This window comes from Lolium perenne, chromosome 1 (assembly GCF_019359855.2).
Source record: "Lolium perenne isolate Kyuss_39 chromosome 1, Kyuss_2.0, whole genome shotgun sequence".
Classification (NCBI taxonomy): domain Eukaryota; kingdom Viridiplantae; phylum Streptophyta; class Magnoliopsida; order Poales; family Poaceae; genus Lolium; species Lolium perenne.
In genome coordinates, this window is record NC_067244.2 from 82,137,189 (window position 1) to 82,209,277 (window position 72,089).

Here is a 72,089-nt window from a genome sequence, read left to right on the forward strand (position 1 = left end):
TCGTACACGATCATCTGCTGCGCATTCACTTCTTTTTCTCTTCTTCTATCCGGATGGGGGACGAAGCCTGCCCATGGGACTTGCTACCGGCATTCTTTGTTGAACGCGGACTTTGAGGCCGCGGCCTTGTTCAGCTTAGCCGGTACTCGGCGTTCTGCTGCTCAATAGTTTCCAGCAGCTCTCTAACACGCTCTTGCTGTTTTGCCAAAGCATCTCCGGAAAGCGACTCGCACAGCTCTACCGCAGCTTTAGCAGCTTTTATAGTTTTATCCGGGCTGCTATACTTAGGCTTTTCCACGATGCTAACAGATGCAGAGGTACTTTTGCCGGCATGAATCTCTTTGCGCAAATCTTGATCTAGGTTGCGAGCTTTTAGCCGGTTTTCCGGCATCCTAGCAGCATGCGCGCTAACAGAAGCAAAGCCATGGGCAGCGTTGTACTCACGTACGGTTAGGTTCAGCTCGCGCTGCACCCTGACGATGTCCTTGCCGCTCTCGAGCATCTTCTGGCGCTGCGCCTCCCGGCTCACTTTGAGCCGCTGCCGGGTCGATGTTACGCGATGGGGGTGGCGAGGACGTTCATCGCCGCTTGGAGCGGTGTCTCCGGTGGCGCGGATGATGCTCCCGCTGCGCCTGCGCCGCGCTCCAGCGGTGGCTTAGCCGCACGGGTCGAGACCGCGCGACCATCACCTTCACCCGCAACCTCCTTTCTGCTGACCAGGCCACCGGTCATCATTACCTCGACGCTGCCGGCGGCACGACCAGCACAGAGCCATCTTGGCGGGTCCGGCGCCACCAGCACCGGCGAGAGGCGCTGGCGCACGGGGACGGTGCCGAGGTAGACGCGGTGGCTGCCAAACTCGATGATGCGGCCGTTCTCGGGGAAGACGCCGCCGTTGGCGAAGCAGCCCGCGTTGTCGTTGATGAAGTCCATGGCGTAGATGCGCTGCACCAACGCGGACACCGTACGCTCGCCGGAGATCTCGAGGACGCCCGCCCAAATGTGAACTCCATCAAGCGCCACTTCATGCCCCACGGTGGGCGCCAACTGTCGTCGTGGTGAACGAGCAGATGCCATAGGATGGCTTAGATTGGGGCCGAATGGAAGCTAGAGGATTCGGGGGAGGGTTTGCGATTAGATGGGAAGAACTTCCGGATGCTTTCCTCAAGAACACAGCCAGAGACCGGTATACAAGAAGAGAGACAAGAGGAAGAACTCTTTACTAGATCGCTAGCTTCATTGATCACAACATGGTTACAAGTTTTATTGCCTAAAACTCTCCTGTGGTCTCGCGCGTACATACATCCACCTGAAGAAGGGCTGCCCCCTCTCCTTATATAGGGGAGAGGGTGGCTTACAGTGCAAGAAACCCTAATGGCATCTTTGACTGGACAAACTACTTTACAAGGCTACTGTACAAAGCTACTTTAATCATGGGTGACGCCGGAGTCCTCTTTAATCGGGGGCTGCGATGTCCTCCGGCTTCTTTGGACGTCACCCCTCTCTTTGGCGCCGTGGCTCGATTAAAGCCACTTTGCTTAGCTCATCCTTGTCTTCTTGCTCAGAAGAGAATCTTTGACCAGTCCTGCCGTCAGGCCCTCCTTTCCGGTACCTTCTTTACCGGGTTCCGGCATACCCCTTTGGGGATACCGGCCTAGCTTTGCTTTCCCAAATTCCTACCAGGCTTCCGGTAAGAACATTAAACCGGTATCTTGATGGCTCAAAACATCCGGTTTGGCATGCCTTTGGCATACCGGGGGTTATTCCCCCAACAGAAATATTCTCGGAATTGGACGAAATCAACGCCCAGGGTCCTATTTTGCCACGAAGCTTCCAGAAGTCCGAAGAGGAGACGAAGAGGGGCCACGAGGCGCCCAAACCATAGGGCGGCGCGCCCCCCCCCTTGGCCGCGCGGCCCTGTGGTGTGGGGCCCCCGTGCCGCCTCTTGACCTGCCCTTCCGCCTACAAATAGCCTCCGTCGCGAAACCCCCAGTACCGAGAGCCACGATACGGAAAACCTTCCAGAGACGCCGCCGCCGCCGATCCCATCTCGGGGGATCCAGGAGATCACCTCCGGCACCCTGCCGGAGAGGGGATTCATCTCCCGGAGGACTCTACGCCGCCATGGTCGCCTCCGGTGTGATGTGTGAGTAGTCTACCCCTGGACTATGGGTCCATAGCAGTAGCTAGATGGTTGTCTTCTCCCCATTGTGCTATCATTGTCGGATCTTGTGAGCTGCCTAACATGATCAAGATCATCTATCTGTAATTCTATATGTTGCGTTTGTTGGGATCCGATGAATAGAGAATACTTGTTATGTTGATTATCAAAGTTATATCTATGTGTTGTTTATGATCTTGCATGCTCTCCGTTACTAGTAGATGCTCTGGCCAAGTAGATGCTTGTAACTCCAAGAGGGAGTATTTATGCTCGATAGTGGGTTCATGCCTGCATTGACACCTGGGATAGTGACAGAAAGTTCTAAGGTTGTTTTGTGCTGTTGCCACTAGGGATAAAACATTGATGCTATGTCTAAGGATGTAGTTGTTGATTACATTACGCACCATACTTAATGCAATTGTCTGTTGCTTTGCAACTTAATCTTTGGAGGGGGTTCGGATGTTTAACTTAAGGTGGACTTTTTAGGCATAGATGCAGTTGGATGGCGGTCTATGTACTTTGTCGTAATGCCCAATTAAATCTCACTATACTCATCATGATATGTATGTGCATGGTCATGCCCTCTTTATTTGTCAATTGCCCAACTGTAATTTGTTCACCCAACATGCTGTTTATCTTATGGGAGAGACACCTCTAGTGAACTGTGGACCCCGGCCCAATTCTCTTTACTGAAATACAATCTACTGCAATACTTGTTCTACTGTTTTCTGCAAACAATCATCTTCCACACAATACGGTTAATCCTTTGTTACAGCAAGCCGGTGAGATTGATAACCTCACTGTTTCGTTGGGGCAAAGTACTTTGGTTGTGTTGTGCAGGTTCCACGTTGGCGTCGGAATCCCTGGTGTTGCGCCGCACTACATCCCGCCGCCATCAACCTTCAACGTGCTTCTTGGCTCCTACTGGTTCGATAACCTTGGTTTCATACTGAGGGAAATTTGCCGCTGTACGCATCACACCTTCCTCTTGGGGTTCCCAACGGACGCGTGTTGAACGCGTATCATGCCTCTTTCAAAGCGTTTGCCTGTCCTGGTTATCTTAAAACAATGCTCGTCAAATTCTACCCCGGTATGCCGGGGTTTATGATGTAACATAAAACTTAACTGTCCTTTTGGTTGTGCTACAACGACTTATGCCGGTATGCTATACCGGTAACCTATTAACCTGTGTTTGCCTATTGCCTTCGCATTTTTGCTTGTTGTGTTGCTTTTATCCTGCACTGCAAAGATTTCGGAATTGTTTCCGCATCCAATCCAATGCACACTTGGCTCTTTTGCTTTGGCTTTGCCTGCCTTCTCTGGGCGTTCTTTGGCGTATGAGCACAAAGTTCTTTTACCAAGCAAGCACCTTCTTGAACTAAGAAATAACTCGAAATTTTCACAAAAAACCGGTTTAACCGGGGTTAGTTAAACTTTTCCGGATTGTTCGTTCCCACTCTCTCTTCTCGCAGTTCACGTGCTTAATTGCTACCGGTTTATCTTGCTTGCCATGAAGCCGGGTTGCGGACAGCAGCAGAGTCGAAGACTCCGGTAGGTTTAGCACGCTACTAAACCGGAAAGAAAAAATGTTCACTAAGCAACCGGTGAACTGAAAAATAAACATATTGCATGCAATTTCAGTAGGGGTAGTCCCTAAGATTCATTCGAGGTCCCGACATCTTTTATTCATAGCATATAAGGTACAAAAAGGAACTTCTTACACCACAACTTCAATAGTAGAAGGGACGCAACAGGGCTACATTCCATGGACGCTTGGTCTCCTCTCCGGACCTGTCCGCCTTTCCTTTCTTCCATTCCTGTGCATCAATCAGGTAATAGGCATCATTGTGGAGAGCTTTGCTCACAATGAAGGGTCCCTCCCATGGGGGTGAAAGCTTATGCCGGCCTTCAGTGCGCTGCACTAGGCGTAGCACCAGATCTCCTTCCCGGAATACTCTCGGGTTAACCTTCCGGCTATGATAGCATCTGAGGTTTTGCTGGTAAATGGCTGTTCTTGCCAATGCCAACTCTCTTACTTCTTCTAGCAAGTCCACATCGTTTTCTCTGGCCTCTTTTACCTCTTGCTCGGTATAGAGCTGCACTCTTGGTGAGTCATGGAGAATCTCGGTTGGTATGACCGCTTCTGCTCCGTAAACCATAAAGAATGGAGTGTATCCGGTGGACCGGTTTGGAGTTGTTCTTATGCTCCACAGCACTGATGGTAGCTCATCGAGCCAACACCCCGGTGACTTTTCCACCGCCTCGATGAGTCTCGGTTTGATACTGGAAAGTACCAAAGCATTTGTTCTTTCCACCTGGCCATTGCCTTGTGGGTGTGCCACTGAGCACAAATCCAACCGGATATTGTTATCCTCACAAAATCTTTTGAACTCACCTTGAGCAAAGTTGGTTCCATTGTCAGTGATAATGCTATGTGGGTAGCCATACCGCAAGATAACATCTTTTAAGAATTTCACCGCTGTGCGCCCATCACACTTTGCGATAGGTTTCACTTCTAGCCACTTGGTGAATTTGTCCACCATAACCAAGATGTGGGTCATATTTCCCCTTGCAGTTTTGAATGGGCCAACCATATCAAGGCACCAAACAGAAGTTAGCGGTTTGGTTTTTAAACCGGATGCTGGGGTATGATTTTGCTTGGCGTACCTCTGGCACCCATTGCACTTTCTTACCAAATCCTCAGCATTTTCCAGAGCAGTGGGCCAATAGAACCCATGCCGGAACACTTTTGCTACCAACGCCCTTGAGGAAGCGTGGTGCCCACATTCTCCTTGGTGAATCTCCTCAAGCATTTCTTTTCCCTCTTCCGGTTCCACACATCTTTGAAGGACACCGGTAACACTTCTCTTGTACACCTCACCATTGATGATGGTGTACGCTTTGGACCTCCTCTGGATCCTTCTGGACTCATTTTCGTCATCCGGCAGGGTGCCGTTGATCAGGAATTCCTTAATAGGTTTAACCCAAGATGGTGCCTCTCGAACCAGAAACACCGGTGCGTCTATCTCCATGTTATCCACCAGCATTGTTTCTTCCGGTATGGCCGCAGCAGTCCCCGAGTTTGCCGGAACAGTTCCCGAGCTTGCCGGAACAGTCCCCGAGTTTGCCAGAACAGTCCCCGGGTTCCCTTCATCGATATCCATGGGTACCACATGTGATTCCGGTACGAAAATTGATTCCGATTCCGGGCTTGGTTTGATCGATGGTACTCTTAAGTGTGCCAAGGCTATTCCGGGAGGAATTTCTTGCCTAGATGAGCCCAGCTTGGACAAAGCATCCGCGGCCTCATTTTCCGCTCGTGGCACATGGTGAAACTCACAGCCCTCAAAGAAGCCGGCAATCTTTTGCACGTGAAACCGGTACGAAGCCATGTTGGCATCTTTTGCGTCCCAATCTCCGGAACATTGTTGCACCACGAGATCTGAATCTCCGTAGCAAATGATCCGGTGCACACCGATTTCTTTTGCGACCTTAAGCCCATGAATCAGAGCTTTGTACTCAGCGACATTGTTTGATGCCTTGAAATGTACTTGTAGCACCACACCGGCACCTAGACCCTCTTTGAGTTTGGATCCGTCAAAGTGCATCTTCCAGTATTCTATTTTTTGGTCTGGTGGCTTGTATTGCATTTCCGCCCAATCAACAAGGAAATCAGCCAAAGCTTGCGATTTTATGGCATCCCTTCTTTCGTACACTGGTACGTATGGTGATATCTGAATTGCCCACTTTGCAATCCTTCCGCTAGCATCTTTGTTGCACATGATATCGAAAATGGGTGCCTCACTCACCACTTTCATAGGGTGCTCTTCAAAGTAATGCTTAAGCTTTGTGGCGGCCATGAACACGCCATAAGTCATCTTCTGGAAGTGCGGGTAGTTTTGTTTTGAGAGGGAGAGCACCTCGCTCAGGTAGTATACTGGCCTCTGCACGGTTTTTCCTTCCTCTTCTCTTTCAACCACAACTACCACACTCACAACCCGGTTTGTTGCTGCTATGTATAACAACATAGGCTCTCTTTCTAGAGGTGAAGCCAGTATAGGCGCTGTGGCCAGCATTGTTTTTAGCTCTTTAAACGCCGCGTCTGCCTGAGGGGTCCAGACGAACGTATCGGATTTTTTCATGAGAGCATAGAGTGGCAAAGCCTTTTCTCCCAACCTGCTTATGAACCGGCTTAGCGATGCCAAGCTTCCGGTAAACTTTTGCACATCCTTGAGATCGCGCGGTATAGTCATTCTTTCGATTGCCCGGATTTTTACCGGATTAACCTCAATGCCCCGGCTTGACACGAGAAAGCCTAGCAGTTTGCCGGCAGGAACACCAAAGGTGCATTTTGCCGGATTGAGTTTCATCCAGAATCTTCTCAAGTTATCAAATGTTTGCCGGAGGTCATCGATTAAGGTTTCTTTTACCTTAGTTTTTACTACGACATCGTCCACATAGACTTGCACATTCTTTCCGATTTGATCAAACAAGCATTTTTGCATACAGCGTTGGTACGTTGCACCAGCGTTGCGCAAACCAAAAGGCATAGTGACATAGCAATAAGCCCCGTGTGGGGTAATGAACGCAGTTTTTATTTGATCTTCCTTTTTCAGGGGGATTTGGTGGAAACCGGAATAAGCATCCAGGAAAGACAACAGTTCACAACCAGCAGTGGAATCAATCATCTGATCGATCCGGGGTAAAGGGAAAAGGGTCTTTTGGGCAAGCTTTGTTCAGGTTGGTGTAGTCGATGCACATGCGCCACACCTTTGGAGCTTTTGCTTCTAGGTTCTCTTCTTTCTTCTTTTCGACCAGCACCAGATTTGCTAGCCACTCTGTGTGCAGCACTTCCACAATGAAACCGGCAACCAGTAACTTTGTCACCTCTTCTCCAATGATCTTTCTCCTGTCTTCAGCAAACCGGCGCAGCGGCTGCCTTACCGGCTTAGCATCCTTCCGGACATTTAAAGAGTGCTCAGCCAGCTCCCTCGGAACACCTACCAAGTCATCAGTAGACCAGGCAAAGATATTCCGATTCTCACGGAGGAAGCTGATGAGTGCGCTTTCCTATGCCTCATTCATGCCGGCACCGATACGAACGGTGCGCTCAGGGTAAGCCGGGTCCAGCACAATGTCCTTTGTTTCTTTTGTCGGCTTGAATGCCGGTGTACCCAAGTTTGCACTCATTGCCGCTAAGCTCAGCTGTGAGGACTGAGCGGCGCAACGACGGTTGCATCCTCCTTTTTTCCTCTGCGATCACCAGCGATTCCGCCAGGTTTGATCCGGCTGAAGCGGTTTCCAGTGAGACTTTGTAGTTTCCCACCACAGTTAAGGGTCCACGAGGTGCCGGCATCTTCATCTTGAGATAGGCCGTGTGAGTTGAGGCCATGAAAGCAGCCAATGCCGGTCTCCCCAGCAACGCATGGTAAGGACTATCTAAGTCCACCACCTCGAACTCAAGGTTTTCAACCCGGCAATTGTCACGTCCTCCAAACGACACATCCACCCGGACTTTTCCAACCGGAGCGCAGGATAAGCCCGGAACGATTCCATGGAAAGTTGTACGAGTTGGCTGAAGCATGTTTTCTGTTATGCCCAGCATATGCATGGTGTGCCGGTACATGATGTTTATGCTGCTTCCATTGTCTATCAGCACCTTGCTCAATTTGACTCGAGCGTTTGGCCCCTGCATGATTGGGTCCAAAACAAGAGCATAACCACCCGGGTTAGGCATTACCCTGGGGTGATCCTTGAACGACCAAGAGATCTCCTGATCTGACCACATCATGTATTTTGGCACTGCCGGCATCACAGCATTCACCTCCATAGAACGGCGATGCAGGCTTTGTCTGTCGGTTGGCTCAGTGACGAACACAACGCAGCACATATCTGGATCATGGTAAACATTCCGGCCTAAAGGTGCCGGTGGAGGTGGTTGGCCATTGCCTTCTCCCACCTGGTTAACTTGCTGGTACTGCTGCCGGTTTGGCTGAGGGTGTACCGGTAAAGCATTTGCCCCGGTAAGCGGCGGTGGTGGTGGTAGTTGATGCTGACGTAGCATATCTTGAGATGGTGGTTGCATTGTGGAGCACCCTTGTGCTTGCGCGTCTTTTACTGCTCACTTGAGCATCAAGTACTTGGTCCAAGAACAATCCTTCGTCAGATGATTTGACGGGTGAGCTGGATTCGGAGTGTGCCATCGGCAAGGTTGATCCATGGCGGCTTCCATGGTATACTTCGCAGGTTCCTGCCAATTCTTTTTCTGGCCCCAGGGTTTCTTTTCGACCCACTGTTTCTTAGGACCCGCCCACGGCTGCGATCCGGTTCTTTGCCTCTGACTGCCGCTGGCCTCAGAGTTCTCTTGTACAACAGCAACTTGCTGCGGACCGTATCTTCGATCCGGGAAATCTTCCCTTCTTTTGTTGTTCCAGTTATCCCGGTGTTGCTCTTGGCGCTGCTGAGGCGGGTTCAATTGTTCCAGCTCAGCTTGTACTGCTGGTTGCATTGGGTCTCCCAATGCGTAGTTATCTGCCACACGTATCATTTCCGCCAGCGTTGCCGGCATGGTCCGCTGCAGCTTTTTGCCACAACGGCAAACCTCTTCTGCACCCACTGCTAAACCAAGCAATGGCTTGCGCCTCTATCACTCCTTCACAGGAGTTCCTCGTGGTGTTCCACCGGGCCAGGTAATCCCGGTCTGTTTCATTTGGGCGCTGTACGCACAAGGCGAGCTGCTGCGGCCTGTTTGGCCTCCGGTACGTACTGCTGAAGTTACTTACAAAAGCTTCCTCAAAGTCCAACCAACCGTTTATGCTTCCTGCCGGCAAGTTGTTCAGCCAGATTCATGCTGGTCCCACCAAGAATGATGGTATGATTCTCACGATCCAACGCCAGTTTCCTCCTCCAGCTACGGTTCCTCTGCCACCAGCGACGTATTCCGCGGTCACATAATCCGCAAGCCAGTCTTCCGGCTTAGTGGTACCGTCATACGTTTTTGTGTCACGGGGCAACTGGAAGTTGCGAACCGGTGGTCCCTCTTTCATGATCCTTGGACCAAAACATTTTGGGCCCGGAGGACCTTCTGCCTCGATCATTTCTGACAAATATACTCTATCCAGACGGTGCCTCGCATCCCGTTCTGGCAGGTATCTTTCTCCTAGGCGTTCTCCCAATGGGTTACGGTATGCTGCCGGTCTTGTTGAATCAGCCTCATCATAACAATCCGGTACCGCGGCCCTTGCCTGCCGGTACCTCGGGGGAAGCATTTCCTCCTCGTCATACGCCGCCCTTGCAGCTTGATAATTTTGCCCGGTCTCGTGTTTACCGGCATGATTGTTTCCGGCATAGCCTCCTTTGGCGTAGCCTCTGTCTGCCCCTTGGCTTTTTCTACCAGCATCGTGTTGCCCGACTTATTGTTTTCCGGCAAGAACCGGATCATACACAGTCATCTGCTGCGCATTCATCTCTTTTTCTCTTCTTCTGTCCGGATGGGGGGGACGAGGCCTGCCCATGGGACTTGCTACCGGCATTCTTTGTTGAACGCGCGGATTTTGAAGCCACAACCTTGTTCAGCTTAGCAAGCTGCTCAGCGTTTTGCTGCTCGATAATTTCAAGCAGCTCCCGGACGCGCTCTTGTTGTTTTGCCAGAGCATCCCCGGAAAACGATTCACACAGCTCTACCGCAGCCTTAGCAGCTTTGATAGTTTTATCCGGGCTACTGTACTTAGGTTTCTCTACGATGCTCACAGATGCAGAGACACTTTTGTCGGCAAGAATTTCCTTACGCAGATCCTGATCTAGATTGCGAGCCTTAAGCCGGTTTTCCGGTATCCTAGCAGCATGAGCGCTAACTGAAGCAAAGCCATGGGCAGCGTTATACTCACGTATGGTTAGGTTCAGCTCGCGCTGCGCCCTGACGACGTCCTTGCCGTTCTCGAGCAGCTTCTGGCGCTGCGCCTCCAGCTCCGCCTGAGCCGCTGCCGGGTCGATGTTCTGCGCGATGGGCGTGGCGAGGACGCTCATCGCCGCTTGGAGTGGTGTTTCCGGTAGCGCGGACGATGCTCCCGCAGCGCCTGCGTCGCGCTCCAGCGGTGGCTTGGCCACACGGGTTGATGCCGCACGCCCAGCACCTTCTTCCACAGCTTCCTTGCCGGTGCCGACCACGCCAGCCATCATCACCTCCACGCTGCTGGCGGCGCGGCCAGCACATAGCCACCTTGGCGGATCCGGAGCCACCATCATCGGCGAGAGGCGCTGGCGCACAGGGACAGTGCCGAACTAGATGCGGTGGCTGCCAAACTCGACGATGCGGCCGTTCTTGGGGAAGATGCCGCCGTTGGCGAAGCAACCCGCGTTGTCGTTGATGAAGTCCATGGAGTAGATGCGCTGCACCAGCGCGGACACCGTACGCTGGCCGGCGACGTCGAGGATGCCCGCCCGAATGTGAACTCCAGCAAGCGCCACTTCATGCCCCACGGTGGGCGCCAACTGTCGTCGTGGTGAACGAGCAGATGCCATGGGATGGCTTAAGTTGGGGCCGAATGGGCGCAAGAGGATTCGGGGGAGGGTTTGTGATTAGATGGGATGAACTTCCGGATGCTTTCCTCAAGAACTCAGCCAAAGGCAGTGAAACAAGAAGAAACACACAAGGAAGAACTCTGCTCTAGATCACTCTCTTCATTGATCTCAACACGATACAGGTTTTTGGATACAAGGTTCATCGTCCAACAGGTACCCGCGCAAGGGTTGTGCCCCCTCTCCTTATATAGGGGAGAGGGTGGCTTATAGGGCAAGAAACCCTAATGGCATCTTTGACTAGACAAACAACTTTACAAAGCTACTTTAATCATAGATGACGCTGGGGTCTTCTTTAATCAGGGAGACTGACGTCCTCCGGCTTCTTTCAGCGTCATCCTCCTCTTTGGCGCCAGGGCTTCGTTTAAAGCTACTTTGCTTAGCTCATCTTTGTCCTCTAGCTCTGAAGAGAATCTTTGACCAGTCTTGCCGACATGCTTTTCTTACCGGCAGACCGGCGTCTTCTCTACCCGGTTCCGGCATACCCCTCACGGGGATACCGACTTAACTTCACTTAGCCAAACACTTATCTTTGTGCTCCGGTATAAACATTAAACCGGTATCTTGATGGCTCAAACCATCCGGTTTGGCATGCCTTTGGCATACCGGGGGTCATCCCCCCAACACTAAGGTTGTGGATGTGCTGTTGTCACTAGGGATAAAACATCAATGCTTTGTCTCAGGATATTTGTATTGTTTACATTACGCACAGTACTTAATGAAATTGTCTGTTGTTTGCAACTTAATACCGGAAGGGGTGCGGATGCTAATCCGAAGGTGGACTTTTTAGGCATAGATGCATGCTGGATGGCGGTCTATGTTCTTTGTTGTAATGCCCTAAGTAAATCTCATAGTAGTCATCATGATATGTATGTGCATTGTTATGCCCTCTCTATTTGTCAATTTTCCAACTGTAATGTGTTTACCCAACATGTTATTTATCTTATTGGAGAGACACCACTAGTGAACCGTGGACCCCGGTCCATTCTTTTACATCTGAAATACAACCTACTGCAATCATTGTTCTCTTTTGTTTTCTGCAAGCAAACATAATTTTTCACACCATACGTTTAATCCTTTGTTTTTCACCAAGCCGGTGAGATTGACAACCTCACTGTTAAGTTGGGGCAAAGTAGTTTGATTGTGTTGTGCAGGTTCCACGTTGGTGCCGAAATCCCTGGTGTTGCGCCGCACTACACTCCGCCACCAACAACCTTCACGTGATCTTCATCTCCTACTGGTTCGATAACCTTGGTTTCTTACTGAGGGAAAACTCGCTGCTATACTCATCATACCTTCCTCTTGGGGTTCCCAACGGATATGTGCTTTATCGTCACAAGCAATGATGTGTAATGAGTATTTGGTTAAGTCTTCTGTCTTTTATGTTGTTCTATGATGGTTGTATGCGAACGTCGTCTGCATATTACTTCACCAATATGGGCTCATAGGGCTGCACTTTGATGTAATGCATTAGTGTTTGAGGGGTTAGAATGACAGAAACCGTCTTCCAACACTATGGATTGCATTAGAGGGGTTTACGTCGGGGACCATAAATCTTATTGCTATGATGTGGCATTTTTGTCTTAATAATTCCTTTATGCACATGAAAATGGCTCTAGGACCCATTATAAGGGGTGTTTTTGCACATGCTTATGGCTGCACCTTATTAAGGCTCCACCCCTAATTAAATAAAGCTTGATAAGATATTTACCGTGTTGTTTAGAACTCTTGTGCTAGTTAAATTTGTGTCCAAATTGCTTTTGAAGAAATTACATGACTCTTTCATTGTTTGAATGTTTTATTGCTTGATTCGTATACTATGGATAGCTACGGTAAGAATTTCCACCATCAGTTTATGGATGCATAGTCTGATGATGAAGTTGCTCATGAGGAACACCTCATGATCCTCTCGACTCTAAAAAAAAGAATGAGGAGCAAAATGCATTGTCCCAATATGGAGGTTTGATATATGGGGCGAAAGGTGACCGGTTTTCAAAGGGCCATGGGTCATCTTATGCTATACAATGACTATTTCAAGTTCGTTAGACAACCAAGATGATGCTAGAAAAGCACGACGACACCTATTCTACGTCGGCCAAGCAAAGTAAGCACCAAACCCCTCACCTGCCGCTAGATCACCATAAAACACAAAATGTAGGCCCTCAAACCCTTGCATCACAATCCTCCCACTCGAGAACATTTATGTACTATTGCAACATTGTCGCAATTCTTCCCGTAGTGGGGCAAAATCGTATAAATAAAATAGGCAACAACATTTCAAAAACACCAATGTAGCAAAAAAATGTAATGCAACATCCTCCACTGGGCACACAACAAAATCCCCATGAATCGTACAAAAAACTCCAAAAAAGTCAAAATATGTTGCAACATGGAAGGCCAATATTTGCAACATTCCGTAAAATATTTGTAACGTTAAATCAACATTTGCAATAGACAAATCATACTAACATATTGATCGTGCACACTTTGCAAAACACACACGAGTTTGAACCATAGCAGACAACTTATGCAGTTTTGGAAATCCACAAACTACTAACCTTCCAATGTTGGAGCATCGAACTTATCGCCGTACATTGTTGGTGAGGAATCTAGCTCGTGAGGAGCCTTGTTGGAAGTAGGTCAAGTGAGTATGAACTCACCCCATGGGACCCATAGCCCTTCCACGAGCTCTTGCAAGTGGATGCTTCGATTTCGAGTCCTGACTCTTAGAACATTACAAGGGGCTTCCACCAGTTGCGGTGAATGATAGAGATGGAGGCGGATGACGCCGGGATAGGCAGTCAGGATGGGGCCATGGCTGCATAGACAGAATATCGCACATGAGCTATTTGGGTTTGTTTGTGGTGTACGGCGTACATAGGTGTATTACGATTTGTAGCATTTTTACTAAATGTACATTTAGGTAATTAGCTCTATATAATAAAACGGAAATCCTGATATTTTACCTGAAAAGGAAATCACTCAAAATCTTTCTCCTTTTTTCCCCGGCTTGCTCTGTATTGAGCCCCACACGCAGTGACGCAGACACCGAGAGGGAGAGAGAGAGAGAGAAAGCAGGAAGGCAGAGCTTCTTCTCCTCATCCTCTCGCCACCACCACCATCAAACCCCCCTTCTCCCACATCTCAGATCCCATCCATCCATCCATCCGACCCCCTACCGATGCCGCCACCCCGATCGACCCCGCTGCAACGCTGAACCTCCACCTACGACTACGTCCACGCCATGCCCGCCATGGTCGCAGACGCGCCGCCCTCCCCCTCTCCCTCCTCGTCGGCGATCTGGTCGCGCCACCGCGACGAGATCACTTTCGACCGCCTACGGAAGGTACCGTCACCTCCCACACAGCCCAACTCCATCGGATCTGGCTCCGCGGATAATGACGGCACCTCACCTCTGCTGCCTCTACCTGGGGCGGATCTGAGACATACTTCTGGTTGGGTCCGCTCGGGTGTGGAGCTTGGTTTCTACTCTAGTAGTTTGTCCCTCACCCTGAGGGGGGTTGATTTGATTGGCTCCTCTCCCATGCTCTCAGCGTTCGTCGCCTGAGTGGCCTGACTGGATAACTTTGCCCAATCAACTGGCGTCAGCTCCAGGTTCTGCTATTGCCTATTAACATTGGGTGGCTAAATGTTCTGCCGACTGACTCTATGCTGGGAGTTACCCGAAGATTGCAATCGACCGGTTTGTCGTGTTTCGGCAATTGGATGTGTTGGATGGTCGCTAACTGATGTGCTACCTGACCGCAGTGATGGGAACAACCGGAATTCTGTAGAGTGGGACTACTGCCACTTGATTAGGACAATTGGGAACTGCGTTACTATCCCTCTTGGGCTATTTCAGTTGATTAACCCATAGGGTTTATGCCGTCCACTCTTGAGCCTTTTATGCTAGCCGTAAGATGACCTGTTCGATTTATACGACATCATTGGGCTCAGCATTGCTGGTGGGCTGTGTGTCTGGGTGGTATACTAGGCTGTATTGGCCCTTAGCTAGCGATATAGTTTTGGCTAAGTTGCCTAGAATTATTCAATTTTACCTTTTCGGCACAAACTACTGGATGTACAGATGGGGAAGTGTATCTGTTGGGTAGTAAATATTATCTTGCCCATCTTCCACCGCATCTTAGTTTCTGTGCTAGAAACTAGAATAATATGCATTCGTTACAACGAAGCGAATCTTCTTATGCCCTGGTACTAGAAAACACTTCCTAATCTCAAAGTAGTAGAAATGTTTCTTACTTGAATTCTCCTCAATTATCTGGTCAAGTGCAAAAAATCGGTGTCAACTTGGGGTCCAAGCAGTGGCAGAGCCAGGATTTGAGATGAGACGGGGCTGTATTACTCCACCAATTATGCAGTTTCTACGGGGTACTGGCCCTTAGCTGGCGATATAGTTTTGGCTGGAACTTTTGGTATGGAAGTTGCTTAGAATTATGGAAATTTACCTTTTCGGTTGAAACTACTGGATGTACAGATCGAAAGTGTATATATTGGGTACTAAATAAGGTTATCTTGCTCATCCTCCCTCGTATCTTAGTTTCTGTGCTAGAAACTAGAATGATATGCGTTTATTGTAACGAAGGGAATATTCTTATGCCCTGATACTAGAAAACACTTCCTAATCCCCAAGTAGTACAAATATTTCGTACTTGAATTTTCCTCAAATTATCTGATGAAGTGCAAAAAACGGTGTGAACTTGAGGTCTAAGCAGTGGCGGAGCCAGGATTTGAGATGAGCTTGGGCTAACATATAAGGTCTAAATTTTTTAGTCACAGAAGCAAGTCTATTTAACAAAATCATTCATAGCGTTATACCATGCTTCTACGAATGATCGCCAATCTCTTCCAAATTTTGTTTTGGGAAAATTATGGCCAATCAAATGACTCGGGTGTCTTGACAATGTCCTTCTCATTTCATTTCTAATTATGGGTACCATATTCATTGATTTGTCACCAAACACCAGGATCAGCAATGACACTAGCAAGCTTAAATATTTTATGAACACAAGCTTCATGATATTTCTACAACATCAAATATTTTAATTCTAGTATATAAATCAATCTCCTACTCCAGATTGCGTCAGCACATGCACGCAGCGCCATTAGGGGAGTCGGTGGAAGGTTTTTCGGCAGGGAGGCACTGAGCAGGGACGAACCGTTATGGCCTATGGGAGAGATTGAGGAGGGGATGGGCCATGGGCCAGATGATAAGTGCAATTGGAAAGGCCTAATAGGGGTGTAAACGGAAGTTCTCAACAACAACAAAAAGCTGTAAATGGACACATGAGAATAATGGCAACGACCAGCAGCAGTTAATAATTTCTCCCTTTTGGGGGGGAGCTGTAGGCGGGTTCCCTTTTCCGGAATCGGTGAGCCGTTGCGGCCGCCCCTCCTCGCCCCCCCAGTGGTGCCACCACTGGGTCCAAATACTCTAGTAGTCTCGTGTTCTGGTCAAACCTGATGATATTGTTATCATACTAATCATTATTAAAGTGATAGATGCTATTTTGTGCCACACAGTAAGAAGGCTTCGAAAGGAAAAGGGTCTGCCATTCTCTTTCTTCCCTCAGTCGTTCCGATCGTTTCTCATGTATATTTTGCAACTGGTATACTCTTTGTACCATCCTGTCCAATTAATACTGCTTTAGGTTGAGCTAGAATAATAATTACTGGGAGTAGAGTTGGGGATGTAAGTGGTAGCGGCGTCTAATGAGCTCATGTCGGCTACCCGCCAAAAAAGCTGAAGTGCCATATGTAGACTGCTGCTAATCTTAATTGGCCTAACTGGACGAGACCACAAAGGCCAGCGGTGCTGCCTTGTGCCTATGCTCACTTCCCCCTTCTGGCGGCCGACAGCCGGACGCGGCGACAAAATGCTGTAGCGGTGCTCCCTTCTCTCCATCCCTGCTCGGTCAGTTGCTTCCTCCCCCGTCTTCCTCGCCATCGTCCTTCTAGGCTTCGACGCTCTTTGCCGTGTTGCAGCCGAGAATAACTCAGCGTCCCGCAGCCCCCTACGCTGTATGCAGCACCAGCTCCTTTTCTGCTCTCCCATTCTATTTCTCATCCTGTTCTCTTCTCTCTTTCTATTTCTCAGAGCCAATACTTTTCTATCGGATCTCTGCCATCAATTCCTTATGTTTGGAAGCATTAAGTGATATGTGCATAAGCTGATAGTAATGGTGGAGAAAAAACCTTATGTTTGGAAGCACCAGCACGACTGAACGAGACTGTACTATCCAAGCATCTGCACAAATAGAATAGATTTTTTGCTTGGAGGCACCCATCTACTAGCAGTGGAATTCTACTTGTGCTTTCGACAGTTCAGTTTATCCAAATACAGAGAGATTGCATATAGGTGGAGAGAGTACAGACTGCAGAGGTATCAGGCGCGAGGGAGCACAGAGTGCTTCGCTGTCGCGGTACCACTTAGCCGCACAAAGTCACCAAACTACGTAAGTGGCGGCCACATAATCCATGAAGCGGTGTCTCCTGTGTTGTTCAGTGGACACGCCACATCCGGAGAGTAGAGTGGAGCGGAGACAGGCATATGTGATAAGAACAAATTTGACCTGCCTTCTTATCACTGTTATATACTTTTTCTCAATAAATTCAGGTTGTTAGGAGTACGATGTTGAGAACAAATATTTATGCCCATGGAGTTCTTTGTGAAGCACCTACAGTTTGCACGCACAACACTCTTTGGTTCTCTGCAAATGTGACATTTAACTAGTCCATATTAAAACTGACGGTGTTATATTGTACATTAAACTGGTTGTAGTTACAAGCTGATTTTGTTAAACTTATTAAGTACTACCTTTTTTCCCTTTCATCTTTGTGAACCTCTAGTACTGGACTACCTGCTTAATCAATACATGCCACTTATTTCTACATTATCAAAGTTATGTCAGTTCTAAGAATGATAATTTACCATTTAACTGATCATTCTATGTCTGTCAATTCACTTGTTTCAGTTTTGGAGTGCCCTGTCTCTTCAAGGACGCCATGCGCTCCTTAGGATAGATAAGCAGACCCTCATCGAGCATGCTCGTAAGAATCTGTACTGTTCAAGGTGCAATGGGCTGCTCTTAGAAAGTTTCACACAAATTGTGATGTATGGGAAGTCAATGCATCAAGAAGGTTCAAGTGAACAAAGGAGTCTTGAGATTGAACCACATGATGTTCAGGACCCATCAGTTCATCCTTGGGGAGGCCTTTCAACAACAAAGGATGGCATCCTAACTCTTCTCGACTGCTTTATAAACGCAAAATCTCTTCATGTACTCCAGAATGTAAGCCTTAACAGCAGCTATTTTTTTTAAATCCATAACCCCATGACAGATAGTTTTTTCATGCCAGTTCTTTAATTGTGTATTTAGCAAGACTGTTTTGTGGTGTTCTGTGTGGCCCTTGTCTTTAGTATGCCTTTACGGGATTTACTTTGGGGTTCAATCAGGGGAGTATTCAATTGATGCTAGATTAGGGTGCACTAATTGAACCATTCTGTATTTTGTGTTTGAATCAATTTGACGTTGTTTTAACTAGGTATTTGACAATGCACGATCGAGGGAGCGTGATCGGGAAATGCTTTATCCTGATGCATGCGGTGGAGGAGGAAGAGGATGGATTAGCCCAGCTATAGCTAATTATGGCAGAGGGCATGGAACACGAGACACGTGTGCTTTGCACACTGCGCGACTTTCGTGCGACACTTTGGTGGATTTCTGGTCTCCATTGGGAGATGAAGCTAGATCATCTCTTCTACGGTTGAAGGAAGAGGATTTCACTGAAAGACTTATGCATAGGTGAGTATCAGGAGTGCTGTTTGTTCGATACTATATCGATGCTCGATGATCTGTTGATTCAGCATTTATTCAAAATTATCCAATTGAACTGAGAATTCACTGCAATAATTTTTTTTAGCCCATGAATGCTGGTAAGGGTTGTACTACCATCGAAGGAATTATATAGTATATGGGTTCATAGTAGTTGATTCATTTGCTTCTTGTCATTGATGTATATATATCCTTAATGCGGGAAATACTGAGCATTCCCTGAATGGGTTCTAATTTTTAAAGAACGTGTGTCCAATAAGCAAAAGCATCAATTTATATATATTTTCTCCTGGTGTCGATACCATTGCAGCTCTGAACTTGGGGATTCAACATTTTATGTACTTTTTTACATGAAAACTATGTAGCATACAGTGCTCCATTAGAGCTATGACAACTTGCTGTGTCGTTTTGTGTAGTTAGGTACCACTTTTTCTTGTTTTATAATAATGCCTCAGTGGGGTGGCGACTTAAAATAAGTTAGTTGCTGTAAAGCTTTTATATATTGTTCAAACGTGACCATGTCCAAGTGTTATTTTCTGTTTGCAGAGTGTCAATTTCCTTCTGTTTAAATCGTTATAATCAGTTATGTGTGTCATATTATAAAAAAAGTCACAGTATCTTATGGTCCTGACTTCATGGATTCAATTATCTTTTGGTTCAAGATGTTCTAAATTTGACAGCATTTTCATTTTATATATACTGGTTGTTGTGAAGAGCGTAAAAAACTAGTTTACTGGTTTGGCTTTTCTGATGCATATTTGTTGTAATATTTAAGTAACTGTTTTGATGGATTTTCTGCGCAACAGGTTCGACAACAAGAGGTTTTGCAGGGACTGCAGAAAGAATGTTATTCGTGAATTTAAAGAGCTAAAGGATCTGAAACGCCTACGTAGGGAACCTCGCTGCACTAGTTGGTTCTGTGTTGCAGACACAGCTTTTCACTGTGAGGTCAGGAGTCACATTCCCTTTTCAAGTGCATACTAGATGACTCATGATGTGTACTTGCCTTAACTAGTTAACAGCTGTTTTGTTGACAATTTGGTTTCGGAAAATCTAGGTGTTTGAGGATTCAGTTCTAGTTGATTGGCACCAAGATTTCTTGGAGCAGGATGGAGCTTATCATCATTTTGAATTGGGTATTGGAACAGATGAAGGAAAAGCTGATATTCTAGAATTTGAAGACGTGGGAATGAATGGCCAAGTCCACAAGAAAGGCCTCGATCTTGATCAGTATGAAGACTATTTTGTCACCTTGAGAGCATGGAGGCTGGATGGCCGCTGCACGGAATTTTGCGTGAAGGCCCATGCCTTGAAGGGCCAATCATGTGTTCACCGCAGACTAATTGTGGGGGATGGGTTTGTGACGATTACCAAAGGTGAAAGTGTTAGAAGCTTCTTTGAGCATGCTGAAGAAGCAGAGGAGGATGATGTAAGTGGATCCTATTCTATAGAATTAATAAGCACTAAGTCAACGATGTTTTGCAAGTTTGTAGTCTAACTCGGTGTCAAATGCATGAGCAGGAAGACGATGCAATGGACAGGGATGGGAATGATCCAGATGGCGATGGCCTTCATCCACAGAAGCATGCTAAGAGCCCTGAGCTTGCAAGAGAATTTCTCTTGGATGCTGCTACAGTGATTTTCAAAGAACAGGTAGTGTGATTTATGGCAATTCCTAAGCACAATTAAACGTGAGAATGGTTGGGGACCTGCCCCATACCTCAACCGTACCCACGCCATCAAACGTGGCAACCGAACTCTAACTAAACCCGTACGTAGCACCGTCAGCCCAATTAAAACCAAACCTGGCTGATATTCTGAGCCAAACTGAACTAAACCGAAGGTGAGACTGTGGGTTGAAACTGTTTGAAAACTGTTCGCTAAAATGGGTTGCGTACAGCAGTTCCCTTGCACGTCAGCTGCGCTAGCTTTCACGGGTCAAAACAGAGCAAAGACGTGAAGCCAGCGCACTCCTGACTACACAGCAGGTCGTGTCCGGCCTCCATCAGCACGCCGCCGGCCTGGCACAACTCGTCGTCGGCCTCGTGCAGCTTGTCGCCAGCCTACAGCAGATCGTCGCCGGCCACCACGCAGCTCGTCACCGGCCTCCAGCAGATCGTCGCCGGCCTCCCCGTAGCTCGTCGCCGGCCTCCAGCAGATTGTCGCCGGCCTCGCGCAGCTCGTCACCGGCCTCCGCGCAGCTCGTAGCCGGCCTCGCGCAGCTCGTCGTCGGCCTCCAACAGCATGTCGCCGGCCTCGCGCAGCTCGTCGCCGGACTCCAACAGATCATGGCCGGCCTCGCACAGCACATCGCCGGCCTCCCCCCGCATCTCGTTGTCGCCCTCCAGCAGGCCGGCTGGCGAGGCGAGGCGCGAGCGGCGGCGGCAGGCCGGACGGCGAGGCGAGGCGCGAGCGGCGGTAGGCTGGCCGGCGAGGCACGAGCGAAGACCGGCCGGGGAGACGAGGCGCAAGCGGAGGTGACTACGGCGGCAGAGATTGGAAGCTGCAGGCCTAAGAACTGGTCCCCCAACCGGATAAGAACCATGGGCTTGACCATGTGGAACCAAACCTATTCTAGCCTGAACCAAACCAAACCCGACTGTTATGTACGAGAAACTGAACTAAACCAAACTGTTGTAAAAGTCGGCCCATTTACGCCCAAACCAAACAAACCCACAAGGAAAAACTGACTCATCCCACCCGGTTTATACAAAACCATTCTCAGGTTTAAGCACAATAGGGAAGTAATGCATGTCATTATATACCATCGCAATGTATTCAGTTATATGATCTCAGCCACAGACTGTTTTTAACGTTCAATGACATTTTTTTTTTCTGATGCATATTTCTTTTTTATATCCACCTGTTTTGGCTTCTTTTGTCGTAGTGCGTGCACTTCTTCCTTTCACATTCTTCAGTCTACAGCTTGTGACCTACTTTAATCAGAACAGCCAACTCTACCACGGCATATAATACTTCACCTAGCGCACTGAACATTTTTTTTATCTCTTGTTTAGCTAACATCTCTGCATAGTTCTTAGTCTTCGTTCTACCAAATATAATCATTGTCAGTGTACGCCTAGTCAATTAAATGTCCAAAACAATGTTTCTTTACCGTTCATTTTGTCTATGAAAGTCAGACACATGCTCTTGTCTGAAGCATTGAGCTAATGCTACAATATTGCTTTTGTTTACAGGTTGAAAAGGCTTTCAGAGAAGGGACAGCCCGGCAAAATGCACACAGTGTATTTGTGTCTCTTGCATTGAAACTATTGGAAGAGCGGGTTCATGTTGCTTGCAAAGAAATAATTACATTGGAAAAGCAGGTGCATATATATTAAGTACCGTTGTAGATGTAGAAAAAGAAAGGGAGCAACATTTGGTAGTATTTGTCTGGTATCCTTTGATATTATGCTAAACATGACTCATCTTACAGACCAAGCTTCTTGAAGAAGAAGAGAAAGAGAAGCGTGAAGAAGAAGAACGCAGAGAGAGGAGGAGAGCAAAAGATAGAGAAAAGAAGCTTAGAAGAAAAGAAAGATTGAAAGAAAAGGGAAGAGATAAGGAAGAAACTCCAGTTTCAAAATTTTGTGATATCTTGCTGTCACCTCTAAGCAAGTCGATCACACCAGGTAATTGTCAATCACCTGATATGCTCGATTCCAGATACTCAGCTAGTGAAGAGGAAGATAATATTGTCGCTACAGAACATTCCTCTCCTGAAACCTCTGCTGATCAATGCTTAAGCACTGAGTCTGATGAACAAAGCAATGAGCAATGTGGTAAAACAGCAGAATTTGTTCCCACTGATTGCAATGACTCTTTCATATGCGAGCAATCTAAATCAAGAAGAAAAATGAAATTCAGAAGGGACTCCTTCCACGAACAGGCAAACAATTGTTGGTATGAAGACCGCCAAGATGGCTCTGGGGACATGGGTGACATTCACTGCCAATCAAGGGAGCGGATAAGGAGTACTGCTAGAAGCTGCAACCCCTCGTTCAGTACAAATAGCCGGACAAGAGATAGATACGAGTACAACTCCTGTAGTTGTGGCCATCAGGAAGATTACAGATATTATCCCTCAACAGCTAGATCAGTTAGGGAGATGAAGATGCCTAGGAAAACATTGCTTGAAAAGCCCAGGTTGCAGTACCGCAGGTGCTATCCATTGGATAGTTTCGTAGTGGCAAAAGGAAGCCGGGGCTGTAGTACACCAAGCAAGAATGCAAGTCCAAAGCAAGTATGGGAACCAATGGATGCAAAAAAGAAAGCTGGCTTAGCTAATGCAAATGACGATCTTGAAACAGTTGATAATGCTGATCAATCTGATCAGTTGAAGTGTTGTAAGGATATCAATACATGCCAGAAGCTTGACATAGGGTTTGAACCACCTGCTGAGGTTTGTCCTGATAAGTCTGAGGAACCTTGTAAGTTGGACACAGATGATCCATGCAATAAAGGAGACAAAACTCAAGCTGCTTACTGTGATGCACCTATTGTGGCGAACAAGCAAGATTCCTGCTTGACAAATGATGCTGGTCAAATGGAGAAGTTAACTAGTTCAGATAGTTCGTCATGTCTAAGTGAGGGAGACATAGACAGCAGCATCAGCAGCTTGACCTCATTGAGTGCTCAGAACCCAGAATCCTCTTCTACTTCTGATTCAGAAGAATCTTCGGAAAGGAACAATAGCAACCCAAGCGATCCGCCAGCAAAGAGTGCTTCCCGTTCATTACTGGAGATGTGTGCAGGAAATGGTTTCAGAGAATACCAACCTAAAAGCATACAATCTCCTGGACCCAACCAATTTGGGTTTGGTATGGCTCCTTTCCAGGACCATGTGTTGCATCACCACAAGGTACATGCACCGCCGTACTCATCAACCTTTGTTGGGTTCCACAGCCATCCCTTGTCAGTTCCAACGAGTGGATACCTACCATATTCTCAGCCAGGTAACTTCTACCCCAGCCCAGTCGGATATGGTGTTACTGGGAACCAATGTGTCGACTTCTCAATGCAGTACAGCAATGTACATCCTTATTCAGGTCCTCCTGAATATGGGTATGTACCTGCACAGCCAGTCAATAAGCCTATTTTGACCTTCTGTGCCATGCCACCACCGCTATCTATAAATGGAGCACAACTGGTCATGACTCCAGACATGAGGCACCGTACCTCAACTCCTGAATCGGAGTTTGTTGCAGCCCAAAATGGCTGTTCTGAGCACAATGCCAAACTGGGAGATGACAGCACGCCCTTCTCATTGTTTGAATTTAACCTGCCAATAGGCCCTCCTGCCTCGGTGCTGTCCAAAGATGAGCGGCGTGGACGAGCAACTGCAATGAAACCACCAACGGGCCAATCTCAGCCTTGCTCGAGGGAGGAGACAGATGTCAAGGAATACAACCTGTTCGCCGGAACCACAAACACCATACACATACCTTCCTTCACCTAGACAGACAGCAAACAAAGCAGCTATTATTTATCACAGCATAATACTTAGCGAGTGATTTGTATTCCCCACAAACAGAATAATACCTCGAGGGTTTTTACAGCAGTCCCCTCGAATATTTATTTCTTCTCTTTTCATTTGATTTGCTCCCCATGTGTGTATGAAAATTGGAAAAGATCGTCGAGTGGTATAGAATCTACATTTTTTTAATAATCTGAGTTCATGTTTCGTTGCAGTTTTCCGTTGCTTTGTGCTGTATGGACCTGTGTTCCAGTTCTAACGTTGGATGAGCGATGCATGAAAAATCAACCCACCTGAACACCGATGTCATCTTATTGCTTCGGGCAGGGTAAACATGTCTTGTTTCCTTTTATTCGACCAGGTTTCTTGCATCATGGCAAGCATTTGATTCTCCTTTTAGGGGAACGCAACTGGGTTGTGTTTATGATGTACTGGTTATACTAGGCCACTTGGTGGATACTGAGGATGTATCTTAGAGACCAAGAAAGTGGTTTACAATGCAGATGGATTGCATATCGTGACTTCTGAAAGACTTCATGACTTTGTATTATTTGCACGGGGGCTTGTGGTGCACACAAAATTCTTAACTACCGAGTGCAGATCTCAAGTGACGTGGAATTTTGGTGGTGCAGGTGTGGGGAAGATGGTGACACACGCTAGGTGGTGTGGGTGGCTGCAGCTCGGTCCTCTACGGAGCTTGTTGAGTTAAAAAGTGAAATATGTTTTGCGTGAAAGGTAGGTCAAACTTGTTTCGAGCTGAATTTCATGAGGGTTCAGACGTGAGGAGTTGTCTCAGCATAAACATCGGCAGAATTCTTGTGCATGGATTAATATTCACGCGGTTTGTGAAGTGATAAGGATTGCAACAAGCAAGGTAATTTATAAAACTAAACGAATGTCAGACTGATTATGCGGATTATTCGTCCACCTCGTCATCCACTGTCCCTTGCAACACCCAGGCCTCCTTCGGTTGCTAGCCTCAGGGGCGAGGTATTAACCCCCAGGGGCTGGGTGAAACTATGTGATGTTTACAGTGTATATGATGTTTGATTATCCTTGTGATGTTACAAATTCTTGCTGGGAGGATTCCTGCTGTCACACTCGCACGTATCCCACACAAAGCTTTGGAAATGATCATTGGCTGGGAGAGTAGAAGTAACGCAACACCCGGATGAAGGAGAATGTTTCAAACCAGCTACCGGTGTACAACATGCTCAGCAGATTGAATAGTAACCCGCAGAGCTATTTGGTCATTGAGCATCGGTTAATACCGTGGGATCCAGGTAATGTTCTAGCACATCACCTCTAAGTGTAACCAGACCACGAGCTCGATTCCCTGTCAGTCGACCTGTTTTGAGTGTTGATATGAGTTCCTCTTATGTGCTTGTTCTCGGGAGGGAATTCCATGCTCTGTAGGATCCTAGTGGCTACAACCGCCGGTGGGTTGATGACAGCCCGTGACATATTCCAATATGGGTTGTTGCCAACGATTCATACTGTATGGAAGATCCCATGGTCAATTGAATTGGAGTACTCTGATGTTGGCAACTATCCTATACAAAAGAGTGCAGGCTTCCTATTGGCTGATTGGTCTCTATAAATGGTGGCTTCCATTCCATCGTCTCATTTCAAGCAAGGCGAGTATGGTAACGTTTCGCACGTTCACTTGCTTGCATATGCTGCCATGTGGAGCTCCTGCATTTTGAAGTTTGGCCAAAGGGATTTGTGATCCTAGCATATGAAGTTCGGCCACATGAATTTGCGATCCTATCATATGAAGTTTGGCCACAGGAATTTGCGATCCTAGCACCTTGGCACTTCTATGTTTCTACATTTTTTTCACAAGCTAATGCTGGGATCCAGGTTGAAGCTTCAACCTATTGGCGCCATGCTCGACCTAGTACCCAGCAGCCGCCACAACTACATCAACTTTGACAAAGAATCTCATGTACCATCACATCCCGGCGATTCAATATGGCATCGGCATAGGGTAAAAATACAAGGGGAGTGGAACTGAAGGGAGGCCTGGACCTCGCGTGTTGTGTGTGTGCTCTGTACTATTAATCTTCTTCCTATAGTTCCTCTCTTCCTCCCCCGAAGCCCTTGCTACAATTGGAGTTTGAGAGTATCCATCCAGTGATTTAGATAACCAGGTTGCTTATAGTAAAGAAGCTATGGTAGCACAAGCGAATACAATCATCACATGCCATTTCACGGTTCCAATTCGGTGGCATCACTCATCAATAATATGATAATCATCAGGGGATCGAAAAAGGGAAGAAAGAAAATCAAAAGCCTCAATTTGTTCTAGTACCAAAATTTTGGCAGCATATTCGCCAACCAATAGCCGATTGAATCGCGGAGCCGCTAGCCCCTTCCCCAAATTGCAGGAAGACGATGGGAAAGAATCTCCTAAGAAACAGAACACCCGGCCGGCCGGCCGAGCTTACCGGCGATGTCCTCAGCGGTGCGCCGTGACGAGCGTCTCGATGAAGCGCAGCCCGTCGAACCGCGGCGCGAACTTCTTCTCTTCCGCGCGGTCCTCCCCCGTCGACGGCGAAGATTTCTGCGAAATCGGCAAGAGGAACGAAACAGTTTAGGAGGACACCGCCGTGATCCCAAATCAAAGACCGAATTGGCATGGAATGAGAGATTCTTTTGGCAGGAGGGGATTGAGGGTGGAGGCGATTGAGGAGATTCGTGATCCGCGCAGCACGTACCTGTTTCCGGAAGAGGAAGCTATCGCATCTGCCGACGACGACGGTGGCAGCCGGCACCGTGGGGGCGCAGTCGCACGCGAGGAGCTCGGCGCCGGAGGCCACGGCGACGGCAGCCGCGGACGCGACGGCGGCGGCGACACCCCACATCATCCCCGATCCGATCCTAGTGCTGCTACTCTGGCGGCAGGCTGGTCGGCGGCGGGGGCGGGTGGCTGGTAGGACGCTGGCGGCTCTTTGGCAGGCTGGAAACAGACCGACGGCTAGCCGCGTATTTTTATATACGAGAAGACGCCGGACTTTAACCGGATTGGAAAATTGGAGCCGCGTCCTGGCGCTGTCCATCGGTGGGTGCGGCGGCGGGCCGGCCGAACAGACTTGCTGCTCTGGCTGTGGTTGGAATGTTGCCATGTTGGATGATGGACTGATGGATGTTTACCGCCCTGAGTCGCCTACAAAGATAATCTCACCTACGCTGTACACACCGGTTTTGCTACTATCTCCTGGTTAATTAATTCCAAAAGTTCAGTTTGCTTCAAAATAACCCATGGCCTGAGAATGAGCCGTTTTTTGAACCTCTAAAAATTCAAATTTGAACATTTCAAAAAAATGAAAATAATACCAGATGTAGAAAATACAGTAATCTACTAGTGTGTAAATTTGTAGAACGAAATATGTTGTATTTTGAGTTCAGCAAAGATGACAGATCTAGGTTTTTATCGTCGACGAACAATGATGAGCAGTACTCGATTTTATCATTTTCGTGAGATTTTATTGTTTTTACTGAGTTCTAAATATAACTTATTCTATTTTAAAATTTTGCACACGGATAGAATACAACATTAACTACGACCAGATGTTTTTCGGAATTTTTTGAATCTTTGAAATAAAATGTTTTGAACTTTCAAAAAGAAAAGAAAAAAAATCTGGGTTACACCTGGTATTTACGCCTACAACCTCTTTTGGAACGAAAAAACTCTACACATTCCTCCAAAAAAAATCTACACATAGAAATAGTAAAAATTGCATGAATTAAAATGTCACGTATCATGAATTTTCAGGGAAATAAAAACCATATTAAAGTTTCAATAACGTTGTTTGGATGTTACAAAGGAAAACACAAGAACAATAGACACAAGTAAATAAAAACATGACGTGAGATCTCATGTTAGTTTTCCTAAAATATCCTATGAAGCATATTGCATAGGAATTTCCAAGCAATTTTAGATTCATGTTCCTTTGTTTCATACGACACCATATGAATTCTTCCTATTGCAATCCTATCCTCCAAAATTTCAACACTTTTCCTTTGTTTCAAACGGGGCCTAAACTCACAAAACGGTCTGAACATATCACTTATTTTAGTGGTTTTGATCCTTGTTTTGTCCTAATCATCAACGCCACATCATTTGTTTTTATCATCTTCGGCCATGTCGCGTAGAATGCGTTCCCCAAACCAATAAGTAATGATTTGACCCCTTATAATATTGTGCATGTGTGATACTGTGATTAGCATCTATGTAGTAACATTGACCGTCACAAAACTTGAAGCTATTATCTGATTTATCTTAATACAATGCTCCACGCGACATGCGGAGGAATCTAGCGTGGACAATTGATCAGTGAAAACCGCGGCATGCATCATCATGGTGCACATTAGGACGCGTTGTCACATCAATGTTGCATGTTCTTACCTTAACTAGTGATATTGTACATGCGTGCTTCATTTTATCTTTTAAAATTCCATCTACTAACACATAACTACAAGAGGAAACCTCAAGAACATGCCTATCTCCAATCATCTATACACAATCCTACACAAGAAAACGTTAGTCCGGTAAGATAAGAAGTAAATGAATACTAGAAGTCCCGCCTGATTGATCTTACACCAAAAGCGATCTTCCCGGGGGCTCGATTGAAAGGACACATATGTCGCTTACAGAGGAGGGGGGTGAATAGGCGGTTTAAAACTTTTACGAGATGTACTTAACAAATGTAGAATGAAACTAACCTTTACTTGTCAAGCCCAAAACATATATACTATGGTTCACCTATGTGCACCAACAACTTATGCTAAGCAAGATAAGAAACTATGTGATAACAAGATATATCTAACTTCAAGCACGAAAGCTATCACGAAGTGAAGTGCATAAGTAAAGAGCTCGGGTATAGAGATAACCGAGGCACGCAGAGACAATGATTTATCCCAAAGTTCACACTCTTCCGAGTGCTAATCTCTGTTGGAGAGGTGCGGTGGCTTAGTTCTCCCGAATACCACAAGAGGCATCATCTTGATGTGTGATTCCTCGATGCACACCAACGCCACAAAGGCCTCACCCCAAGATGGCGTAGTCACACCACACACCGAGCGCCACAAAGACCTCACCTTATCCTCTGTGACCCTCGCCACAAAGGCCTAGGTCACGGTTCCACTAAGGGATTTCCTTCGAGGCGGAAACTGGGACTTACACAAAGCTTGGGACACACATCCACAACTTAGTTGGAGGCTTCCAAGAAATCACCACAAAGGCCTAGAATCCATCTAGGGTTCCAAGAACCCAAGAGTAACAAACTCCTCACTTTCACTTCCACGAATCTTCGCGGAAAGCTCAAACCGATGCACCAAATGCAATGGCAAGAACACCACAAAGATGCTCCAATCCTTCACTCTCCAATTCAAACAAAGCTACTAATTCTATTGGGAAAATAAGAGAGGAAGAACAAATGAAATCCACAAAGAACTCCAAGTTTCTCCAAGATCTAGATCTAGGTGGTTCCTCTCACAAAGAGAGGGATTTGATTGGTGAAGATGTAGATGTAGATCTCCTCTATCTTTTCTATCAAATGGATGCAAGATTCATTGGAGGGAGAGGGAGATATCAAGCTCAAAGAAGGTCAACAATGGGGGCAAAAACGAGCTCAAAAGTTGGGGAACCTTTAGAGAATAAGACCCCTTAAATACGTCCCCAAAAAAGGGCCGTTATGGCCAAAAACGCGTCTCGGCGGCAGTGCAACCATTTTTGGGTGGTAGGTGCCGCCCCCAAGGGCGGCAGTTCTTGCCATTTCAGGGCGGCAGTTCCGCCCCTAGGAATACCCAAAAAATACCGATACGAAACCTCAATAACATTTGCATCCAGACTCCGATTTCGATGATCTTGGGCTCGTTGAAACACAACAATGAGCTCTAAAACAATATGCATCATAGTCTAGCAGGGGAGGATAGAAAAAATGAGTAAAGGTTTTACCTATCTATAAAAGACAAACCGGTAAAATCACCAATGTCGAAAACACAATAGAGAATGCACATGCAATCCGTTTTCGATGAACTAGAGCTTGTCATAGAGATTATTACAAGATCTAAATCCTCTCATGGATGAGAACCAAATAAGAATCAAGAAAAATGATGCCAATGATGCTAAGGTTTGAGCTTTGTTGGAACGATATGATGAAATTACTCACTTGAGAGCCCCTCTTGATAGTACGACTCTCTATCCTATAATCCGGTCTCACAACTAACACCACGAGACTGGTAAGAAACAAGCCCTATCAAGATCATACCTTTTCCTTGCCCATATTCCACTTGAGGTTAATGATGACAATATTGTCCACCTATAGATGGAACACCTTTCTTGATTACACTTTCTTGTCGAAGACTTGCAAATTTCTCCCCCATACTCCTATGGGAGAGACTCTTCTTTGGGCATGTCTTCACATACCCATAATAACCATAAGAATGGAAAGCTTCAAGAATATGATCTCTTCTAGATACTTATCTTGAACTTGCACTTCATTTCTTCATTCTTCATCATGTTGATGTCTCGAAGGTATACATGAGTTACCTTATTCTTAAAGACACACTTGCCATAGGCTCAACTCATGTCTTCACATGTCCATCATCATATGGATGGCAAGCTCAAGATCATGATCTCATCAGGATGGCTCATCTTGAACTTGTAAACCAATTCTTCTTTCTTCATTTTGTTGATGTCTTGAAGATACCCATGAGAGCTCACCCAACCTTCTTCAAGACATACTTATCACTTGATATTTCTCAACTTCTTCTTATTGCAACCTTGAAGCCAACATATGGTTCAAGCATTGCCTATGAACAGATCCTACAAATATAACTCAATGCAAACATTATTTAGTAGGGATTGTCATTAATTACCAAACCACACATGGGGCCTCCATGCTCTTTCATTGATAACCTAGGGTCTATAGGGAAAAAGGCTTTAATACTACAATATGTTAATCCGGATCGAAGGTATCAGTGAAATGGCATGAAGTGTGGGATTTCCCATTTCATTGACAAGTGTGATATTTGAAGGAGATATGCCCAAGAGGCAATAATAAAAGTGGTTATTATATATCTTTATGTTTATGATAAATGTTTATATATCATGCTATAATTGTATTAACCGAAACATTAGTACATGTGTGATATGTAGACAACAAAGAGTCCCTAGTATGCCTCTTAACTAGCTTGTTGATTAATGGATGATTAGTTTCATAATCATGAACATTGGATGTTATTAATAACAAGGTTATATCATTGTATGAATGATGTAATGGACACACCCAATTAAGCGTAGCATAAGATCTCGTCATTAAGTTATTTGCTATAAGCTTTCGATACATAGTTACCTAGTCCTTATGACCATGAGATCATGTAAATCACTTATATCGGAAAGGTACTTTGATTACACCAAACGCCACTGCGTAAATGGGTGGTTATAAAGGTGGGATTAAGTATCCGGAAAGTATGAGTTGAGGCATATGGATCAACAGTGGGATTTGTCCATCCCGATGACGGATAGATATACTCTGGGCCCTCTCGGTGGAATGTCGTCTAATGTCTTGCAAGCATATGAATGAGTTCATAAGAGACCACATACCACGGTACGAGTAAAGAGTACTTGTCAGGAAACGAGGTTGAACAAGGTATAGAGTGATACCGAAGATCAAACCTCGGACAAGTAAAATATCGCGAGACAAAGGGAATTGGTATTATATGTAAATGGTTCATTCGATCACTAAAGTCATCGTTGAATATGTGGGAGCCATTATGGATCTCCAGATCCCGCTATTGGTTATTGGTCGGAGTGAGTACTCAACCATGTCCGCATAGTTCACGAACCGTAGGGTGACACACTTAAAGTTGGATGTTGAAATGGTAGTACTTGAATATGGAATGGAGTTCGAATATTTGTTCGGAGTCCCGGATGAGATCCCGGACATCACGAGGAGTTCCGGAATAGTCCGGAGAATAAGATTCATATATAGGATGTCATTTTATGTGAATTAAAATGTCGCGGAAGGTTCTATGGAAGGTTCTAGAAGGTTCTAGAAAAGTCTGGAAGAAACCACCAAGGAAGGTGGAGTCCACATGGGACTCCACCTCCATGGCCGGCCAAGCCTAGTGGGGGAGGAGTCCCAAGTGGACTCCCCCTTAGGGGGCCGGCCACCCCCCCACATGGGAGGTGGAACTCCCACATTTGGTGGGAGTCCTAGTTGGGCTAGGTTTCCCCCTCTTATGGAAGGTTTTTGGTTCGGGTCTTATTCGAAGACTTGGACACCAACACTTGGGGATCCACCTATATAATGAGGGGCCAAGGGAGGGGGCCGGCCACCCCTAAGACCACAAGCTGGCCGCCCCCCTTGAGTGGCCGGCCACCCCCTCCCAAACCCTAGCCGCCCCCCCTCTCCTCCATAACTCCCGCGTAGCTTTAGCGAAGCTCCGCCGGACTTCTCCACCACCACCGACACCACGCCGTCGTGCTGTCGGATTCAAGAGGAGCTACTACTTCCGCTGCCCGCTGGAACGGGGAGGTGGACGTCGTCTTCATCAACAACCGAACGTGTGACCAAGTACGGAGGTGCTGCCCGTTCGTGGCGCCGGAACCGATCGTGATCAAGATCTTCTACGCGCTTTTGCAAGCAGCAAGTGATCGTCTACCGCAGCAACAAGAGCCTCATCTTGTAGGCTTTGGAATCTCTTCAAGGGTGAGACTCGATACCCCCTCGTTGCTACCGTCTTCTAGATTGCATCTTGGCTTGGATTGCGTGTTCGCGGTAGGAAATTTTTTGTTTTCTATGCAACGTTATCCAACAGTGGTATCAGAGCCGTGTCTATGCATAGATGGTTGCACGAGTAGAACACAATGGTTTTGTGGGCGTTGATGCTCTTGTTATCTTTAGTTTGAGTACTTTGCATCTTTGTGGCATAGTGGGATGAAGCGGCCCGGACTAACTTTACATGACCGCGTTCATGAGACTTGTTCCTCGTTCGACATGCAACTTGTATTGCATAAGAGGCTTTGCGGGTGTCTGTCTCTCCTACTATAGTGAAGATTCAACTTACTCTTCTATTGAAAACATTAGTATCACCGTTGTGGTTCATGTTCGTAGGTAGATTAGATCTCTCTCGAAAACCCTAAACCACGTAAAATATGCAAACCAAATTAGAGACGTCTAACTTGTTTTTGCAGGGTTTGGTGATGTGATATGGCCATGATATGATGATGAATATGTATGAGATGATCATTATTGTATTGTGGCAACCGGCAGGAGCCTTATGGTTGTCTTTAATTTTCATGTTAAGTAGTATTTCAAAGTAGTTGTAATAGTTGCTACATGAGGTGAACAACCATGAAGACGGCGCCATGGACCTTGACGCTACGCCGACGATGATGGAGATCATGCCCGAAGATGATGGAGATCATGTCCGTGCTTTGGAGATGAAGATCAAAGGCGCAAAGACAAAAGGGCCATATCATATCACATATGAACTGCATGTGATGTTAATCCTTTTATGCATCTTATTTTGCTTAGATCGCGACGGTAGCATTATAAGATGATCCCTCACATTAATATCAAGATAATAAAGTGTTCTCCCCTCGTATGCACCGTTGTAACAGTTCGTCGTTTCGAAGCATCTCGTGATGATCGGATGTGATAGATTCAACGATTCATATACAACGGGTGTAAGCCATGTTGCACACGCGGAATACTTGGGTTTGCTTGACGAGCCTAGCATGTACAGACATGGCCTCGGGACAACGGAAACCGAAAGGTTGAACACGAGTCATATGGATGATATGATCAACATGTTGATGTTCACCATTGAAGCTACATCATCTCACGTGATGATCGGTTTTTGGTGTAGTGAATTTGGATCGTGTACCACTTAACAACTATGAGGGATGTTGTATTAAGTGGGAGTTCATTAGTAATTAGATTAAAACATGAACTAATTATCATAAACATAGTTTGAGTAGTATTTTGAATTAATTTTGTAGTATTGGCATCTGTTTACTACTATGCGCTAGTCTTGTAATTGAGATAGAAATACTGTTAAAATCTGACAAGAAACTTTACGGTTTGGTACCGTATTGTTAAAGAATCAAGAATTAATTAAGTCCTATTGCAAACTTTTAGTAAACCTCACATTGTTGATTCAAAGAGTTATGGTTTCAATTAGTACCTAAAGTTATCTTGTCTCCGTGAAACTTGAAGTTCAAATCTGTTTGAAAAGTAAGGAGCTGAAAATTTAGTTTTCAGAAATAATCAAGGTATGAGATATATGTGATATCTAAGACCTTATTGCAAGATGATAGAATATATTTTGGTGAGACTACATAAACTCATAAGTTTTATGGGAATGTACGAAGGTTGAAGACGCAAGGCGTCACAATCCTCCAACTATTGGGGCACTAACGTTATTCGCATATCCATGAAGTGACCATCCTTAATATGCACCGTTACTAAGACTCGTCGTTTCGAAGCATCACGTGATGATCGGGTGTGATAGATTCTACGTGTGCATAAAACGGGTGCAAGCTAGATTTGCACATGCAAATACCAAGGTTAAAACTTTACGAGCCTAGCATGTACATACATGGTCTCGGAAAGTCGTCATGATATGATGGATAAAATTATGAGTGAAATTGTTCATCATATTACAAAGTTACTAATAGTGAAATTTGGAACACTTGTCATATGATGATCAACTTCAAAGTAAGAACCTCAAGGTTATTGGTATTTGACCAACAAACCTAGAAGTTATTAATGTTGAAGTGTTTTTCTGAATAATGAGGAAAGCTAAAAGAGAAACTGCAAAAGATATTTTGGCAAAAAGAAAAGAAAAGACTAGAAAGTCTAGCTCAGGTATATATAAATGATATACATGTTATGGTTGTATTCCTAGTTAAGTCACACAATGAAATTCTTGGGTATTAGTACCATATTGGTTGGTATGAAGTGTCATACAAAACAACGCAATACAAGAATACAATGGCCTAAGTGAGTGACAAGGAATATGATAGGAATGCACGTCTGGAACAAAATAAAGTGTTATTATGTTCATCGTTGACATTCTATCTAGCCCTTAGAATTTATAATAAAGAACTTAATAATTGTTATTTTGCTCTGGTCAAATGAAAACAATGAGTTGTTTAAATTATGACATTACTCCATGTAAAATGGATAAGTTATTATAAATCTTAATGGTGAAACACACATACATAACACTGACGCTAAAAATGCCATAAGGCAAATGATTTGAATTCCACTTATTTGTGGAACCGCCATTTAGGTCATGTTAGAAAGGAATGCATGAAGGAACTCCATGCAAATGGATTTTTGGAGTCATTTGATTTTTGAATCATTTGGTGCTTGCAAATCTTTTCTAAAGAGAATGATTAAAATACCGTTCATAGGCCAAGAGTTGAACGGACAACAAACTTAGTGGAAAAATACATAATGATGTATGTGGTTCACTGAGCATAGTTGTGTGCGGGAGATTCTTCTACTTCATGAAAACTTTCAAACAATGAATTGAGTATATATGTGGATATATTCAATAAGGAAAAGTTTGAAACATTTGAATAGGATTCAAATAAATTTCAGCATGAAGTGGAAATCATCGTAATAGAAAAATCAAATATCTATGATTGGATCATGGTGGAAATATTTGAATTACGAGTTTTAGCGAACATCTAAGAGAGTTATGAAATTGTTCTACAACTCACATTTCTTGGAGAATCATAATGATGATATAGTATCCGAGATATGTATCCAAACCTTGTTGGATTAATGATGAGATAAAATATTATGACGCCATTATATTTTTGTGGATTATGCTTTAGTGACTACCGCTTTTACACTGAATAGAGCATCATCATGATCCGTTGAAATGACACCATACAAGTTATGGCATGGGTATAAACCCTAATAGTCAACCAAAATCGGATGAATGTCTTTGTTGGTTATCCCAGAGATTTAATTGGGAATTCTTCCCACGAGACAAAGACAAAAGTGTTTGTCAATGTTTCTTATTTCCGAGAAATTGTTTCTAGTGAAGTATTTAAGTGGGAGGACAATATAATTTGATAAGGTTTATGAACCTGAGCATAATGATCAGAGTAGCGCAGCATCGGAATTGGTTTCGGAAGCGGCCATAACGATCATGGCTCCCATGACTACAAAGTGTTTTAGCCATGGAGATCGAAGTACATATTAAATCTTGTAGGTATGGTTTACTTTGTGATCAAATAAATGATTTGTGAACAAAGGATTGATTTTGAACAATGATAAACCAACTACAAACAAAGAAGTTATGATGGGCCCTGACTCCGTTAAAATGGCTATACGCCATGAAATCCAAGATAGATGAATACTTTTTGAAAGTAAATGGATCTATAAAATTGATGGACTTGGATGAAATATCTTTGAAGAAGCTTGACTTGTCAAAAAGTTGTTTACGACAAAGTTCAAAGAGTTGACTACGACAAGATTAGATCTTCCGTAGCAATGCTTATAATCTATATGGATTATTCTAGTAATCACTACATATTTCTTTTATGAGATATGTTAGAAGGATGGCAAAATACATTACTTATCAGAAGTGTATATTAAAGGTGTATACAAGATACAACCAAGAGTTTTGCTGGTCCGTGGAATACTAGATAGGTATACGAACTTCAATTGGATGAAGTAAGTATCACGGAGTTGGAATCTTCACCAGATGAAATAGTCAAAGAGTTTTTGATTTCATCAAAGACGATGAAGAGGTTTGCATTTGCAAGAAATTAAGTGGGAGCGCTGAGACATATTTATAATACTTATGTAGATGACATATAGTTGGTTATAAATGATGTAATTATATACTTGATTAAAAGGTTTCATTGAAAATTAAACTTCAATGAAAGGATATGAACTGAAACATATTTAGTGTCAAAATCTATGAAGATAGATTGAAACACAAAATAAGTTTAAGTCAAAGTACATAGAATGGATATTGAAATAGTTCAATATAGAAATATTAAGAAGATGTTCTTGTCATGTAAAGTTTTAACAAGACTTGAGTGTATCTGACACTCAATGAGTAAAAACACATGAGTGATTTTAGATCACGAATAATATGTACACAATCAGATATCTTGTGCTCTAAAATGTTATGAGCATATACCAGAATGATTCATGAGATGATCATTGAAAAACAGTAAGAATATTCTTGAAGTACTTAAGAAGAACCAAGAATATATATATATATAGTTTTGTATGGAGAAATGACAAACAAATCGCTGTAAGATGTTGCACCGATATTTGTTCTGTCACATATGAAAATAAAATTTCAATCTCAAATTAGACTAAGTGCTGTTTTAAAAGGTTGCACAATGAGCTAGAAGTTGTCTATGCTAGATTTAGAATAGTTCTAAATATTGTGACGGATTCTACAAAAGAAGGCAGAATATGTCATTGTTTTGACAAATGACAAAGGATGTTAAAGTCAAGAGGTTCTTTGAGAACTTGGTGTAGTTCCGACAGAGTCAGAATTTTGAAGCTATATTGTGTGTGACAATATTAGTGACATATTTCAGACCGCGGAATTAAGGTTCCACCAGAAGACCAAACATATTTAAATGCCGACTCATTTGGAAATGAGTGATGCGTTGAGACGCAAATGAATTACAAAATACATACGTTTCTGAGCGTGTCAGATCCGTTGACTAAAAACCTCTCCCGTGAGCAAAACATGATAAAGCACCAGAAGGCCAAGGTGTTATATCTTTACAAATGTAAACTAGATTATTGACTCTAGTGCAAGTGGGAGACTGAAGGAGATATGCCCAAGAGGCAATAATAAAAGTGGTTATTATATATCTTTATGTTTATGATAAATGTTTATATATCATGCTATAATTGTATTAACCGAAACATTAGTACATGTGTGATATGTAGACAACAAAGAGTCCCTAGTATGCCTCTTAACTAGCTTGTTGATTAATGGATGATTAGTTTCATAATCATGAACATTGGATGTTATTAATAACAAGGTTATATCATTGTATGAATGATGTAATGGACACACCCAATTAAGCGTAGCATAAGATCTCGTCATTAAGTTATTTGCTATAAGCTTTCGATACATAGTTACCTAGTCCTTATGACCATGAGATCATGTAAATCACTTATATCGGAAAGGTACTTTGATTACACCAAACGCCACTGCGTAAATGGGTGGTTATAAAGGTGGGATTAAGTATCCGGAAAGTATGAGTTGAGGCATATGGATCAACCGTGGGATTTGTCCATCCCGATGACGGATAGATATACTCTGGGCCCTCTCGGTGGAATGTCGTCTAATGTCTTGCAAGCATATGAATGAGTTCATAAGAGACCACATACCACGGTACGAGTAAAGAGTACTTGTCAGGAAACGAGGTTGAACAAGGTATAGAGTGATACCGAAGATCAAACCTCGGACAAGTAAAATATCGCGAGACAAAGGGAATTGGTATTATATGTAAATGGTTCATTCGATCACTAAAGTCATCGTTGAATATGTGGGAGCCATTATGGATCTCCAGATCCCGCTATTGGTTATTGGTCGGAGTGAGTACTCAACCATGTCCGCATAGTTCACGAACCGTAGGGTGACACACTTAAAGTTGGATGTTGAAATGGTAGTACTTGAATATGGAATGGAGTTCGAATATTTGTTCGGAGTCCCGGATGAGATCCCGGACATCACGAGGAGTTCCGGAATAGTCCGGAGAATAAGATTCATATATAGGATGTCATTTTATGTGAATTAAAATGTCGCGGAAGGTTCTATGGAAGGTTCTAGAAGGTTCTAGAAAAGTCCGGAAGAAACCACCAAGGAAGGTGGAGTCCACATGGGACTCCACCTCCATGGCCGGCCAAGCCTAGTGGGGGAGGAGTCCCAAGTGGACTCCCCCTTAGGGGGCCGGCCACCCCCCCACATGGGAGGTGGAACTCCCACCTTTGGTGGGAGTCCTAGTTGGGCTAGGTTTCCCCCTCTTATGGAAGGTTTTTGGTTCGGGTCTTATTCGAAGACTTGGACACCAACACTTGGGGATCCACCTATATAATGAGGGGCCAAGGGAGGGGGCCGGCCACCCCTAAGACCACAAGCTGGCCGCCCCCCTTGAGTGGCCGGCCACCCCCTCCCAAACCCTAGCCGCCCCCCCTCTCCTCCATAACTCCCGCGTAGCTTTAGCGAAGCTCCGCCGGACTTCTCCACCACCACCGACACCACGTCGTCGTGCTGTCGGATTCAAGAGGAGCTACTACTTCCGCTGCCCGCTGGAACGGGGAGGTGGACGTCGTCTTCATCAACAACCGAACGTGTGACCAAGTACGGAGGTGCTGCCCGTTCGTGGCGCCGGAACCGATCGTGATCAAGATCTTCTACGCGCTTTTGCAAGCGGCAAGTGATCGTCTACCGCAGCAACAAGAGCCTCATCTTGTAGGCTTTGGAATCTCTTCAAGGGTGAGACTCGATACCCCCTCGTTGCTACCGTCTTCTAGATTGCATCTTGGCTTGGATTGCGTGTTCGCGGTAGGAAATTTTTTGTTTTCTATGCAACGTTATCCAACAATATTTGTCATGTGTGAAGGCCGAGCATCAACGTCCTAGGTTCTTGATTTCTCTGGCCATTACAAGTTCCATTTTGGAAATGGAAGGGAGTCATGATGGATTTCATCATCGTATTTCTGAGATCCAATTGTGGGTATGAACCTAATTGGGTAATCATCGACCATCTCGCCAAGGTTGCACACTTCATCCCAATCAAGACTACCTATACCGGCCAAAAATTAGAAGACATGTACATCTCTCAGTTTATTAGCCTCCATGGTGCTCCCAAGATGATAGTGTCTGATTGAGGTACTCAATTCAACTGCTTATTCTTGAAGAGACTCCATGAAACTTTGGGTACCAAAATCTCTTCGAGCGCCACTTACCACCTGCAGACTAGAGGTCACATGGAAAGGACAAACCATATACGTGAAGACATGCTCCATGCATGTGTCCTATCCTATGGAGAAAAATGGGAAGATTTTCTACCGTTTGATGAATTCTCATACAACATCATCTACCAGTTGAGTTTGCACATGGCACCAATCAAAGCCCCGTAAGAACACAAATGTCATACTCCTCTAAACTGGTTCGAGACCCAAGATAGACAAGTGTTGGGGCCTGGCATTTTACATGAAGCCGAAGAGCAAGTCCAACTTATCTACGACCGCTTGAAAGCTGCCCAATCTCGTAACAAGATTTATGCCATTCCGAAGCTTCGCCATTGACTTTTAACATCATAGATTTCGTTTATCTTGATGTCACTCTACTTAGGGAATGCAATAATTCCACATCAAGGGCAAGCTTGAGCCAAGATATATTGGCCCTTTCAAGATCCTAGATCGTCAAGGAGAGGAATATAATCAACTAGAGTTGCCCCCATAATTCTTTGAAGTTCATGATGTCTTTCATGTTTCTCAACTCCGTAAGTGCCTTCAAGCCCCCAACAAGCCTGAAGTGTTCAATAATGCAGATCACCGCTCCATCGGCCTCAACCAAGACCTGGCCTATCATGAGAGACCTGAACAACCCGAAAGCGCAAGATCAAGTTTTTTAAGGTTCAGTGGAGCAACTAGTGTGAAGAAGAAGCAACTTGGGAGCGTCAAGTTTATCTTAGGAACCGCTACATCACCTGCTACTCTAGCTAATTTCTCACCCCTTCCATGTGTTATTTCTATGTTATGCATGGCCGTGCCTAAGAGCATATTAGTTGAAGCATATTCTTCTTTTCTCTCAAAAAACCCTCCCACGTTTTCGTTTGACTTTAGCTCTTAGCTTAGGAATCTGGACGATGATATTATTTTTAAGGGGGGAAGGCTTGTAACTCCCCACTTTTTTGTCAACCATACTTGCAAAAATTGAATCCATAAGAAACTTTCATATATGTGTTTGTTTGACTTGTGAATTGCTTATGATGCTTATGATTATATGATATACACATAGTTGACTGCTTGTGTTAATTAAAACAAAAACATCTAAAAATATCCCAAGATCTAATAGCATCAACTCAAATTTAATTGGAGATTCCCTCAATTTGTCCAAAAACCCTAAACCCGGTATTCTCCATTTCTTCTTAAACCATGTTTTCTAGTTTTATCATGTATTTTCAGAATCTCTACTTAATGTTTTTTGGAAATGTGATCTATGTATTGTATCACTCTATTTTCCATCAAAAATAATTTCTATAAAATTAAGTCCATTTTTTCTTGATCACAAAAATGCATGGGAATGGCAACTATGCCATTTCTTGGATTTTTAATCACCAATTAAATATGTGAAAATTCTACCAATCTATCTTATGCAAGTACAACCCCATGTAATCAAAATATCGTCGAGTTATTTTCAAAAACTACTTCAAATCAAATTGCACCAAAAATTGGCACACTCACAAAATGAGACCAGTTCTTTCCAAAATTAATAAAACTCGGACATGGCCTTCACCACATCTTTGCGCATCTCTTTGATCTATCAAGCCATACAATTTCTTGGAGAAAAATGCAACAAACTAAAAATACAAACTTGGTCAATACTTGTATTAATATCCAATTTCATATCTTGTACTAAAATTATTTTTGAATCTCCAAGAAACCACCACATTTCCATCTCCATCACCCCAGAATCTGGTCGGCATGCATGTAATCAAGCCACCCCTTGGAAGATTGTGCGTCAAAGGGAGGAGGACATGGCCGAGCCAAATCTTGGCAGATTTGGTGATTTCTCTCTCGCTCGATCTCTCTCTCCCATCTCTCCAACCAATAGAACTTGCCATATTTCTTGGCAAATAATGCAAGATCCACATTGATGCCGCTATGTGAGGTCACATGATCTTTTCTTCATACTCTTCTTCATCATCTTCTTCTTCATCTTCTTCTTGTTCTTCTTCTTGTTCTTCTACTTGAATTTCCTTGATTCAAAGGACCTTTAACTTCAAAGCAAGAGAGTTGGTCTTGTTCGCTGCATGGGCCATATCCTTGGTCTTCTTGGAGGTGGCGATCATGATGGGCAATGAAATATCCAACAAGCTCATCCGCGATCATCTTTCTCGATGGATACACGAAGTTGACATTGAATCCCAACTCTTTGTTGATAACTTGAATAAATTTTCTCTTGATGAATTCTTACTTCACCCAAAGCCATCATTTAATCTATATCCTCCAAGGCTTGAATCTTTTGTTTCAAGGAAATAAGCCTCACATAAGAAATTGTGAGTAACTCTCCATTATTGACTATGAACATTTGCATATCATGGTTGTTGGCTTCATAATTTGTCCTTTGGATGGATGTGATTCCTTGAAACAAGGTTGTGAGCCTATCCCAAAGATCCTTTGTGAAATAAATGTTGACAACTTGATCATATACCTCACGCTTCAAGCATGACAAAATCTCGTCATCGACGATGGAGTTGAGTTGAAAATCAACCTTCTCTTGATGTGCATATTTCTTTTATCAACGGTCTCAAATCCATTTTTGAACACACCCAAAACTCCACACAAACACTGTTAAGATGAGAACGCGTAGAAGAGTTCCAAAAAGAGAAATTGCATTCATCAAGTTTAGGCGGGTTCCCCAAATGGTTCATATGAGGCATATGTACATGTTGTGTGTGTGTGTGGGGGGGGGGGAGTTGTAAGGAGCAGTATTATAAGATGGAGGATGCTTCTTTACGCAGCCACCATCCTTGTGGGATGGATCAACAAAGCCCTCTTCACCCTATAATTTATGTTTCTCCAAAGAAGCATCAAAGGAATTACCGAGAGCGATTGATACGTCTCAAACGTATCTATAATTTCTTATGTTCCATGATAGTTTTATGACAATACCTACATGTTTTATTCATACTTTATATCATTTTTATGCATTTTCCGGTACTAACCTATTAACAAGATGCCGAAGCGCCAGTTCCTGTTTTCTGCTGTTTTTGGTTTCAGAAATCCTACACAGGAAATATTCTCGGAATTGGACAAAACAAAAGCCCACGGCCCTATTTTCCACGGAGGATTCCAGAACATCGAAGAAGAGTCGGAGAGGGCCAGCAGGGGGGCCACCCCATAGGGCGGCGCGGCCTGGCCCCCTGCCGCGCCCAGGTGTGGGGAGCCCACCCCTGGCTCCCCCGATGCTGCCTCTTCGCCTATATATTCTTTCGTATCGGAAAACCCTAGTACCGAGAGCCAAAATACGAGAAAAGTTACTGAGACGCCGCCGCCATCAATCCCATCTCGGGGGATTCTGAAGATCTCCTCCGGCACCCTGCCGGAGAGGGGAATCATCACCGGAGGGCTCTACATCACCATGCCCGCCTCCGGACTGATGCGTGAGTAGTTCATCCTTGGACTATGGGTCCATAGCAGTAGCTAGATGGTTGTCTTCTCCTATTATGCCATCATGTTTAGATCTTGTGAGCTGCCTATCATGATCAAGATCATCTATTTGTAATGCTACATGTTGTGTTTGTTGGGATCCGATGAATATGGAATACTATGTCAAGTTGATTATCGATCTATCATATATGTGTTGTTTATGATCTTGCATGCTCTCCGTTGCTAGTAGAGGCTCTGGCCAAGTTGATACTTGTAACTCCAAGAGGGGGCATTTATGCTAGATAGTGGGTTCATGCCTCCATTGAATCTGGGACAGTGACAGAAAGTTCTAAGGTTGTGGATGTGCTGTTGCCACTAGGGATAAAACATCAATGCTTTGTCTAAGGATATTTGTATTGTTTACATTACGCACAATACTTAATGCAATTATCTGTTGTTTGCAACTTAATACTGGAAGGGGTGCGGATGCTAACCCGAAGGTGGACTTTTTAGGCATAGATGCATGCTGGATAGCGGTCTATGTTCTTCGTCGTAATGCCCTAAGTAAATCTCATAGTAGTCATCATGATATGTATGTGCATTGGTATGCCCTCTCTATTTGTCAATTGCCCAACTGTAATTTGTTCACCCAACATGTTATTTATCTTATTGGAGAGACACCACTAGTGAACTGTGGACCCCGGTCCATTCTTTTACATATGAAATACAACCTACTGCAATCATTGTTCTCTGTTGTTCTTTGCAAGCAAACATCATTCTCCACACCATACGTTTAATCCTTTGTTTACAGCAAGCCGGTGAGATTGACAACCTCACTGTTAAGTTGGGGCAAAGTATCTTGATTGTGTTGTGCAGGTTCCACGTTGGCGCCGGAATCCCTGGTGTTGCGCCGCACTACACTCCTTTACCAACAACCTTCACGTGGCCTTCATCTCCTACTGGTTCGATAAACCTTGGTTTCTTACTGAGGGAAAACTTGCTGTTGTACGCATCACACCTTCCTCTTGGGATTCCCAACGGACGTGTGCTTTACCGTCACAAGAAGCTACTTTCTGGCACCGTTGCAAGCCTTGTCACGCGCCAGCAGCTACTTTTCTGGCGGCGTTGCCGGGGAGATCAAGACACGCTGCAAGGGGAGTCTCTCACACCCAATCTCTTTACTTTGTTTATTGTCTTGCCTTATTTTATTTTCTGTCTTGTTTGCTTTCTCTATATCAAAAACACAAAAAAATTAGTTACTTGTTTTACTTTATTTAATTTGGTTTGCTTTACTTATTTTTATTATTGCTAAAATGAGTACTCCTGAGAACACTAAGTTGTGTGACTTCACTAGCACAAATAATAATGATTTCATATGCACTCCTATTGCTCCACCTGCTGCTACAGCAGAATTTTATGAAATTAAACCTGCTTTACTAAATCTTGTTATGAGAGAGCAATTTTCCGGTGTTAGTAATGATGATGCTGCTGCCCATCTTAATAATTTTGTTGAACTTTGTGAAATGCAGAAGTATAAGGATGTAGATGGGGATATTATAAAACTGAAATTGTTTCCTTTCTCCTTAAGAGGAAGAGCTAAAGATTGGTTGCTATCTTTGCCTAAAAATAGTATTGATTCATGGACTAAATGTAAAGATGCTTTCATTGGAAGATATTATCCTCCTGCTAAAATTATATCTTTGAGAAGTAGAATTATGAATTTTAAGCAATTGGATAATGAACATGTCGCCCAAGCATGGGAGAGAATGAAATCTTCGGTAAAGAATTACCCTACCCATGGACTAACTACTTGGATGATCATCCAAACCTTTTATGCAGGATTAAATTTTTCTTCAAGGAACCTATTGGATTCAGCTGCTGGAGGTACTTTTATGTCCATCACTTTGGGTGCTGCAACAAAGCTTCTTGATGATATGATGATCAACTACTCTGAATGGCACACTGAAAGGACTCCTCAAGGTAAGAAGGTAAATTCTGTTGAAGAAACCTCTGCCTTGAGTGATAAGATCGATGTTATTATGTCTATGCTTGTTAATGGTAAATCTCATGTTGATCCTAATAATGTTCCTTTAGCTTCATTGGTTGCTCAAGAAGAGCATGTTGATGTGAACTTCATTAAAAATAATAATTTCAACAACAATGCTTATAGGAATAATTTTGGTAACAACAACTATAGGCCATATCCTTCTAATAATGGTAATGGTTATGGTAACTAGATTTAGATGTGCGCCTTGGCGCACGATCCCGTGGAGCTCGTGTCGATGTAAGAAAGATAAAATTAACTGCATTTCTTAGGTTTTAAAAAAAAAGTTCTTGCTAGAACTAAATTAGGACAATCAGAGCAGCAAATTGCTAAAAGTGATAATCGGTAAATAGGAGTTGTGGAGATAATTTGAAGAGCTTCATTTACAAAAACTTTTGGAGTTCAAAGCAAACTAATTAGCGATAGAATATAATAATAGTTGCAACAAAAAACTATCAGTCATCTATTCAATATCATGGTAGCATAAGACTGTTTCTGAGCACTATATTGGTAGCAACAATTTTTCAGCTCGTTCTTGTATAGGTTTATTTATAGCTTAATGACCATTAATCCATAGGTACGAATGGAGCGACAAATCTCTAATTTTGCAATAAAACTGAAGAGTCGAAACACGGTAACAAACTGAGAAATCATGAAACAATACATCCATCATACATAAAAGAAGGTGGATCAATACACAATCCCAAAGTAAAAAATGCCCCACAATAATGTATCAGTAATCTCGTATGCAAAACATTGTATTGATGAAGCATGGAAATGTCAAAACAACTAAGGTAGATGGTCCTAAGCATATAGGAAATTAAAACCTGGAAATGTAATTAACCTATGCATTGTTGCCTTGTGACTATATTAACGCAGAATTATGAAATTATGGCATGAAAATCGAAAGATCCTAATATTAAATAAAATGCAATACATGCAGCCATACTGATTATATCATGATATTATTGCTGCATACTTTTCTACCCATTTTTAAAATCTAAAACATATCGCATTGCTTTCTTTCCGCTGTATAGGCAAAGACAAAATATATCAAATGATACACCTAAAGCTTTGTAATATCTATAATGGGCATTTTCGTATTCGTAAACAAAAAAAAACCAAGATAAGTAGAAAATGCGTTTCCGAAACTTATTGGACACCTTTCCATATAGATGCTTCCGATGGCATCTGCAAGCAAGAAACAAAAATTACGATCATGGAGTCAATGAGCGCAAGCTATGTACAAAATAATTAGTGCACAACCAGTTATATAAAATACCAAGCAATATGTACCTATATACGTCCACTCGAACATTTGCAGCGGAAGGGAAAAAAGAAAACCTTGATCCATTTTATATCTCCACTCCATCTGATATTCACGGGGAGTTTCCAAATTCAAGGAGTGTAGAAAAAATAGGCCTGAAACACAACACAAAATATTAAGGTTTGAACCAAGGGAAACCACTCCTGACTTCAGGTTTGAAGTTTCAACATCTAGGAAATTCAATCAATCTCATCATTGAGGAACATATATTCTACCTTCCAAGTGGTGTCAGGTGGTAAGTGAAGAACACAACTGGCCTAGTCATCATTCCAAAATGAGTTCAAAAGAAAAATATTCTTTCGGACTGAACGAAGAGAAGCAAGATAATATATACATATATAAGGTGCAGCTTGTACACTGAACCAGTATGTGTCAAAAGCGACCAGATTTCCCTGGTGAAGCCACCATCTGAAGTAGCAATGCAAAACCATTTCCTAAATCTGGAACATGGGTCTTCCGTAGCACCCATCAGGTGAAACTTTTCCAAAACATCAACTAAAATTACATAACAGAGAAGAAATATAAAGCATTTCCGATCCAATATCTTGAAATGGAGCACCTTTGCACACTGTCGAACCTGCTGGTAAACAACAGCAAATCCTAAAAGAGTCAATAAAAAAAAAAAAGATTTTTTTTTTCAAGAGGGATCTCCATAAACTGCCATGAGCCGCACTGATTGAACTACTCGACTCTAAATTTGGTGCTACTTACTAAAATGGAACTTTTTTAGATTATAAACATGCTAAAAGTATATGCAGGGACTTGGACGTTCCTCTCCCCCGTCACTGTAGCGAGAGAGGCGATTTCTGAAACCACCCCGTCTTCCCACCTCACTCGCCGGTGATTCGCGGTTTCCTCCGCCTCCGGCGGTCGCTCCGGCGGCGGGAGGTTGGGGAAACCGCGGATCTCGGCTTGTACATAGCGTAGGGCTAGGTAGGGTTCCGGCCGGCGGCGCCATGGAGGTGGAGGTGCTCTCGGTGCGGTGTTTGCTGTCGGCTTGCATCCCCTTCTGCGGCGGCGCTCTACGGAGTTCTGGCGTGCTGCGGCTGACTTCCTCGAGCTCGGCGGTCTTCGGATCTCGCGAGTTCGTCAGGCCCCGCCCGGATCTGGCTTGGCGGCGGATCCGAAGCTTGAAGACGAAGGTGAAGATGATGGTGTCCATCGCGACGACGACGGCGGTCCAGCGAGTAGGATCTACGGATTCGGCGATCGGCGACTTCCCGGCTGCCACGGGGCTGGCTCCAATCCAAGGCCTGAGGCGGAGCAGCGGCAGCGGCGCGCCACCGACGGCTCCTGTTCGTCGCCGGAGTTGGGATCTAGAAGGGCTTCTTTGTAATTTTCTGTTTGTTCTGGATCTTTCTGTAAGAACGATGGGCTAATATTATCTTCTCTTTCCGCAAAAAAAAAAGTATATGCAGGGAACATATGCAAACCTATTCAGGTACAATATTCTACAATGTCGCCAAAAGAATTGACTACTAAATCTGAATGCTAGCAGAAGAACTACCTCGATGTGAAAAAAGCTACATTATAATTTTACAAGTTCTTCTATATAAGTTGGCTTTGCAAACCAATGAACATTATGGGGCATATATTATACAACTTTATCCAGTAAATATATACTCCATATTGACAACTACACACTTAAATATCATTAAGACCAGGTTCATCGCTTTAGATAGGGCACGTTGGTGGAAGAGACACCAGTCACACCAGCCCCTGTAGCCAAGAGGAACGGTGTCTCGTCAGTGCCATCACTATTCATGTCACCAAAAAATAGGATCAGTTTGAAGTCTATTAAATCTTCAACCATCCAGATTAAGGATAATTTTGGTTTGCAATTAACAACAATTGTTGTCCTTTTGCCTACTCACTATAGCTAGCTGGATATATGAACTTCTGAAGCAAAATCTAGTAACAACAATTGCAGGACAGTAATAGGAAAAACTGAAACAAAAGAAAAAGCTTAACCACAAATAACACAATAGAATATTATATTTCAGGAGCATCAAGAGATCAACTAATTAGCCAAATAAGCTCACACTATACTACTGTGAGCTGTAAACAATTGATTAAGGAAAGAATAATTAAGCACTGGTAATTGCATGAGTAAATAGTGAGGGTGATTGTGAAGTAATAATTGTAGTGTAAAAAGGAACACTAATATATTTAACTCTCTGCTGTCAAACTTAAGATATCCATAGGTAGATCGATAAAAATAGATAACCCAGGTACTCACTTAGCTAGAATGCATAAATAGCAGTTAATAGACATTAAGCCAACCATGTATACACACGCACACATCTGATCATATCTTTGGTAAACGAAAATTAAGAGCAGGTTTTAAAGTAAGAAAGAAAATATGGATAAAATTACATTAGAAAAAAGATGGATACAATTACTTAGCCAACATAATGTGAACTTCCATCCTACAGTATAAAAGGGAGATGAGACTACTGGCTTACTAACAGGGTAATATTTATTTCTTGGTTCCTAACATACCTTTTTCTTAGACATCACTATATTGGATATGTTCAAATTCTTCATTCAGAGACTTTCTCGCCCTCAAGAATCAACCTACGGGTCACATGTCTTCAAATAGTCGCAGCGACTCTTCAATGGGTCTAACCCTTCATGGACTTTCTTTCTTCTTTTCCCTGTATTCCTTGAGTTGTTCTCCGGTCTGGTAATCATATATGAGCCAGAATTTGCAAATTTTATTTCTCAAGCACTCGATGTACATAACATGACAAAGGAGAAAAGAAAAATACCTGATAATCCACATAGGCTAATCCTTTCCGTATTAACTTTGCACCCTCCAAATATTGGCATGACCAATATGAAGATGTCCATTAGATTCTGCTGGGAAACGGGTCATCACTTTGCGCACATATGCTCATTTCATGAACGCATGCATTATTGTAGGTACAGAAATTATACATTTGTAAGCACTATGGGATATCAAAAAGTGCCTACAGCAAATATATATACAATTGTTCTTATAAATTAAATGAACCAATACCAAGCAGGGAATGTACTTCCAACTTAGCTCCGTCCGATAACCAATAGCAGTTCCAGAGATGAAAATATCATGTTGGAACACAATCATATATCAAATTAGTTGCAATATCACATACAATCTTTTAGATGCAATAGATATAGGAAAAGTGGATGATGATACAAAATTATATGGTAAAGGAATACACAGAGAAGCAAAAAATGGCAGAAGTAAATATAAAAGTAGAATGGTCAATATTGTTATAAAATATCAAAAAAAAATCTTCTCAGGAAGATGGTTAGCATCTCATGTCCTTGGTTTACTGCAATACCTCCTCCTTAAGTTGATACACCTAATCTACCACACAATACCAACAAGGAGGTCCCAATCATGTCATAAATAAAGTTGCTGCAAAAAACATCACCTCAATAAAGTGGAATCAGCCTCCTTTGGGTCAAAGTTGCTGCAAAAAGATCAACTCAAATAAGGTTTGCTTGAACTGGCATCTGCTTCTTCCACACAAAAATCTGCACAAACAGAAGCAGGAAGAACCATGGAATAAATTTGGCAAATTAGATCCAAAAAAATCTCCATCAACATAATTAAATAAGGAAGTGCTGCAGATCCCGTTAGAGAAGATAAGGAGGATGAAGAACCTGTAGGTCTCCTTCAAAGAAGAGGTGGAGGAGGGTATGCTGTTGTGCTAGTGGTCCAGTGACCATGAAGAGGAAGAGGAGGCCAAAAGTCTAGCACATGCGGAGCCCTACCGGACGCTCCTCTCGACGGCGGCACGTTACGTAGTGCTGGCCCGAGCGGCAGGCTGCGCTGATGCCGCCGGCCTCCAGTGGCACATCAAAGACGTGCAGAACGAGGAGCTCCACAAGCGTCTTCTCCCGGCGACGGCACGGCACGCGGAGGCGGCGCGAGTGCTGCTCTACTACCAAAAGTAACGCTTCCTTCTTCTGTCTAGGTCAACAATGTTTAAAAGCTTATGTTAATTGGGCTGAGATAAGAAGACACTTAACTGCAAACCGATAGTGAGCTCGAAGGTGGTAGGATGGAGCTCGGGCTGATATGATGGTACGGAGCCGACACAGAGCCATTAAGAAAATATTGAAACTTTCATTTATTAACCATTCATCCCCTATTAATAATTTCTGTAAGCTGCAAAAACTAAAACCCAGTTTGTCACTTCGAAAGGGAAAAAATAAATTGACCATAAGATAAATAGCAAAGCTGATATGTGAGTATCATGAAACTCAGGTCTCACATTTGGTTGCCATTGGAAGTAGTAAGATCCTTCCATTGTTAGCAAAAGACTACTGCAGCTAACATGTCACAAACTTCAACACTAAGAGGAATGTACATCTTCAGGTCAACAATCTTCTCGAGCAAAAGCAGAGCCCCACAACGATCTGCGCAGTCAAAACAAAGATAGTAATCAAATCCTATAACAGAATTAACTTGGAAGTGAATTAATAGGAGAAATGCAATCATAAGTAGGACAATAAGGTATGCACGTTACATAAAACAACATCGATAAATTAATGAAACGATGCTACAACTCTCTAGGAGCATAGCAAATTGTTCAACTTTCTAGGAATAGAATGGAACTATGCCCTAACCAACTCCACAACCAATTAAAGCTTGGCTCGTCCTCCTTTCATGTTGTATTTCTTAGACAGAACTTGAAAAAAAAAAGACTATGGATCAGATCCAGAGAATCACTAAATAATATTCCCATGGAGGATTTTTGCCAAACACCTTCTAGGCAAAAACAAAGATAAGAAACTACGGGAATTAAATGGAGAGATAGTGAAGAGGGAGATCAGGATGTGGAGAGGCAAATTACCCTGGCTCATCAACATGTGCTCCTCCATTGAATGCAGCGGAGGATGAAGAGGCTGAGCAGCAGACTGGCGCGGAAGCTCATAAGGCCGGCTCGAGTCAGCGGGAACGTGAATAATAGGTGGAGCTCCACCAGCCCCTTCTCTCACAGGCGGCATGGCGTACGGCGACAGTGCGTTGCTCCTGCCGGCCGGCGGCGCGAAGGGATCCAAATCGTGGACACAGACCTCGTCTTCCTCCTCTAGCCGTCGCACATCGCTGACGAATTCGTCGCGGCTGCTACCTCTCCGTCCTTCCCGAGCCCCTCCTCGTTTTCGTGGTGGGCTCCTCTCTGTTTTCCCCTTCTCCCCATCTGCTTCCACTCCTCTGTTCGAGGTGAAGCTCGAACCCAGGACCGAGCTTGTGGAGGACGCCGGGAAGGAGGGTCCCGGTATGGAGGGACGCGGCGGTCGTCACCGCTGCTGCCTCTCCGTCGGTGCGCTGGGGCAGAGGAGGAGGCGGGGTGCGGCGGCGATGGGGCAGAGGAGGAGGCGGAGCTCGGGTGGCGGCGGGATTTAGCGAGCGAGGGGCGCGAGCAGAGAGGACGACGCGCCAACACCGGGCCGGATGGGCTTCATCGACCCGTGGATAAAAAGCGGGTCGCGCGAGGGCCTCGCGTCCTGGACTACTCCACCAGTGAAAAATGGACGGACAAGATTGCCAGACGGGAAGATCCAACGGCTACGAGCAGCTAATCTCTGTGAGGCCCCCTATAGGGGGCATCATATACAACGTTAGATTCTTATGGTAGATCTGTTTTGCCTAGTGAGGAAAAGATGCTAGAAATTGAAAGAGCTACTAAGAGCTTTATGCAATCACAATATGAGCAAAATCAATTGTTTACTAATGAACAATCTGCCTTGTTGAAAAATATAGGGAATCAACTTGAGAATTTGAATATGGAAATTTTTGGGTTGCAAACTAAGCTTTCAAATGCTGAAAACCGAATTTCATACATGTATGAGTCACAAGCTTCTTTAATTAATAAAATGTCTGCTAAACCCGAGGATAATGATAACAAAATTCTTGCTACAACAAACGCTATCCAAGTTCGAATTAATGACAATATTAGAATGATGGCTGAATTGCATGCTAGGTGTGAAAGAGAAGAAAAACTTGCTAAAGAGAATAATGTAGCTAAAGTTTGGACTATAACCACCACTAGTAATGTTGATGCTTCACATGTTGCTAAGCCTCCTACTATCAATGGTACAATAATTGGTGTTGGCAATGTTTCTACTTCTACTACAAAGCGTGCAAAATTGCCTGAAATTGCTGAAACTGTTTGTGATAAAAGTGCTGAAATTTTTCAAAGTGTTGGGGACAATGGTCTGATACGTCTCCAACGTATCTATAATTTCTGATGTTCCATGCTAGTTTTATGACAATACCTACATGTTTTGCTCACACTTTATAATGATTTTATGCATTTTCTGGAACTAACCTATTAACAAGATGCCGAAGTGCCAGTTCCTGTTTTCTGCTGTTTTTGGTTCCAGAAAGGCTGTTCGGGCAATATTCCCGAAATTGGACGAAACAAAATCCCACGATCTTATATTTCACGGAAGGTTCCAGAAGTCCGAAGGTGAGGTGACCCGGCATACCACTGCATGGTGTAGTATGCAAGTCTGATATAACACCAATGAAACACAGTTCCACTAGTATTATATCGCTCAGAGTGGTACAACAGAAACATATGCGGGTCCAAGGCATGTCTATAGAATTACATACAGACTCTGTTACATAAGATCAGCACAGCCTCCTACTTTACAATGAGGTAAATCTGCAAGTAAACTCCAGAAGAACGACTCGTAGTCTAATCCTATCACGAACTCTATCTGTAGAGTATTTGACTAGCTATAGGGGCTATGAATAGATTCTAGCTAAATAGGAGCTAGGTTTAGGAAGCTAGTTCCCTTCTATGGTTAAACCAGGTTTTCTCCTTGTTGGATATGGTATCTGACTCCTCTGACAGGGTCCTGTCTCTTGAAGTAGTTGTTGACTCCTCGGCCTTCGAGTTGCACTGTAGATCCTCCTTTGATGCCTCCATATCTAAGCAGGGGATTTAAGAGTGGTATGAGTACGAGCGTACTCAACAAGTTCATTATAGGAAAGAGGTGTTTAATGCACTAGCTACAACATTAGACCAGAAAGCCTAATACCAATGCAGGTTTTCATAACCATTTCTTAAAAAGGTTGCTTTTATTCAGAAGAACTATGTCCGTCAGCCTTCACCGGTTTACTAGAACTTCATGGAGCTCCTTTTCGGCAGCGTCCGCAGTTCCATATCCCGGAACAGGGAGTGACAGGTCACGATTCATTACACTCTGCAGAGGTGTGTTGCTTTACCCATAAGAGATCTTAACCTTGGTGCCAACCGGGCGCGCAACCCGTCCACACTTCCTTTGGTGTGAGGCCCGGTATAAGGTCATAGCCAATCATATTCCTCCGCTACCTCGCACACCCACCCTTTGTTGCATACCCTGAACCTGGGTCCTCGCCGGTCCTCTTACACCAATTAAGGATGGACCCCGACCACGACGACAGTCTGGGATCGAACCAAACTCCTTCGCCGGTAGCTGCAACCCATCATAGACCGCAATACCGTGGGGACTTAGGACTCCCCAGCCTCACCAGCTTGCTCCTCGGGATACAAGTGTACTACGGACAATGTCGTGGGGACTTAGGACTCCCCAGCCTCACCAGCATGTTCCCTCGGATTACAAGTGTACTACGGTAAAGCGCATCCGTTGATGTACAAGAGGTGGAAATACGGTTGACTATTCCGTCCCACTCTAGATCTTATGGTTAACACGGGTATTACGGCACAAGAATCACTCGACGACATTTGTTGTTTAATCCTAGATGGATATAAACCCTTGCAATGGAACCTCCACCATATCAACACAATCCATGGTTCCATTGCCCACCACTTAGTCATATTCATAGTTATGAAAATAGTGGTTTTGCTTTTTATGCAATAGTGATAAACATAGTACTTTGCAAGTAATTTGATAAAAATACTCAAATGACATGAGCAAGTGATGAACTTGCCTTTCTTGACTGCAAGATTATGCAGGCAAGGTCTTCGATACGCAATAACTCCAAATTCTGAAATAGCATCATCATCCGGTAAGGACGATGTTTAAAAGATTGGCAAGGATGCAATAATGCATAAGTATGAGATGCAATCGCTCTAAGCGTGACCCAACCCCGATGATTTAGGATCAGTGAGTTGTAATGATTGGTCCAGGGTGTGTTGCACTTTTAGAGTGATTCACAAACAAGGTTCTTATTCAGGGTTGTTTGTTTTAGAATCATAAGCAGGTGGTAAAATGCATAGTAACAATCATACACACCCAGGAATAGTAGTTGTATATATATTTCAAAAGAATAACTTTTGGAGAACATATTCTTTAATAAAGAACAAGTATGATAATTTGGTTGGGGTTCTATGGTTGACTATGGTTTCATGTAGTTGCTGGAGTAAGTATTAGATGGATCACAACCTAGTTGGATTCATCAGCAATTAGGCTTGATTGGTTTTACTTAAGCATAAGTATCTTAAGCAATTAATAGTATATGATTGTTATCAGGGTTGGTATACCTGATTGGTGTTAGATAGTTAGGGTTTATAGGTCCTATAAGGCCGGTTTGATGGCTACTCCCTATTTACTGCAAAAGAATAACTTTTGAAGAACATATTACTTAAGTAAGAAGAAGTATTACAATTAAGGTTGAGGTTATCTTGGATTAGCTATTGGATTTCTAAGTAGAGAATGGTTGGTTCCTAAATAGGATGGTTCATAAGTATCTCACATTAGTAGGTTTAGTGGAGTATGGGATGTAAGGTAATCATCAATCATGGTTACTGTTAGGGTTCATCACAATAGTGTGATGCTAAATAGGAATGAATAAGGATGATGGCTTTGGTAATAGGATCTAGGGTTTACACTTGGTTGACCATACTTGATTATTTAGGTCTGATGAAGATGAACACATGGGATACCCATATATTAGTGATAGGTCTCTATTATTTTATGTGGACATAGGTATGTCTTTAGTTGCTAATCCTGGCTCTATGATTTGAAAGATAGTACAATGATCACATGTTCTAACCTTGGTTTTAGGTTAGAAGCAAATTAGGTTTCACATGTAGTAATGGAGCTTAGGTCTAAATGGCATTAGGGTTTTAGGATTACACATGAAATTATGAAACCACAGTGTTACTTTTATTGGAACTAGGTTTTCATAAATACTACTTAGTTCTTGGTTAATAACTTTACTATAAAGTTGAAGCTATTAATAACTTAAGGATAAAAATAATATTGCATTTGGCATTTTATTATTTTTAAACAATTAATAATTAGGGTATTTATTAATCAGGGTTTAAATCATTCTGATAATGATTTAACAAATAAAGAAAATTAGTTTTAAAGTTTTCTTTATTTATTTACTGTTTTCTATTTAATTTGGAATTTTTTCCTAATTATTGATTTTTTAATTCAATTAGGAATAAAAGAAAAAGGCTTAATTATCAAGTTTAAAACAATTAATTTTTTATTAAAAATAAAAGTTTCATATTATATTTTTATTGGATAGAATTTTCTTTTCTAAGAATTTTGATATGTTATTTACCTTTTTCTGAGTTATAATGAATTTTATATGAATTTGCAAAGTTGTAGTAATTATTGAATTGAAATTTAAATAAGAAAAGCACTAGAGTTACCCGGTCAATCTACCCACACAGCCCCTGACTGGTGGGGCTCGACCACGTCAGCTGCCACGGTGGCGACTACGTGGCACACCTCACGGTGGCCGGCGGTGCAGTCGACGACGGCGCCGCCGTTCCCGGGCTTGCACGGACGGGGTACACACACCAACCGATTCAGCGCGCCAAGACGAAGCTATTGGTACCCGCGCCGCTCCTAAGTGGTCGCCGGAGCTCGCCCGCCGGCGAGGCCGAACGGCGACGGACACGGGCACACGCGGCTAGGAGGCTATGGGCGACGGTTTGATGCAATAAGAGGCTCAGTAGGTGCGTGGGCTCACCGTGAGCACGACGGGCATGTCGGCGAGGTCGATGGAGGACGGAGAAGACGCGGCGGTCGCCATTTCCCTCGCAGTACCGCGGAAGGGAACGGCCAAATTCTCTCTTCTCCGAGCTTCCCTTGACGTGTAGCTGTACCAGATGATCGAGGACGTCGAGGCGCTCCTCCTGAGCTCAACGGCGAGCTCCGGGGTGGTCTGAAACGGTGGGGCGAGATGGTCTCGGCGAGCTAGGGTTTCGGATTTTGGCGCAAACGAGACGAAGTGAGGGGAAATTGAGGGTGTCCTCGCCATTTATATGGTTCCCGGCGTGTGCTGGAGGTCAACAATGCCGGCGGCAACTGCGGGACGTGGCTCACCTCGTCGCGGTGGCAAGCTCCCGCGCGTCCAGTGACGAAGACGAAGACGACGACGTCTCCTTCGTCTTTATCCATGCGAAAGGTTATTTGGGCCGCGATGGGCTGTGCTTGGCTGGTGCGGCTGGGCTTCTGGTGGGCTACTCCACGGGCAGGTGAGGTCTGGTAAGGTTTTTCTCTCCCCTTTTCTTTTTCCATTCCGTTTTCTGTTTTTACATTTGCCCATTTCAATTCATATTTTAATTCTGTTATATTTGTAGGTGTTTAATATGTTAATTCCATTTTGATGTTGTGTAGTGACTATCACATCATTATTCTGTTTGAAACAAGTATTTCACATTGGATTATATTACATACTAATGGGTGATTCAAAATAGCCATTAGGCATGATGTTATATCCTCATTTTAAATGTTATGTTCTTCTTTTGTATCCATCTGTTTGTATTGTTAGGTTTTGATACTTTTTATCTTAAGGTATTTTAGGGGTTGTTCAAAAGGCTTGGTTTCTATTTAAGATGGGATGACTTACATATGAATTTATGTGTGCCCAACTTATTAGGGTTTAATAGTTTCTATTATAACCTCCTTCCGAGATTAACATTATCCTTATCCTTTAAAGTATCTAATATAAGTATTGTTTCAATCATGATTTGATATTAATTATAAGGATAAGTGGTGGATAAGTGTTTCATCACCACACATGTGTTTGAATTATGGAATTTAGCATTAGGTGTTTCTTATGTTTAATAATTGAAGCATAAGATTTGATTAATGAACCATTAGGGTTCAAATGCTAATTACCTAATGACACATGGGTTGAATCTCCATTATGGCCTGGTTTTATATTATGATTACCATAGTGATGTATAAACTAGGGTTGAGATATAATTCTAGTTTATAGGATTGGGGTGACATCATATTGCATTTGCTAGGGTTTATTCTCCCCTAACCAAGGTAATATGGTTACTTGCTTAATTGTTTCTGTTCTCCTTTAATTACTAAGGACTTGAGAATTGGTTTTATCTTATACCAATAGATTTCTATTATATCCTAAATCTATTGTTAAAGTGACTAAAGTTGTTATAGTTCTTTTTATAGTTAACTTTGGTCATATGGATGGATGGTTTCTCACCATATTAAGTATGGAGTTTTACTCTAAGGTTTTCTTATGTTTCTTAGGTGAAGAATAAGTGGAATGTAGATGTGGTAGGGTTCTACTTATGATCACCAAGTGGTTCACAAGTTAAGGTTAGGATATAAGCCTAGGGTTGCTTACTAGTTACTACCCTAATATTTCATGTGGTGAATAATATCTACCTATCCTATTAGGATTTAACTATACCTCAGGAGCATGATCATGGTTTAAGCATGATCAACTTGGTCTTAATATCTTCTACCTCGATTTCTAAGGTTTTATGATCATTACTTAATTTATAATGATCAAGGTTTGGCTTCCTAAAGTATATCTCTCCTGAGTTAGGTTTCTCACTTCTAAGATCAAGTATTGTCTTGATCAACTAGGGTATAATATCTCTCTTATAGTTTCTTGGGTGGACATGGCTATGGTTGTCTCAATAATTTATATCCCAGGGGAATGTCTGAGATATTAACTTAGAGTTCTTTCCAAGGTATGATGATATAATCATCTGGATATATGGAATAGGTCTTTCTCACAAATTTAAGTGTTGACTCAACTATCTTGAGAATAACACCATAGCTTGAGCTCTCTCTCATATAGGAATGGTTTATTCTAGGGTTTATGGTGTTCTCCTAGTATCTCCTTAGGTATATAGGTTAAGACTCCACTTGTCTAACTTAATTGGATTGGTTTCCTCCTTACTTTATCAATTCATGGATATAATCTTATTCCATGTGATATTAGGTTATCTCACCACTCCAAGGTGAAATGGTTAATCTCCTAATCATTTAATTCAAAGGTTGTCCTTTATTCTTAAATAGGTAAAGCTAGATTTGGTATGAATGGTATCTCTCATTTGGAAATGACTTGAATAATATTCTAGGGTTCCTCTTAAAGATGATGATTTGAATTCATGGATATATATCCAAGGTTTAGCTCAAGGTTTGTTATTGCTTCTCTAATAATTATAATAGAACTCTCACCTCTCTATATGTTTGATGCATAATAATTTGGAATAGAGAAGAATTATATTCCTTAGTTGGATCTAATTGTCTTGTTTCCAAGATTAAAGTTGAATGGATATCATAGGGTTTATGATAAGAGCATGGATTAGTTTAAGACATGGAGAAGATAAGTGAAGAATAGTTTCTCCAATTATTGTTACTTGATTTCCAATTAAATGGAGGTTCATATGTTATGGCAAGGAATATCATGTTGTGATCTTTAATAAGATCAAGTAGTTGATCCTTGATTAATAAGTTCTTGTGTTGATTTTAATTCCATTTGATCTATCACCTTAGATCAAATTATCTCTACCCAAAACAAGGTTTTAACAAAGTCACTTTGTGGTTTATAGCACTTGACTTGATGAGCTACTTCAGTTCCACCAAGGTCAAGTGAAACTTCAGTTACTGTGACTGTTTTACTTTAAAGCGCGAAAATTCCCCAGATTTTCTATGCATGAATGCAATGCACACATCTATTTCCTCTATTTTTGTAATCCCAATACCTGGGATATTATAGAAGGGGAGACGAGGAAGGGCAGCAGGGGACCCACACCATATGGCGGCGCGGGTGGCCCCCTAGCCGCGCCCACCTATGGGGAGGGAGCCCCCTGGCTCCTCCGACTCCGCCTCTTTGCCTATAAATTCCCCGTCTCCGAAAACCCTATACCAATTGACGAAACTCCAGAAAGACTCCAGGGGCGCCGCCGCCATCGCGAAACTCCGTTTCGGGGGACAGAAGTCTCTGTTCCGGCACGCCGCCGGGACGGGGAATTGCCCCCAGAGTCATCTCCATCGACACCACCGCCATCTTCATCGCCATCGCTGTCTCCCATGATGAGGAGGGAGTAGTTCTCCCCCGAGGCTGAGGGCTCTACCGGTAGCTATGTGGTTCATCTCTCTCTCTCTCTCTCTCTCTCTCCCATGGTGTGATCTTTATGTGATCATGAGCTTTGTATCACTATTAATCTATGTGCTACTCTAGTGATGTTATTAAAGTAGTCTATTCCTCCTCCATGATGTAAAGAGGACAGTGTGTGCATCATGTAGTACTTGGCGTAGGTTATGATTGTAATCTCTTGTAGATTATGAAGTTAACTATTACTATGATAGTATTGATGCGATCTATTCCCCCTTTCATAGCTATTGTTGACAGTGTGTATGCTATGTTAGTACTCGGTCTAAATTGCAACGGTCTATTATGCACTCTAGAGGTTACTTTAATATGAACTCCGGATGTTGTGGAGCTTGTTTACTCCGGCTTGAGGTGTGCTTTTGTAGCCCTACACAATGAATAGTGTTTGTTATCCAACAAGAGAGTGTATAAAGTAGCATTTATTTATTCAGTTATGTGATCATTGTTGAGAGTGTCCACTAGTGAAAGTATGATCCCTAGGCCTTGTTTCGAAGCATTGAAACACCGTTTCCAACTGCTACATGTTTGCTTGCTGCCATCTTTATTTCAGATTGCAATTACTACTTACAATCATCCATATTACTTGTATTTCACTATCTCTTCGCCGAACTAGTGCACCTATACATCTGACAAGTGTATTAGGTGTGTTGGGGACACAAGAGACTTCTTGTATCGTAATTGCAGGGTTGCTTGAGAGGGATATCTTTGACATCTACCTCCCTGAGTTCGATAAACCTTGGGTGATTCACTTAAGGGAAACTTCTTTCTTGTTCTACAAACCTCTGCTCTTGGAGGCCCAACACTGTCTACAGGAATAGAAGCGTGCGTAGACATCAAGCTATTTTCTGGCGCCGTTGCCGGGGAGGTAAGGTAAAAGGTATTCACATCCTCCGACTACTAAGCTATTTCCTAGCACTGTTGCCGGTGTGTGAGTGTTCGAAGCTATTTCCTTTAGATCCTGCAATTGCATCTTTTCGTTCCTTGTTTTTATTTTTCACTAGTTAGGCATAATGGAAAATAACAGTGAGCTTTTTAATCTATTTCCTGAAATAAGACATGAATTGTGTGATGCGAAAATTAAAAAACCTATGGAACCTTATTTGCATGCTAGCAGCAATGTTATTAGTATGAACGCAATTACTGCTAATGTTATGGAAAAGTCTAAGCTTGGGGAAGTTAGTTTTTATGATCTTTTTAGCTTCCCATCTTTAGGGGAGAAAATTTGCTCTGATAATACTTTATCTCCCATATGCAATAACTCTAATGATGCTTATGATACTTTAAATCCACCTGTTGAAAGTATTCCATATAAAATACCTATGAAAATTATTGAACGTGTTATGGATAACCGCTATGAAGGGGATGGAACTGTCCATCCTGGAGATCATTTACTGTTTTTGCATGAATTATGCGGATTATTCAAGTGTGCAGGTATCTCTATGGATGAAGTGAGGAAGAAACTATTCTCTATGTCGCTGTCTGGTAAAGCGGCGCATTGGTATAAATTGCTGAAGAATAGGCATTCTCTTGACTGGGAGGATATTATGCCTCTATTTTATTCTAAATTCTATCCTCCAAGTGAAATTCACAAAGACCGAAACCGCATATATAATTTCCGGTCTCATGATGGAGAGAGTATTGCCCAAGCATGGGGGAGATTGAAGTCTTTAATGCTCAAATGCCCCATTCATGAGCTTCCTGGTAATATCATCATTGATAATTTCTATGCAAGACTTTCTTTTCAAGACAAAACCTTGTTGGATACTACTTGTTCTGGATCATTCACGCGCAATAAAGGAGAGTTTAAATGGGACCTTCTTGATCGGATTCAGGAGAACGCTGAAGATTGGGAGAACGACAAAAGTAAAGAATCAGGTACAAACTATGAATATGAATGCATTAAGTCTTTCATTGAAACTGTTGATTTTCAAGAGCTTAGTGCTAAATATGGTCTTGATCCTCAAATTATGGTCGATTGCTATAGAGCCTTTGCTTCTCATATTAATGTTCCTAAAGAAAATTGGTACATGTATCATGAACCTTTCAAATACACTTGCATGGAAAATGAAATTGTTGTTAATGATTGCAATAAACATGCCCAAACTTCTGAAAATACTATTTCTTATAAGCATGTTAATTTTTGTGGAATGCGCGCATAGACCTTGTGGAATTAATTAAATCGAAGATGAATATTGTATCCATCATAGGAATGAAAAAACTAGAAAGTGGTTTAGGGCTCTAGATGATCTTGGTGAAAAGGTTTGTGCCCTCTATCCTTTTATTTGTGAACTTTGCCATAGAGTGGGTCATTTTAATTTTCAATGCTCCTCCAATGATAATTCGAACCCCATGAGTGCTGCAAATTTGTATTGTGATGATGAAATACTTCCTAATCAGCATGATGAACTTACTTTATTTTTGGGGTGTGAAGAGTTATCAAGAAAAATTTCTTTGTTAGATATGAATGATCTTGATATTAATAATGTCCTGCATGGGTGTCTTTATTATTCCATTGATAATTGCCATACAAATACTTACATACAAAATATTTTAGAAGATGACACTTTGCCAAAATATGATAGGATCGCTGTGTGTTTTGAACTTATTAATGAAAAAGGAGGAATCCTCCCAAGTTTCTTCTATTGTTTCTGGAAATAAATCAGGTTATGTGGAGAATCCTACCTTCAAGCCTCTTCCTCCTAAAGAAGGGAACGAGGAGAAGGAAAATAAGAAGAAGAAGGGAAAGAAGAAGAAGAAGAAGAAGAAGAAGAGGGGAAAAAAAAGAAAGAGGTAACGACATATCCCCGCGTGTATGAGATAACGATGGGTAACCATAAGTATGTTGCTCCTAATGATTATTATGATAATGAATCTGAGTACAATGATCTTCCTATGCTCTTTACCTACATTAGTGATCATGATTTAGAAGAGCACACTACTTTTGATATTGAAAATATCTGGGAAACTAATTCTGAAAATTATGATGTTAATAATTGCCATAGTATCAGTACTATCCATGCTTCCTCACATAATGATATAGAAAGCTCTAAGCTTGGGGATGAGGTGTTTGAAAATCCTTTTGCTACTGATGATTATATGTTTGATACATCTCCTTCTAGTAACAATGATGGTATGGTTACAGATGAACATACTGTGGAAGATAACTATTCTATTTCTTATGATGACATTATGCCTCCAATCTTTGACAATTATTATAAAGAATGCTATGACACAGGTTATAATTATCCTTATGAAATTTGTAATAGTTATGATGGGATTTCCAAAAACCATTCCCTTAGTATGCAACTTGTTTACCATGTTCAAATTCTTGATAATGATCCTGTTCCAATTACTATTAATGAGAAGAGTTTTTCTTATGCCAAAATTAATGATACTTTTATGCATATGAACCATGATAAGAATATTTTAAGAGATAGTTATATTGCTGAGTTTGTTCATGATGCTACTGAAAATCTTTATGAGAGAGTACAATATGGTTGTAGGGATTTTCATGTTACTAAAACACCTCTCTTTTTGCTGAAAATCTTGAAGTTGCGCTTGTCTAGTTTTCCAATGCTTTTTGCATTATGCTTACATGACTTGTTTATTTACAAGATTCCTTTTCATAGGAAGTGGGTTAGACTTAAAATTGTTTCTTATTTGCTTTTAATGCTCTCTTTTGCTTCAACTCTTATCTCTTGCAAGAGCATCATTAAAATTACTGAGCTCATCTTAATAGCTATAAAGAAAGCACTTCTTGGAAGATAACCCATGTTTTTATTTTGCTACTGTTTTGTTGTGTCTTGGAAGTTGTTACTACTGTAGCAACCTCTCCTTATCTTTATTTTATTGCATTGCTGTGCCAAGTAAAGTCTTTGATAGTAAGGTTGATACTAGATTTGGATTACTGCGCAGAAACAGATTTCTTGCTGTCAGGAATTTGAGTAGGTCTCTCTGTAGGTAACTCAGAAAAATTAGCGAAAATTCATGAGTGATCCTCAGATATGTACGCAACTTTCATTCAATTTGAGCTTTTTCATCTGAGCATGTTAAGTGCCTCTAAAAAATTCGTCTTTACGGACTGTTCTGTTTTGACAGATTCTGCCTTTTATTTCACATTGCCTCTTTTACTATGTTGAATGGATTTCTTTGTTCCATTAACTTTCAGTAGCTTTGAGCAATGTCCAAAAGTGTTAAGAATTATTGTGTCACCTCTGAACATGTGAATTTTTGATTATGCACTAACCCTCTAATGAGTTTGTTTTGAGTTTGGTGTGGAGGAAGTTTTCAAGGGTCAAGAGAGGAGGATGATACAATATGATCAAGAAGAGTGAAAAGTCTAAGCTTGGGGATGCCCCCGTGGTTCATCCATGCATATTTCAAGAAGATTCAAGCATCTAAGCTTGGGGATGCCCAAGGCATCCCCTTCTTCATCGACAACTTATCAGGTTCCTTCTCTTGAAACTATATTTTTATTCGGTCACATCTTATGTACTTTACTTGGAGCGTCTGTATGTTTCTTGTTTTTGTTTTTGTTTGAATAAAATCGGATCCTAGCAATCCATGCGTGGGAGAGAAACACGCTCCGACTTTTCATATTGAACACTAGTGTTCTTAGTTTTACTTTTAATGTTCATGGCAAAAGTTAAAAGCTGTTGCATTTATTGCTATTTGGTTGGAAACAGAAAATGCTTAATGTGGTAATTGGTATATGGTCTTTAATAATTTGATACTTGGCAATTGTTTTGAGCTCTCAAATAGATCATGTTTAAGCTCTTGCATCATGTAGTTTGAACCTATTAGTGGAGAACTACCGTAGAGCTTGTTGAAATTTGGTTTGCATGATTGGTCTCTCTAAAAGTCTAGATATTTTCTGGTAAAAGTGTTTGAGCAACAAGGAAGACAATGTAGAGTCTTATAATGCTTGCAATATGTTCTTATGTAAGTTTTGCTGTACCGGTTCATACTTGTGTTTGCTTCAAATAACCTTGCTAGCCAAAGCCTTGTACTGAGAGGGAATTCTTCTCGTGCATCCAAAACCTTGAGCCAAAACCTATGCCATTTGTGTCCACCATACCTACCTACTATGTGGTATTTCTCTGCCATTCCAAAGTAAATTTCTTGCGTGCTACCTTTAAAATTTCATTCCTTGTCTTTGCAATATATAGCTCATGGGAAAGTAACCTTAAAAACTATTGTGGTAAAGAATATGTAGCTTATGTATCTTATTTCCTATAAGTTGCTTGTTGAGCGGTAACCATGTTTCTGGGGACGCCATCAACTATTACACCTTTGTTGAATATCATGTGAGTTGCTATCCATGTTCGTCTTGTCTGAAGTAAGGGTGATTTATCATGATCAAATGGTTTGAGTATGCATATTGTTAGAGAAGAACATTGGGCCGCTAACCAAAGCCATGAATCATGGTGGAAGTTTCAGTTTGGACATTAATCCTCAATCTCTTATGAGAATATTATCTGTTGTTGAATGCTTATGCATTAAAGAGGAGTCCATTATCTATTTCTATGTTGTCCCGGTATGGATGTCCTTAGTTGAGATCTATCAAAAACGAGAAATCAAATGCGATCTATCTCCTTGGACCTTTGTACAGGCGGCATAAAGGTACCCCTTTGTGACACTTGGTTGAAACATATGTAATGCAATGATAATCCATGGAAATCCAAGCTAATTAGGACAAGGTGCGAGCACTATTGGTATTCTATGCCTGAGGCTTGCAACTTATAGGATGTCTTATGCATAACACATATGAATTATTACTACCGTTGACAAAATTGTTTCTATGTTTTCAAAATAAAAGCTCTAGCACAAAAATAGTAATCCATGCTTCCCTCTGCGAAGGGCCTTTCTTTTACTTTATGTTGAGTCAGTTTACCTACTTCTTTCCATCTTAGAAGCAAACACTTGTGTCAACTGTGTGCATTGATTCTTACATACTTGTTTATTTGCACTCATCATATTACTTTGTGTTGACAATTATCCATGACATATACATGTTGAAGTTGAAAGCAACTGCTGAAACTTATATCTTCCTTTGTGTTGCTTCAAAACCTTCTATTAAGAATTTATATCTTTATGAGTTAACTCTTATGCAAGACTTATTGATGCTTGTCTTAAAAGTACTATTCATGAAAAGTCTTTGCTATATGATTCAGTTGTTTAGTCATTATCTTTACCATTGCTTTGACTCACTTCATTCATCTCATATGCTTTACAATAGTATGATCAAGATTATGTAAGTAGCATGTCACTTCAGAAATTATTCTTTTTATCGTTTACCTACTCGAGGGCGAGTAGGAACTAAGCTTGGGGGTGCTTGATACGTCTCCAACGTATCTATAATTTCTGATGATCCATGCTAGTTTTATGACAATACCTACATGTTTTGCTCACACTTTATAATGATTTTATGCATTTTCTGGAACTAACCTATTAACAAGATGCCGAAGTGCCAGTTCCTGTTTTCTGCTGTTTTTGGTCCCAGAAAGGCTGTTCGGGCAATATTCTCGGAATTGGACGAAACAAAAGCCAACGATCTTATATTTCACGGAAGGTTCCAGAAGTCCGAAGGGGATACGAGGAAGGGCAGCAGGGGACCCACACCATATGGCGGCGCGGGTGGCCCCTGGCCGCGCCCACCTATGGGGAGGGAGCCCCCTGGCTCCTCCGACTCCGCCTCTTCGCCTATAAATTCCTCCGTCTCCGAAAACCCTATACCAAATTGACGAAATTCTAGAAAGACTCCAGGGGAGCCGCCGCCATCGCGAAACTCCGTTTCGGGGGACAGAAGTCTCTATTCCGGCACGCCGCCGGGACGGGGAATTGCCCCCGGAGTCATCTCCATCGACACCACCGCCATCTTCATCGCCATCGCTGTCTCCCATGATGAGGAGGGAGTAGTTCTCCCCCGAGGCTGAGGGCTCTACCGGTAGCTATGTGGTTCATCTCTCTCTCTCTCCCATGGTGTGATCTTTATGTGATCATGAGCTTTGTATCACTATTAATCTATGTGCTACTCTAGTGATGTTATTAAAGTAGTCTATTCCTCCTCCATGATGTAAAGAGGACAGTGTGTGCATCATGTAGTACTTGGCGTAGGTTATGATTGTAATCTCTTGTAGATTATGAAGTTAACTATTACTATGATAGTATTGATGCGATCTATTCCCCCTTTCATAGCTATTGTTGACAGTGTGTATGCTATGTTAGTACTCGGTCTAAATTGCAACGGTCTATTATGCACTCTAGAGGTTACTTTAATATGAACTCCGGATGTTGTGGAGCTTGTTTACTCCGGCTTGAGGTGTGCTTTTGTAGCCCTACACAATGAATGGTGTTTGTTATCCAACAAGAGAGTGTAGAAAGTAGCATTTATTTATTCAGTTATGTGATCATTGTTGAGAGTGTCCACTAGTGAAAGTATGATCCCTAGGCCTTGTTTCTAAGCATTGAAACACCGTTTCCAACAAGTTCTGTTACATGTTTGCTTGCTTCCATCTTTATTTCAGATTGCAATTACTACTTACAAACATCCACATTACTTGTATTTCACTATCTCTTCGCCGAACTAGTGCACCTATACATCTGACAAGTGTATTAGGTGTGTTGGGGACACAAGAGACTTCTTGTATCGTAATTGCAGGGTTGCTTGAGAGGGATATCTTAGACCTCTACCTCCCTGAGTTCGATAAACCTTGGGTGATTCACTTAAGGGAAACTTGATGCTGTTCTACAAACCTCTGCTCTTGGAGGCCCAACACTGTCTATAGGAATAGAAGCGTGCGTAGACATCATGGTCCCATTGCTTTAGATCATAATGATTTTGATTTTGATAATTGTCATATCTCTGAAGTTATTAAGTTCTTGCAAAAACTTGCTAGAAGTCCTAATGCTAGTGCTATAAATTTGGCCTTTGCAAAACATATTACAAATGCTCTCATTAAAGCTAGAGAAGAGGAATTAAGACTTGAAGCTTCTATTTCTAGGAAGTTAGAAGATGGTTGGGAGCCCATCATTAAGATGAAGGTCAATGATTTTGATTGTAATGCTTTATGTGATCTTGGTGCAAGTATCTCTGTTATGCCTAAGAAACTTTATGATATGCTTGACTTGCCACCATTGAAATATTGTTATTTGGATGTTAATCTTGCTGATAATTCTATAAAGAAACCTTTGGGGAGAATTGACAATGTTCACATTACGGTTAACAATAACCTTGTCCCCGTTGATTTTGTTGTTATGGATATTGAATGCAATGCATCTTGTCCTATTATTTTGGGAAGACCCTTTCTTCGAACCGTTGGTGCTATTATTGATATGAAAGAAGGAAATATTAAATATCAATTCCCTCTTAAAAAAGGTATGGAACACTTACCTAGAAAGAGAATTAAGTTGCCTTTTGATTCTATTATTAGAAAAAATTATGATGTTGATGCTTCTTCTCTTGATGTTACTTGATTTTCACTTTCTGCGCCTAGCTGAAAGGCGTTAAAGAAAAGCGCTTATGGGAGACAATCCATTATTTTACTACAGCAATTTTTGTTTTATATTTGAGTCAAGGTGCTTGTTACTACTGTAGAAATACCTTTGTATATTTACTTTATTGCATTGTTGTGCCAAGTAAAGTCTTTGATAGAAAGTTGATACTTGATTTGGATTTCTGCGCAGAAACAGATTTCTATCTGTCACGGTTTCGCGTTTTTCTCTCTGTAGAAAATTCGTAAAATCTTGAAAAAATTCATGATTAATCCTGAGATATGTACGCAACTTTCATTCAATTTGAGCTTCTTCATCTAAGCATGTTAAGTGCCACGAAAAATTTGTCTTTACGGACTGTTCTGTTTTGACAGATTCTGCCTTTTATCTCGCATTGCCTCTTTTACTGTGTTTGAGTGGATTTCTTTGCTCCATTAAATTTCAGAAGCCTTGGGTAATGTCCAGAAGTGTTGGGAATGATTGTGTCCTTGCTGAACATGTGATTTTTTTTATTATGCACTAACCCTCTAATGAGATTGTTTTGAGTCTGGTGTGAAGGAAGTTTTCAAGGATCAAGAGAGGAGGATGATATAATATGATCAAGAAGAGTGAAAAGTCTAAGCTTGGGGATGCCCCCGTGGTTGATCCCTGCATATTTCAAGAAGACTCAAGCATCTAAGCTTGGGGATGCCCAAGGCATCCCCTTCTTCATCAACAACTTATCAGGTCACCTCTAGTGAAACTATATTTTTATTCGGTCATATCTTATATGCTTTACTTGGAGCGTCTGTGTGCTTTTATTTTTGTTTGTGTTTGAATAAAATAGGATCCTAGCATTCCTTGTGTGGGAGAGAGAGACACGCTCCGCTTTTTCATATGAACACTGGTGTTCTTCGTTTTACTTTTAATGTTCATGGCGAAAGTTGGAAGCTACCGCATTTATTGCTATTTGGTTGGAAACAGAAAATGCTTCATGTGGTAATTGGTATATTGTCTTGAATAATTTGATGCTTGGCAATTGTTTTGAGCTCTCAAGTAGATCATGTTTAAGCTCTTGCATCATGTAGTTTAAACCTATTAGTGGAGAACTACCGTAGAGCTTGTTGAAATTTGGTTTGCATGATTGGTCTCTCTAAGGTCTAGATATTTTCTGGTAAAAGTGTTTGAGCAACAAGGAAGACAGTGTAGAGTCTTATAATGCTTGCAATATGTTCTTATGTAAGTTTTGTTCTACCGGTTCATACTTGTGTTTGCTTCAAACAACCTTGCTAGCCAAAGCCTTGTACTGAGAGGGAATGCTTCTCGTGCATCCAAAACCTTGAGCCAAAACCTATGTCATGTGTGTCCACCATAACTACCTACTATGTGGTATTTTTCTGCCATTCCAAGTAAATACTTCATGTGCTACCTTTAAACAATTCAAAATTTATTATCTCTTATTTGTGTCAATTTTTTATAGCTCATGAGGAAGTATGTGGTGTTTTATCTTTCAATCTTGTTGGGCAGACTTTCACCAATGGACTAGTGGCTTCATCCGCTTATCCAATAATTTTGCAAAAAGAGCTGGCAACGGGGTTCCCAGCCCCAATTAATTAACTTTCATTAATAATTATCTTCACATGTTTTGACCTGATTCATCTGTAAGCAACTTAATTTTGCAAATAGACACTCCTCCATGGTATGTGAAATGTTGGAAGGCACCCGAGGATTCGGTTAGCCAAGGCTTGTGAAAGAAAAAGGTTGGGAGGAGTGTCATCCATAAATAAAACTAAAGTACATGTGTAAACAAAAGAGAAGAGGGATGATCTACCTTGCTGGTAGAGATAACGTCCTTCATGGGAGCCGCTCTTTGAAAGTCTGTTTGACGAGGGGGTTAGAGTGCCCACTACCATTCGTTGACAACAACAAACACCTCTCAAAACTTACTTTTATGCTCTCTATATGATTTCAAAACTTGAAAAGCTCTAGCACATGATTTAATCCCTGCTTCCCTCTGCGAAGGGCCTTTATTTTACTCAGTTTACCTACTTCCTTCTATCTTAGAAGCAAACACTTGTTTCAACTGTGTGCATTGATTCTTACATACTTGCTTATTTGCACTCATCATATTACTTTGCGTTGACAATTATCCATGAGATATACATGTTGAAAGTTGAAAGCAACTGCTGAAACTTAAATCTTCCTTTGTGTTGCTTCAAAACCTTCTATTAAGAATCTATTGCTTTATGAGTTAACTCTTATGCAAGACTTTTTGATGGTTGTCTTGAAAGTACTATTCATGAAAAGTCTTTGCTATATGATTCAGTTGTTTAGTCATTATCTATTTGTTAACAAACTATAGACCATTGCTTTGAGTCACTTCATTCATCTCATATGCTTTACAATAGTATTGATCAAGATCATGTTGGTAGCATGTCACTTCAGAAATTATTCTTTTTATCGTTTACCTACTCAAGGGCGAGTAGGAACTAAGCTTGGGGATGCTTGATACGTCTCAAACGTATCTATAATTTCTTATGTTCCATGCTAGTTTTATGACAATACCTACATGTTTTATTCATACTTTATATCATTTTTATGCATTTTATGGTACTAACCTATTAACAAGATGCCGAAGCGCCAGTTCCTGTTTTCTGCTGTTTTTGGTTTCAGAAATCCTACACAGGAAATATTCTCGGAATTGGACGAAACAAAAGCCCACGGCCCTATTTTCCACGGAGGATTCCAGAACATCGAAGAAGAGTCGGAGAGGGCCAGCAGGGGGGACACCCCATAGGGCGGCGCGGCCTGGCCCCCTGCCGCGCCCAGGTGTGGGGAGCCCACCCCCTGGCTCCCCCGACGCTGCCTCTTCGCCTATATATTCTTTCATATCGCAAAACCCTAGTACCGAGAGCCAAAATACGAGAAAAGTTACTGAGACGCCGCCGCCGTCAATCCCATCTCGGGGGATTCTGAAGATCTCCTCCGGCACCCTGCCGGAGAGGGGAATCATCACCGGAGGGCTCTACATCACCATGCCCGCCTCCGGACTGATGCGTGAGTAGTTCATCCTTGGACTATGGGTCCATAGCAGTAGCTAGATGGTTGTCTTCTCCTATTATGCCATCATGTTTAGATCTTGTGAGCTGCCTATCATGATCAAGATCATCTATTTGTAATGCTACATGTTGTGTTTGTTGGGATCCGATGAATATGGAATACTATGTCAAGTTGATTATCGATCTATCATATATGTGTTGTTTATGATCTTGCATGCTCTCCGTTGCTAGTAGAGGCTCTGGCCAAGTTGATACTTGTAACTCCAAGAGGGGGTATTTATGCTAGATAGTGGGTTCATGCCTCCATTGAATCTGGGACAGTGACAGAAAGTTCTAAGGTTGTGGATGTGCTGTTACCACTAGGGATAAAACATC

The 72,089-nt window shown here is 42.7% G+C and overlaps 2 protein-coding genes and 2 long non-coding RNA genes across 6 annotated transcripts; 1 reads left to right on the forward strand and 3 right to left on the reverse strand.

Moving 5' to 3' along the window:
• The first annotated feature begins 13,773 nt into the window (after positions 1 to 13,773).
• LOC127303441 (uncharacterized) lies at positions 13,774 to 24,281 on the forward strand. Its single transcript, XM_051334177.2, has 8 exons — positions 13,774 to 14,084; positions 17,731 to 18,048; positions 18,302 to 18,561; positions 19,398 to 19,539; positions 19,649 to 20,020; positions 20,113 to 20,244; positions 21,789 to 21,917; positions 22,028 to 24,281. Exons 1-8 carry the CDS (start codon positions 13,983 to 13,985, stop codon positions 24,047 to 24,049), a joined length of 3,477 nt encoding a protein of 1,158 aa, XP_051190137.1. The 5' UTR covers positions 13,774 to 13,982; the 3' UTR covers positions 24,050 to 24,281.
• Positions 24,282 to 26,207: 1,926 nt separating this feature from the next.
• LOC127303448 (uncharacterized) lies at positions 26,208 to 27,139 on the reverse strand. The gene is made up of 2 exons (XM_051334182.2): positions 26,788 to 27,139; positions 26,208 to 26,633 (listed from the first exon to the last, which is right to left on the reverse strand). Exons 1-2 carry the CDS (start codon positions 27,127 to 27,129, stop codon positions 26,529 to 26,531), a joined length of 447 nt encoding a protein of 148 aa, XP_051190142.2. The 5' UTR covers positions 27,130 to 27,139; the 3' UTR covers positions 26,208 to 26,528.
• A 19,235-nt stretch (positions 27,140 to 46,374) lies between these two features.
• Positions 46,375 to 47,424, reverse strand: LOC127303454 (uncharacterized). 2 transcript variants are annotated; one of them, XR_007853315.2, is made up of 3 exons: positions 47,051 to 47,267; positions 46,805 to 46,930; positions 46,375 to 46,699 (listed from the first exon to the last, which is right to left on the reverse strand). It is a non-coding gene; the product is annotated as an uncharacterized lncRNA (long non-coding RNA). The 2 variants fall into 2 exon arrangements; XR_007853314.2 differs by having other exon boundaries at positions 46,805 to 47,424.
• A 1,982-nt stretch (positions 47,425 to 49,406) lies between these two features.
• On the reverse strand, positions 49,407 to 52,424 carry LOC127294879 (uncharacterized). Of its 2 annotated transcripts, none has more exons than XR_007847200.2 (5): positions 51,686 to 52,424; positions 51,104 to 51,248; positions 50,490 to 50,997; positions 49,607 to 50,360; positions 49,407 to 49,518 (listed from the first exon to the last, which is right to left on the reverse strand). It is a non-coding gene; the product is annotated as an uncharacterized lncRNA (long non-coding RNA). The 2 variants fall into 2 exon arrangements; XR_007847254.2 differs by having other exon boundaries at positions 50,490 to 51,006.
• Between the last annotated feature and the right edge of the window lie 19,665 nt (positions 52,425 to 72,089).

Bases quoted from the DNA above. Each gene is read 5' to 3' on its own strand.
- LOC127303448 (XM_051334182.2), bottom strand. From the start codon at position 27,129: ATGGACAGCGCCAGGACGCGGCTCCAATTTTCCAATCCGGTTAAAGTC. The intron at 26,634-26,787 runs GTACGTGCTGCG...CCGATTTCGCAG, and splicing joins GCTTCCTCTTCCGGAAACAG to AAATCTTCGCCGTCGACGGG.
- LOC127303441 (XM_051334177.2), top strand. From the start codon at position 13,983: ATGCCCGCCATGGTCGCAGACGCGCCGCCCTCCCCCTCTCCCTCCTCG. The intron at 19,540-19,648 runs GTCAGGAGTCAC...CGGAAAATCTAG, and splicing joins ACACAGCTTTTCACTGTGAG to GTGTTTGAGGATTCAGTTCT. The intron at 20,021-20,112 runs GTAAGTGGATCC...ATGCATGAGCAG, and splicing joins AAGAAGCAGAGGAGGATGAT to GAAGACGATGCAATGGACAG.